Here is a 72,089-nt window from a genome sequence, read left to right on the forward strand (position 1 = left end):
ATGGGGCAGTCTGGGGCTCTATAGAGAGTAATGTTTATAAGCACAGAAGTAGATTGCTGCTGAGAAAGGATGCCTCTGGGATCAGCTGTGCTTCTGGACCTCCAAATGATACATTAGGTAGAAAAAGAGTGCAGCTGAATTCTGCAATGGATTCAGGATACAGCTGCTAAATCTAGCTACAGTTCTTTTGGCACTGCTAACAGGGTTGGATTCTGTCTAGTGGCCAAAGGCTGCCAAATCCTGATTTAAGACAATTGGCTCTCCAAAGAAAAATAGTTATAATGAAAATAGCTAATGTCTAATACAAACTCTGAGCAATATAACAGATACATTACCTTTAAATAGGATCCACAGTTTTTGTTACATATGGCCTATCACAGTGTCACAGTGACTAAAAGACATTTCTTTTTTTATTTAAATTTATTTTTTACATAGATTCAAGTGTCCCACTGAATACATCCCCCACCCGCATATTCCCCTCAAAATCCCCCTTGAAAGACTTATTTCTTGCTTATCTTGTTTCCATGAGCTCTGCAATTTTATTATTTATTTATTTATTTACTTACTTACTTACATATTTATTTTCACAGAGACAGAGTCAGAGAGAGGGACAGATAGGGACAGACAGACAGGAAGGGAGAGAGATGAGAAGAATCATTTCTTTGTTGTAGCACCTTAGTTGTTCACTAACTGCTTTCTCATAAGTGCCTAGACCAGGGAGCTCCAGTAGAGCAAGTGACCTCTTGCTAAAGCCAGTAACCTTGGCTCAAGCAAGTGACTTTGGGCTTCAAGCCAATGACATTTGGTCTCAATCCAGCGACCATGGGATCATGTCTATGATCCCATGCTCAAGCCAGTGACCCTACGCTCAACCTAGTGAGCCCCTGATCAGGCCGGTGACCTCGGGGTTTTAAACCTGGGTCCTCCATGTTCCAGTCCAATGCTCTGGCCACTGTGCCACTGCCTGGTCAGGCAAACTTTATAATTTTTTTTTTCTGAAGCTGGAAACGGGGAGAGACAGTCAGACAGACTCCCGCATGCGCCCGACCGGGATCCACCCAGCACGCCCACCAGGGGCGACGCTCTGCCCACCAGGGGGCGATGCTCTGCCCCTCCGGGGCATCGCTATGCCACGACCAGAGCCACTCTAGCGCCTGGGGCAGAGGCCAAGGAGCCATCCCCAGCGCCCGGGCCATCTTTGCTCCAATGGAGCCTTGGCTGCGGGAGGGGAAGAGAGAGACAGAGAGGAAGGAGTGGGTGGGGGTGGAGAAGCAAATGGGCGCTTCTCCTGTGTGCCATGGCCAGGAATCGAACCCGGGTCCCCCGCACGCCAGGCTGACGCTCTACCACTGAGCCAACTGTCCTGGGCCAAACTTTATAATTTTTATACCACCCATTCGACTCTACCCAATGATGAATTTATTTAATAACCTGTCCAAAACAATCTCTGACAACATGTTGTTTAACCTTGCCTTTATGACCTGAAATAAGAACTTTCCTAAGCCTTGTTTTCAACAACCATAAAACAGGAACACTAAAGTCCAAAATGTCCATAGCAGCAAGGTTTAAGCATAATAGATATATGTGGAATGGCTATCTGAGAAATGGTCCTTTTCTCATGAAGTTTTACCTCCTTGGAACTTGAATCAAAGCTGCTATATCCTGGAGGAGTGTGAAAAGTAGCTGCATAAAATCCCTGGATAAGAACATGAAGAGGGCAAAGAAAAGGAGATAAACGTCATCTGGCTGTGACAGAGTATCCTACTGACATCCAACACTGATTTGACTCATCAGGGTAGCACCCCTTAGGTCAGGGGTCGGGAACCTTTTTGGCTGAGAGAGCCATGAATGTCATGTATTTTAAAATGTAATTCCATGAGAGCCATACAATGACCCGTGTACCTTACGCATTATCCAATAAAAATGTGGTGTTGTCCCAGAGGACAGCTGTGATTGGCTCCAGCCACCTACAACCATGAACATGAGCAGTAGAAAATGAATGGATCAGATCATTTACAGCAAAATGGTGGGATCTTGATAACATTATAAGGAGTGAAATAAGTAAATCAGAAAAAAACAAGAACTACATGATTCCATACATTGGTGGAACATAAAAATGAGACTAAGAGACATGGACAAGAGTGTGGTGGTTACCAGGGGTGGGGGGAGGGAGGACAGGGGGAGAGTTAGGGGGAGGGGGAGGGGCACAGAGAACTAGATAGAGGGTGGCGAAGGACAATCTGACTTTGGGCGAGGGGTATGCAACATAATTTAATGACAAAATAACCTAGACATGTTTTCTTTGAATATATGTACCCTGATTTATTAATGTCATCCCATTACCATTAATAAAAATTTATTAAAAAAAAAAAGAAAATGAATGGATTATAATACATGAGAATGTTTTATATTTTTAATGTTAATATTTTTTTATTAAAGATTTGTCTGCAAGCCAGATGCAGCCATCAAAAGAGCCACATATTGCTTGCGAGCCATAGGTTCCCGACCCCTGTCTTATGTCTTACCCCATTCCATCCTCTCATCCTCTCTCTCTGTTATTATTCAGTTGGTTAAAAATGTTGACTTTACTCAGGGACCATCGAAAAAAAGGTGGGCATGTAACATTGTAACCTGATAAGAGGGAGACAATGGGCATACAACTCTGACTTCATCTTAAAACTAATCCTCCCTCTTAATTGAAGCAGAACCCAGTTGCCCCGTTTTCCTAAAGATAGAGAGGTGAACAACAAAAAGGTAATTAAAATGAAATGAATTGCCCCAGCTGTGTTAATTCCATCTTGTTTTAGTCAACTTTGTTCCCAAGGCCCTCAGGCTTCTGCTTAGTCTTGTATATAGACAATACTAATCATTAAAAGAATTCTGCTTGCTTCAGTTTCACAAAAATGGCCCCTTATCAGAGAAGTATGTACAAAAATAATGATTATTTATAAAAGATTTGCAGTAACCCTGTGCAAAATTTCTCGGACCCCTGCTGGTGACCAGATGTCAGTGGTTGTCAATCATCTCTTGCCCTTCCCATTTCCTCTTCCCTTGACATAAAGGAAGCATGAACAATGTATTAAGATAGATTTGAGGCATCACAAAGTTTCACATCTTGGTTGCTACCTTCTTGGTCAATAAATCTTTCTTTACTCCTCCCCCCCCCCAAAAAAAAGTTGACCTTGCTGGTAAAAGGAATATTATTTCTTCAGTGGAAAACAAGGGAGAGGGCCCTGAAATCACAAGTGCCTCCATTGTAGAAAAGGGTTTTTGGACTTCAAGGGCAGGATCTGGTACAGTATACATGGGGTGTTTGGCACCGAGTTAAGGGCCAATAATCAATAGTAATAAATAATAATGCATTTTCTATATATTATGATATAGATATATAAATAGGTGCATTTTTACAAAAAAAAAATAATCCAGTCCATATTCATTCATTCAGACAGAACTGTTCAAGTTAAATAAAATATTAAGGGTTTAAAAATCTTTGAGGTTAAAAAATATCTATTCAGTTAACAATTTAAAAATATTGACTTATGCAGATTATCAAACTTTTCATTGGATAAAACAAAATAATAACTTAATTAAGTTTAGTTTTCTTAATTTATTCAGCATTTCAAAATTTAAATTGTTTAATACCATCTGAACTTACCTATACTTGGACACTCCCTGCCAGATTTGTGAGACCACTTTCTCTATATACATTATTGTTTTTTATATATTATTTATAATTTCTATTTTTTTTTTGCTATTTAGTTGATTGAATGTACATTCTAAGATATATCTCAGTTTTTCCCACATATGCCAGAATGATGACTAAGGACATAAGTGAACATTTAACTTATTTAAATATGTACTGTAATACCCATTATCATTTTTGATAAAAAGTAATGACTTTCAGTTATGAAAAAGGGATTTACAAACTAGCAAATCAAGAAAAAGTAGCAACACACGAAAAAATTCAAGAAATCAACCTCAGTAATACAGATGTCTATTTTATTAAAAAAGTTACAAACAGGTGGACTGCAGGGTCGTCTTACAAAATGACAAGAATGAACTCTATTGGAAAAATTTTACTTTTACAAATCTTTATAGGTCATTGTTCAATGTTTGTATTTATTATTTGAGATTTTTAACTTTCATTGATAAAGTTACAGTACATCAGATCCATGATAATAGGCTACATGATTTTATTTGCAGAGCCCTACTGCAGTCATTTGAACAACTCCTAAACAAATATCATAGTAAAGACAAGACAGATATTGTATTTAATGTTAATTTATTTTCCTAATAAGCAACTTGACATGCAATCTATTGAGGAAGCTATAATAACTTTTGGTCCCTTTTCTTAAAATGTGCTGGAGAAACCAACTTTAAATCACTTTCCCCTGATTCCTGTTATCTTAAGTGAATTCAAGTTAAATTTGCTGCTGAAGTTAGTAAGAGATAAATATAAGAAGGGAGGGAGGAAAAGAGAGAAGGGGAAAGGGAAGGAGAGAGGGAGCAGAAGGGGAGGGGAAAGAGAGAAAGAGAAAGGGAATGAGAATGAGATCTATCCATAGGAAACCTCTGTTTTAAAAAATCCATATGCAGAAAATTTAAATCATCATGAATTATTTGATTCCTCTAGAATTTCACACAGCTAATAAAGATGAACCACAATCCCTTAACCTATTTTGAATGTTGTTTGAGTTTTTGGTTCTAAATTTGGTATTAAAGTGCAAACTTAAATTAGGTCTTCATTTCAAGCAGTTAATAAATAAAAAGCAATGTTTCAATTGCCTCCATCCACCCTTACAATCTCACCATAAAATTCAAAATTTAAGATCAAGAGTTTACTTTGAGGGAATTTGATCAGGAATCAAATGCAACAACTTAAAAAAAGGAAATCAAAAGTTTAATTAATTTCTATGCAATAATTAATGATGATGCTGACCAATAAAACACATGAGTGTAGATATCAGTTTATTCGAACATCACACACAATATAAATTTAAAATCATCACACCCTTCCATAAACTATCACTGCATATATTAGAGCTTTCCTTGGCAACGTTAGTGAGCTATTATTATAGATGAAAAGTATAGTTTCTTTGTTTTGTTTTGTTTAGAAGCATGTTCAAATGACTAAAGCTGGGCTCCTAAAATCGAGAACTTTGGTGCAGTAGGTGAGCTACAGGTACTGATTTCTGCAAATTAAATGCACAAGCTAAATCAAATAAAAACCCAACAACAAAATACTGTCAAACTTACAAAAATTATTAATCATTGCTAGAAAAAGCACTTGTCATGATGTTAAAACTGAATCAAAAGATTATATAAGTTTCCTTTCTATTTCTAAACCTGTGTTACTGATAAAATGTTCAAGTATTCTGACAAAATGTGCTGATTAGGTAAACAACATGGAAGACAATGGCTTTTAGAAGCACATTTGCAAGAAAAAATGCAAAAGAAGGAAGGAAGGAAGGAAGGAAGGAAGGAAGGAAGGAAGGAAGGAAGGAAGGAAGGAAGGAAATAAAAGATAAATAAAGAAATAAAACAAAAGAATAAAAATGAAAGAAAGGAGGGAGGGAGGGAAGAAGGGAGGGAGGGAGGGAGAGAGGGAGGGAGGGAGGGAGGGAGGGAGGAAGGAAGGAAGGAAGGAAGGAAGGAAGGAAGGAAGGAAGGAAGGAAGGAAGGAAGGAAGGAAGGAAGGAGAGGGGAAAAGAAGAAAGAAAAAAGAAAAAACAAAAGCCCAGAGACTTGGTGCTATCCTTCCTCCTGTTACACAGATTTTTGTCTCTACTAAGAACATGCTTCTTCAAAATAACTAAAAAGCAATTGTGATAGTGCAAGAAAATTTTAACAAATATTGCTTTAAACTATTATTTGGAAAGACAAATATTAAGAACTAGAAAGTGTATATGATTTTACTTGAATTCAATTTTACATGTGCAGAAGTCTATTAGATATCAATTACAAGCCTCACAGGCAAAGCTGAGCTATCTCTGTTTAGGTATACAATTAATTTACCATGGATACAATATCCCTTTTCAAAGGCATTGCTAAGTAGGTCATAACTAAATTTAGAACTTAACAGAAAGGAGAAAATGTTACTGCTGCAATTTGATACTGTAAATGAGATTAACACATGTGAAAACCTAATGGAATCAAACAGTTTAACTCTGCAGCTAAATGCTCTACAGTCAATTTCAAATATCAGTTTTAACTTTCAGAACATGTTAACTACAAAAACTTCACAAACTGCAGTTGAAGAAAAGGGATATTTTATCCATACAGGTAAAATGTGATTTTAAATTTCTTTTTACAACACTGCCACACGTAAACAAAGTCTCAAAAGTATTAACCAACCATTGAAAGGAGAAATTTTACAAATAGAATGAAGCACTGGCGCGAGGTAATATACAGAAGTAACCATTTGTTTAAGGCTCAATTTTTTTTTCTCCATTATAACTTTCTTTTAAAAGGCATTGAGTAGGTAATACTGAGTTTGAGTATTTAATAAATACAAGTTGAGAAACTGATTAAAGAAATCAATTAAAATATTAAAAATTAATTCTTGCATATTAGCCATCATTAAGAACTTAGAAAGCTACAAAAAGACTGATTACTAAAGAATAGATTTTAAACACATGGTAAACGTGCTAAGCATTCCAATTTAAGGTCAATGGATCTTGAAGGCCAAAGACCTTATGCACTTAATTAGATGTATGGCAACATGCTGTAAAAGAGACAGGTTTACCAAGGCTCAGTTCTGCAACCCAGGTTGTAAAGTTCTCCAAAGCAGCATCTGTGCAAATTTCCTCTGAGTTTTATCTGCAATTAAGAGAAAAATGTCATAAAAATATGGAAACATAGAATGCCATTTAAAATGAGAACCCTGACAACAGATGTACAGACACATGGAACTGGTATCAGAATAACATTTTTTTTTTTTGTATTTTTCTTAAGTGAGAAGCAAAGAGGCAGAAACAGATCCCACATGCACCAGTCCGGAATCCACCCGGCAAGCCCACTAGGCAGAAATAATCTGCCCATCTGGGGCCATTGCTCTGTTGCAACCAGAGCCATTTTAGGGCCTGAAGTGAGGCCATGGAGCCATCCTCAGTGCCCAGGCCAAATTGCTCCAATGGAGCCATCGCTGTGGGAAGGGAAAATAAAGGGAGGGAGGGAGGGAGGGAGAGAAAGAGAGAGAGAGAGGGAGAGAGGGAGAGAGAGAGAGAGAGAGAGAGAGAGAGAGAGAGGAGAGAAGGAAGGGTGGTAAAGTGTAGAAGCAGATGGCTGCTTCTCCTGTGTGCCCTGACCAGGAATTGAACCCAGGACAGCCACATGCTGGGCTGACTCTCTACCACTGAGCCAACTGAGCAGGGATCAGAATAACTATCTTAAGGTAGAATTTTCCTGTGTTCATCATCATTTTAAGTAAAAAAGAAATTTTCTGGCCTGACCTGTGGTGGTGCAGTGGATAAAGTGAAGACCTGGAATGCTGAGGTCACTGATTCGAAAACCTGGGCTTGCCTGGTCGAGGCACATACTGCAGTTGATGCTTCCTGCTCCTCCCCCCCTTCTCTTTCTCTGTCTCTCTCTAAAATGAATAAAGTCTTTATATATATATTTAAAAAGGTAATTTTCTGTGGTCCAAAAAGGTCATTAAAAAAATAGGAAAACTCCACCTGAACAGTGGTGGTGCAGTGGATAAAGCATCAACATCGAACATGGGGGTCACTTGTTTGTGACTTTAATTGTGGGCTTGTGGACTTTCAGCACGGGGCCACTGGAGTGAGGGAATCGTCCACACAATCATAAAGCTCACCAGCTTGAGTCCAAAGGTCACTGGAGTGAAAAGCTTAAGGTCTCTGGCTTGAACAAGGGAATACTGGCACAGCTCTGGTCAAGGCACATAGGAGAAGCAATCAATGCATAAATAAACTGAGAGCAATTATAAGTTGGTGCTCCTCACTCTCTCCTCCCTCTCCTAGAAGCAATCAGTGCACAATTACAGTGAAACCAACAATGTGTTGGTGCTTCTTACCCTCTCTCTCCCTTCCTCTCTCTCTTAAAATAAAATAATAAAATAAAATAAAAAAATAAAGTCCCATCCTGTCAGATAGTGGAATATCAGAACTAGAAGGGATCTTAAAAAAGAAAAAATACAAACACTCTAATGATACATTCGATATAATAAACTGCATGCATGCAACAACTCCGGTTTATTTTTTAAATAATAGTATGTTTTATGCTTATATCATAGTTCATACAATATTTTTTAAATGTTCTTATTGGTTTAAAAGACCCTACAGTATAAAAGTGGCCAATGTTACAGTAGTTCATACTTCTTACTCTGATCTGCTTCTGGACATGTTTTCAACATAGAAACCTCTATGATTGGGATGTCTCAGTCTTTCAGTTGATAGACTTCTGAAAGAGAAGTCTAATTAATATCAAGAGGTAAAAGACTATTATTCAGACACAATGTCCTTTTTGGTCACAAATAGCTTCTAGGAGAGTGTAATTACATTTGTGTTTAATGTAAAAATTGTTAATTAAAGCCAGAAACAAAGAGTAGGAGAGCAACTATGAAAGAATGCCAAGTGAAAGCAATATAAGATTTTAATTTCATTTGACAACTACACTTCTATTTGTATTCAAACAGCCTGAGAACCCTTCTTTAGAAGCTATATCATAAAAATAATTACTTTTTGAAAATGTCTCTCCACTCATTATTACTGTAATTTTGTCACCTAAATACATTAGAAAAATTACATAAAGTTTGCCTCTTTAGAAATTATAAAAACTTTTTTTCCAATTAAAATAAAAAAATTCTATTCAAGGAAATTATTAATTAAGCTGGTTATTTATTTTTGGACAAGTCCAGTTTCCTCATTATTAAAATAAGGATAAAAATGATATCCCCAGATGTCTGATAAATATCATAAGGTAATATGTGAAAGCACCTTATATGGCAAATATAAGATAGTTTTTCATTTCTCAACTATGTTATAAATTCCTAGAAGACCAAGATTATATCTTTGATATCCAGACTAAAGACCATTTTATTTTTTACACTCATTTACCTTTCATGCCTACTTAAATACAGCAGTATTTCATTATACGTGCAATTATCTGGGAATACTATTCAGTAATCCACACAACACTTTCCTCAATTAATCAGAATTAATAAATTTGCTATAAATTATAATCCACACTTCTCAAATTAAGTAATCATATATATTTAGAATTTTAAAATATGATTATGTCTCTGGAACAGTGAAAACTTGTTAATATGTGCCTAAACAGGCAGTGACTCAGTGGATAGAGCATCAGATTGGAACACAGATAACTCAGGTTTAAAACTCCGAGGTCACTGTTTTGAGTGCATGTGCATCCAGTGTGGCTGGCTTGAGGAAGGGGTCACTGGCTCCATTGTGGCCCCATCCCACCCCTGGTCAAGGCACATATGAGAGCAATCAATGAAAAACTAAGATGCCACAAAGATGAATTGATGTTTCTCATCTCTCTCCCTTCCTGTCTGTCCTATCTGCCCTTCTCTCTGACTCTCTGTCAAAAAAAACAACTTACAAAATTCATAAATTGTGATGATTTAATAGTTGACATTCTCTGAAATCAAATTGAGGAAGTAGTGATTATTTATTTCTAGCCAAAATAAACACTAAGAATACAAACCAGCTTATTAACATGATCTACATTAAATAAAAGGTGAAATATGCATTATTTCTCACCCTCTAAAAACTTAGTTAACATTTGGCCCATCAATATTCCATAGGATGACAACACTCCAGTGAAATTAAGAGACACAGATGAATTCCAGCTTAAACTCAACAATCTTAATAGCAGACATACCATTAAACAAAGTATTAATACTAGCTATTTTCAAGAGAGTAATAAATTTTAATTGTCTGATATAATAAATCCAAAAACAAAGCTTACATTAAATGAAAAGGATGGTCTCTCTCAGAATAGACTTTCACATAATGTGAAATGTGAATGCTTTTCCTTTTCACTGTGACAGTAAAATTTCCAATGTACTAACAACTCTCATTCATTGAAAAGACATTCTAGAGCAAGGTTAGTCAACCTTTTTATACCTACCGCCCACTTTTGTATCTCTGTTAGTAGTAAAATTTTCTAACCACCCACTGGTTCCACAGTAATGGTGATTTATAAAGTAGGGAAGTAACTTTACTTTATAAAATTTATAAAGCAGAGTTACAGCAAGTTAAAGCATATAATAATAATTACTTACCAAGTACTTTATGTTGGATTTTCACTGATTGGCAGAATAAATCTTTATAAAACAACTTACTATAGTTAAATCTATCTTTTTATTTATATATACTTTGGTTGCTCCGCTACCACCCACCATGAAAGCTAGTGGGCGGTAGGGACCAGGTTGACTACCACTGTTCTAGAGGCTTTAAAGGGAGTGGGGCAAACTCGTACTTTTTAATTCCCAGGATATCACAGACACATTGCCAGAGTATAACTTGCTTCTTCTGAGACAAGTGACCCTTGTCCTCACTATCAAGTTTCTAACAAGACATCCAACAAATCTTAACTCTGGAAGCCTTTGCTCAAACTCTTGTATAATTGTTTTCATTTTTTTCTAATTAGATTTTGTTTTGAAAGAGTACCTTAAAAAAAAGAAAATTCTAAACAATAGTACAAACTTTTTGTGTAGGAAATTATGAAATAGGATCTCCCAAGTGGGGTAAATTGGTACACAAGCATACCAAATACAAAACTGAAAGAACAGATCATTATTTATGTCAGCATGAGGAAAAAGGGATATTCTTGATTCATGATTAGCACATCATTTCACGTGGCAGAAGAATGCTTGGGCTGTTAACAAGGCTTCTTGAAAGGCTTAACAGTTTATGAATGTCCTTTTAACTTAGCTGCATTTACCATTTCTAAATATACAATTGTATTTGCTAACATACTTTTTAGCAAGTATAAATGTAAAATCATAATTGATTTTAGTTTTTTTCCAGATTTAGACATATGATATTCTGGGGATTTAACTAAAAAAAAGAAAGAAAGTTTAACCATCATGTTGTCATTTTCATATCCAAGATAAATATTAGTTATCTTGGCAAAACACCAGGCTAGAATTCCATTGATAGAAGTTATTTTTAATTAAATATTTTCTCTACCTAATTTGCATAATAATCATAAAGCTTATTGGGGCAGTAGAGTAGGAGGACTTGGTCATTAAAAGTGCTTTCACCCATTTAACATAAAGAGCAAACTCGGAAGCTATGCAATAGAATCCTTGAATGAAATTAAAACAATACTTTAATGAGAACATGCACCCCAAAGTTTATAGTGAACCCAGGGTAGGAAGGAAGGGATAAGCAATTTTTCTTGTCTGGACCTAAATTCTCTTTAAGTCTAAATTAACATGAGGAGCTCAATTCTGAGATCTCAAATAGTATGGCCACTGATAATGAGCATTAACAGCGTGAATCCAATGATCTTGTCCTAACCGCTAACTTTGAATTAGACCAGGTAGAGTAATGCTCCCCTCAACTTTAAATTGCATTTACTGTATCCAATATTCCTGATTCTGGCTAATCAAACAAATTTGGAAGTATGTATTTGGTAAGATATTTTTCTTACTAACATTGTCTTCTGGATTTTAGAACTCCAATGAAAAGTAATCTCATGAGGGGAATCCTTCCTGTAGTATGGCTAGAATACTTCCTCAGTGGCAATTCTCCAACTCCATGATGCAATTTTTGTTAATTCTACTGATGGTTCATTCTAAGCCACAGAGGTAATGGAGTAAACCCGAATGGCTCACATGCATTTCATTCTGCAATAAAAGCCTAATCTTGAGATTAAAAGAAGCAATTAAAGAGGGAACAGAGACACAAAAAGTCATTCTAAGCACCAGATAACCAGAGCAGGTCTAACTAGGCACCTATCTGCTCTGAACGGTCACAAACCGTGAACCTTGTGGGTGTTAGTAAATGTCTGTGGAATTAGTGGGACATAAAGAACAAAACAACTCTGTTCTCTCTTTTACCCCAGGGCCATTACAGATCTTTTTGGTACACACTACCCCTAAAGCAGGCTTTTTCCTCCACCTAGGGCAGCCATGCACACAGGATCCATTTGAATTATGTGACAAATGAGCATTTCAAATTAGCTACTTTCCAACACCACCTATTGACTAGACTGTCTTTACCCCACAGTACATTTCTGCCTCCTTTATCAAATATTCATTGACTGTATAGGCATAGGTTGTCTTCTGGACTACAAATTCTGTTCTATTGAGCTATATGTATGTTTTTATGCCAGTACCATGCTGTTTTAATTACTATAGCCTTGTAGTATAGTTTGATATCAGGTAGTGTGATAGCTTCTACTTTGTTCTTCTTTCTCAAGATTGCTGTGGCTATTTGTGGTCTTCTGAAGTTCCATATAAATTTTTGGAGTACTTGTTCTAGTTCTGGGAAACACATCATTGGTATCTTGATAGCAATCGTGTTGAATCATAGATTGCTTTGGGTAATATGGACCTTTTAATGATGTTAACTCTTCCTATCCATGAACATGGTATACACTCCCACTTATTTGTATCTTCTTTAATTTCTCTTCTTCATATCTTATATTTTTCCAAGTATAGGTCTCTTACATCCTTAGTTAAATGGGAAGTTTGGACAGATACGTGCAAAAAAAAAAAAATGAAACTAGACCACCTTCTTTACACTATACACAAGAATGAACTCAAAATGGATTAAAAGTTTAAATATTAGAGGAGGAGGGTATAGGGGTGATAAATAATGATGGACGAAGATGTGATGGGGGGTGAAGTCATGAACACACAATATGGACTATAGACAATTGGTTATCTGAAACCTGTATAGTTATGTTAATCATTGTCACCCCAATAAATTCAATTAAAAATAAATAAAAATGAGATAAAATTAGCTACTTTCCCTACCCAAAGTGATATGCAAAATAGGGCTGGGGGGAAGTATCTATCTAAACTGTAATTTCTACAACAACTTCCATCTCAGTGTTTTACTGATATGATTAATATAAAATTTGAATATGAAAATGCCAGCATCTTAAAGGACACAATGTGATTTAATTTTCATAATTTTTCTCCTCCCATTTGCTAACTCCCTAGCATACTGCATTTAATTAAAAGATAAAAAATATTAAAAACAGTTGATTCCACACATTTAAAAAAATTAAATACTGGTCAATTCCACTGTACTTAGAATAAAGTTGCTAGACTAAAATGACATTAATAAATGATTCAGTCTTTCAGAAGCCTTTGTTACCATCCCGGGTATGCTGCTGCCATGTGAAACGATGTGCTAGTCTTCAATCAAGAATCTCCCTTTTTCTTCAGGATGACATACATAATGAACTGAGGCTGACATAAATAATGATCTTTGTTCTTTCAGCTTGATTCCTGGTGTTTGGTGCACTTATGCACCATTTACCCTTGTTGGAAGAACACTTTCCATAATACATGCAGAAAAACACGATCAAATCTTGCAGATCTTCAAACCACACCCAAGAACACATTATCTATTACACACACACACACACACACACACACACACACACACACACACATCTTTTGTTGATATTGGACTGGGATAAAGGAATCCATGAAAAGTAATCTTAAAAAAATTCTATTTGCCAAAAAGCTATTTATCAAAATTTAAGGGGAAATGTTTAAGAGGTAACTTTACCTAACTTCCTACTTTCCTTTCAGAGAACCAACAGACTCTTTTAGGACATTAGTTTACTTCTTTTTGTCATTCCCTCTGTTTAGAATCAGTTCTTCAACTTTGTCATTCAACCATATCCTCCTATTCTTTTTTTCTTTTTTTTTCTGAAGCCGGAAACGAGGAGAGACAGTCAGACAGACTCCCGCATGTGCCCGACCGGGATCCACCCAGCATGCCCACAAGGGGGAGACGCTCTGCCCACCAGGGGGCGATGCTCTGCCCCTCTGGGGCGTCGCTCTGTTGCGACCAGAGCAACTCTAGCGCCTGGGGCAGAGGCCTAGAAGCCATCCCCAGCGCCCGGGCCATCTTTGCTCCAATGGAGCCTCGCTGCGGGAGGGGAAGAGAGAGACAGAGAGGAAGGAGAGGGGAAGGGGTGGAGAAGCAGATGGGCGCTTCTCCTGTGTGCCCTGGCCGGGAATCGAACCCGGGACTTCCGCACGCCAGGCCGACGCTCTACCACTGAGCCAACCAGCCAGGGCCTATCCTCCTATTCTTTAAGGCCTGACTTAAATGCTACTGCTCCTCAATTTTTTTGACTTAGTGGTTCTTAGCCAGGGGAAATTTTGACCCCTTGGAGACATTTGGCAATGCTTGAGGATATTTTTCCTTGTCATTACTTGAGGTGGGATGTATGGTACTGGCATCTAGTACAGGGATGCTGCTAAACATCCTATAACCCATCTCAAAAAAAAAAAAATCCCCAGAATATTGAGAAAGCGGCTCTAATTGGATGTAGTTCTCCTTTCCCTCACCCCCCACAGCACAGCGATTTACTTATTTTATTATATGATGAGATTAACAAAACATCCATAATTCTCAACAACAGTATATATACCAAAATAGCAATCTTTCAATTATTCATACCAACACAGAGGAATTATGATGTAGTTAGTAAAAGCAAAACAGGGCTGCAACAATGACCTGGGTATCTACTATACTGCTGCAGCACAGTAAAAGAAGTCCTTCAAAACACTGATAGCAGGCTCCTCAGTAAGAAAACCAGCCATGAAAGCTGTACATAAAGAATCTGGCCTTGAATCCAAACTTACACTAAGATTACTGCCACTGGGAGGTTGAAAGGTTAAGAAATAATCATGGGAGCCATGCAGAAAAAGAACTGTTGTTAGACAAAATACTGGTGATCCAAATTGAAAGATGGTAAGAAATAAACATGAGAAATTATCAGAAGCAATTCTTAGAGCATTAATAAATTTTCCTCTTCAATTAAGAAAAAAATAATTTATGACAATCACTGTCCCTCTGACTTACTTAAGTTTTATGATTTCTAACTTGGATAAGGTACTCTACACTAAATATTAAGGACAAGCATTTCTCAAATCACCTTTATGTGTCAAAGTTTGATCTTCAATCTAGACCTGGGACTGACAGACTTGTTTCATGACTCAAGCTACAGAATTCCTCACCTCCTTTTTTAGATATACAGTGAGCAAGCAAGCACAACCACAAACTTTCTGAACCTCAGATAACAGATGTCCACACACATCAGTTCAATCTTATTTGATGGCAGAAAAAAAAATGCATATAATGTATTTTGTACTAAAAGATCTTGGTCAGGAAATTCCCTTTAATATTTTCAGAAATTAAGCTGATTAGGTATTTTATTTCATGACTTTCATTTTCCATAGTGTATTCTCACCACAAAAATGAAAACCTAATAGAAAAACTACACAGGCAACTTGACCCATTATTATAAAAATTAGAAATTATTGGTAATAATATTTTCTTATTTTTAGTACATTAGTTAACAAAAATGTAAACAGAGTTGGCTTGAAATATAAAAAAAGTCATTCCTGTAGGTAACAAAATAAATTAAAAGTAATTTAGTCACAAAAGTTATAAAATAAACTAAAAAATAACCAAGAATAAGAAAGACTTAAAAATAGTTTTAGAAATTGCCAATTTGACTGAGACAATTGGCTCGCTATATGTATCAGACCAATTGTATTCTGTTTGCTTTCCATAGCTATCTACAATAATGATGGAAACAAAACTGGGAACATATGTGAGAGCTGGTTATTTTTTTCAATATATAAACGATAGAACAAAAACATGTACACTTCTATCATTTTCCCAGTTAAAATTGTCAAATAAAGAAACAGAGCATAATAGTGAAGACATAATCACTACATAGAACTTGCTCAAATTTGAAGCTGGTTTATAGTTTGATAGATTAGGGAAACAAGAACATGAGACTCCATCACCTACATAGGTCTATTCTTATCTCAAAAGATTATGCTATGAGACATTATCAACAAAACAATGCTGACTATAGTCTGAACAGTGACTTTATAAGGTAACAGATGTAGCTAGCTATAAGAAAATAAATTTCCATCATATTCTGGTATGCTGCAAAGCTGATGAGTGAAAAAATTTTGAATACAGTACTGTTGTCATCCTTCTTTTTCAAAGATTACACTACCTGACAGAATATCTTGTCTCAAGAGATAAATTAGGGACTGTTAGTCTTTTGTCCAAGGAGCACATATGAAGCCAGACCTTTGATTAGAAATCATCACTGCGATCTGAAATGTCTGTTGCCATTTGCAACGTTGCCTCCTAGACTTGAGGTCACTCTTGGCTTAAGACAATCAATTCCATTTCTGATACTGTCAGATTAGTCTGGCATTTGCTGTGGTTTCTCAGTCATCCAGGTTGTTTTGTCTCATTATCTAAATGTTACTGTCTAAGTGAGTTTATCTGACCAATTACAATCCAGACTTAAGAATCATAATATGAATAAAATAATCTCATTTTAAATGTTCGATAAGTTTTATCATTTAACTCAATAAAAAATTGAAGGTTTGTTATTTTTTAAATTAACTTTGTTATTTATTAAAATAAATAAAAATGTTTCCTGGGTTTGGGACTGTTCCTGCTAACACAACACAGGTGACTTTGTCAGATTCTCATTTGGACCATATATTCACAATGAAGTCAAGGTACATTATAGCAATGTAGCTTGTTCTTATCAGAGGTCACTTAAGTTCTTCAAGTGCCAGGTACAGATAAAGTTGATTAAATAATCATTCTGTTAAGTCAAGCATTTGAGTGATTAGTAAATTGATGATTTCAATTATAGTAGCCCAGAATAGAAAAGTGTAGAAAACAAAACCAATCATTTATTTAAAAAAATTACTATTGAATGCTCTCCTGTACATTCAGGGTGCTAAATCACCAAAACACTGTAAAGGTGTATTACCTTTAACTCAGCAGCCCCCAAAGGAATGTTATCAATCAAGCAGATAGAAAAACAGTAACTCACTTTAAAACATAAATCTTATGATTGGAATACAAGCAATTTCTTACCTTTGTTTCCCTTATTTGCATTTTTCAGATTTTCTGCATTGAATGTTGACTATTTTGTTCAAAGGGAAATGTTATTTTAAAAATAAAAAAAATTACAGTGGCGCAATGTGAATTAATATTAACCAGCTTTGCTATACTTGATCAAAACAAAACACTCTCTGGTTCATTAGATTCCATCAATAACTAACCTGCTCGGTATGGCCATGATTGAGGTTATCTTTTTTACTGGACAACACAAGTTGTACAACACTGATCTTGCTTCTCTGGCAGGGATGAATAGTTCATTTGCCTGACGATCTCAGCAAAAAGTTCATCCACCATTGATTTACTTTTTGCCGATGTCTCCATGAAAGGACAGCCCCATTCTTGAGCCAGAGCTCTCCCTTCTGAAGACATAACCTCTCTTTCTGGTTCCAGATCCACTTTATTTCCTACTAGGATTAGTGGGACTTTTTCATATCTCTTCACTCTGACAATCTGATCTCTCATTGGCTTGATATCCTATTCAAACAATCACAAAAAGAAAGAAAAAAAATTAGGCTGTTTGCATAACCATAACAGAACTATTACAATCTCACAAGAACTCATCCTTCAATAGGTATAGAAAGCTGAATCCAAAATAAAACCACACATCCAAATAGATAAAATGTCATTTTCCCCAGTGAAGTAGGAACTAGAAAATTTCCACACCATACCTGCTGGATGTCTGTCAAGAATATAAAATATAGGTTGTACACTAACCTTAGGATTCATTTAATCATTTCTTTCTCACAGTCTATATTGATTGAAAAAGTAAGTTCCCAAATATTATGAATCCATTCATACATAAAAGTGTTTGGCCATCTCCTTCAACATATCAGTTTGTCCTTAGTCTTCTTAACACCTGATATTCTAGTACAGGACTGCAGCATTTATGCATTCCTAAGCCATTTAGCAAGAGTGCTTGAGAGAAAGGTTTTTAAGTTGGAAACAAAAACACTGTGTCATGCCTAGATGACCCAAGTTAAAAATTGATTCATATACTTGCATACTTCATTTTAAATTTAATGGTATATTTTTACTGCAGTAAAATCAAACACCTTAAAATACACTTAAATATAATAGAAACTACTATAACAAGGAGCAGCTCCTGGAAGAGACAGGCAGGCAGGCGTCTGGGTGGGAAAAAGACACTTTTTTCTTTACCTACACTTGGGTGTACAACTTGAAATTTCTCCCAAGTGTATTACTTTCTCTAAGTAATCACAATTAATTACAAAATATGAACGCTTTAGCAATCCTCTAATACCATCAACTCTAAGGAATCTTTGATTAAAGACAGAATTATAGATTTATACTAACATATTTTTTTAATTTTTCATAATGTAAAAAGTTTAACTTAAATATAAACATGTATTTAAGTAGTTACAATAAACAGAATATTCACATGTAGGATGAAGGAAAATGAGGGGACTGAGAAAATTACAGAACCACAGTTATTTGATATTTGCAACAATTGTATTTAATCATGTATCAATCCAGTTAGTTCAAGGTTAAGTTTCTTTTCCTTGTCTTCATGGAAACCTAAGTTCAGCTGAGAATCTAAATTTATGGCATTTAGGTTTAAAAGAATTTAGGTCTCTATTGATTTTTTACTCCCTATTTAATGGCTATAACAAAAGCAGATATCACTGATATTGTATGGAAAACACTTCAAAAGACTTCCCGCCCCAAGAGAGTCAACTAATAGAATAGCAAATCTCCCAAGAATCCTTCAGAAAGAAAATGCCTGCCAAACAGTGCCTTTAGTATTGTTTTTGGGAAAATGCTTTTATGAGATTATTGCTTTAGAATTTAAGCCTACATAAGATAAAACTGAGTCTGCTCAATATAGCCAATTCATTTACGCATAACTTATTATGTTTACAATATAAAAATCCTGAAGTACTATACTATATCCAGTTACTGAAAAAGTTCACTACAGTATTTTAAAATACTAAGAAAAGTGGAATTAGCATATTAGCTTGACTAAAGTACTTAATGTCTCTTAAGTAAGCAACTTTAGAGAATACCTTTAAATACAGAAAAATATACATTTCCTAAAGCAATGGAGGTCAACATAACAGATCAATATATGAGGTTATTTTCAAGGTATAAATAGCAACATTTATTGAATCTTTTAAAGTAATGTTAAACTTTCAGTCTGTTTCCCAATGGAGGACGGGACAAGTTTTCCAAGGAAAGTGGACCATCTCCAGTTTGGTCACCCAGCCAGGTTTAAAAATCTGCACTAGTTCAGTGTTCCCAGATCCACATATTTTCTACAAATACACTGATTGCTATCAGAATCAATTTAGATAGCTGCAAAAAAGGAGGGTCATTTTACATTTTTGTTAGTTCTGAATTCCAAGTACCAGTCTTTTCAATAAGTAACTTTTCCTTCAAATGTTACAAGTAAGTAAAATGCCTCGAAGGCAGGTCTTGAGTTCATGTCGCAGCACTAAGATTTATGAATCTGGTTGAGAAACTTGGGTGAGAGAGGGAGGGTTTGGGGTGGAGAAAGCAGCCACAGAGGAGTTACATATGCAACAGATATTCAATTTTACATAATTTTCCTTCCAAAGTGCTCTATTTACCCAAGGTTATCTATTAATGTTGTTTTGTTGAGTATATCAATCAATACTTGTTGAATACGCAACTTCAGAAAGTTACATACCAAACTAAATATATACGGACTAACCCATTTCGTTTTCACTTTTCTTTGACTGAAAAATAACTTTAAAATATTTGTTGACGGTTGTTATTTTACTACTGTCTATAGAAATAGCCCAATACTTTTTCGTGAGAGAGGTAACATCAAGAATGCGCCATGTCTAAGTTTGAAAAGCAAAACATAGTCTTCAACGCACGGTTCAAGCAAACCAGAAGTAAAAGTAGGATTACCACACCCCCTTTTAACAAATTACAAGACTTGGTTTGGTTACCTGAAAAGACTGTTGATTAACGAGACTATAAACCAGGATGAAACCCTGGCCGTTTTTGATGTAGAGATCTCTCATGGAGGCAAACTGTTCAGTTCCCGCAGTGTCCAGAATTTCCAGCACGGACGGGGAAGAGTCCACTTCGATCTCTTTGCGGTAGAAATCTTCAATGGTGGGGTCATATTTCTCAATGAAAGTCCCAGTGACAAACTGCACAGTCAGGGCAGATTTGCCAACCCCTCCGCTTCCTAACACCACTACCTTGTATTCCCTCATGAGTCTCACCTTCACTAACTCCCACACCACAGAGGAAAAAGAACGCCCCGCTAGCTGAGGCGCGCCTTGGGGAGGCGGAAGGTGGGCGGAAATCTGCGAACTCGGGAGAAGAGTGCAGAGAAGCAGAGGGCCCAACTGGGGAAGAAGAGGAAGTTAAAGGCGGGGGAGGGGAGAAGGCAGAGCGTGGGGGTGGAGGGGTGGGGATGGGATGGTAATGCCCCTCCTATAGGAACTGAAGCCCAGAGAGCGTGGGGAGGAGGGCATTACTGGAGAAGCTCAACAAGGGTGGGGAGATGAAACGCGTCCCTCGGAGGCAAGGGCTGGAGGCCGCAGATCTGGCGGGGCGACCGAGGAGCCCGCAGTCAGGGGCTGCCCGCACCTCTCCCCCACCCTTCACACAAAGGGGCCCAGGGACCCCGCTTCCTGCTCTCACAGCTGAACGGGCCCAGGCCTGTGGGCTCCGCTCCAGTCACTGTCGCCGGACGGGTCTCTGGGCCGCGGCTCCCGCGGGCGTCGTCCGGCCTGTGACGGGAGAAAGGGGCACATGTTACTCGCTTGACCCCTGCCTGCCCCAAACCAGCAGCCCTGGCTGTCGCCTACACCCAGCTCCCTCCAGGACCCAGCTGCCTCCTCCAATGCTGCCGCCGCCGCTTACCCTGCTTTCAGCAGCCGCCGGCCGCCGGGAAGGCTCTGTCAAACCAAGGCCATGGCCTCTCGGTCTCACCGCAGCCCCAGCGCGGCTATTCGCAGGGGGGAGAGGGCGGGTGCCGTCCTGGCGGCGGCGGCCGCAGACACCGGGCAAACCCACCTTTTTTTTTTCTCACCCACCCCCCACCCCCCCACCCCCAGCACACACCCGGAAGGGTTTCCCTGACACACTGTCTGAGTTGCCCTAGTTCTCCAAGACTGTACTGGATCACTTCCGGTACGGAAAGTCCCACCTCTTAGGAACGGGGCGGGTGGCGCTGGGGCGGCGCCCTGGTGAGGGAGAGGGCTGAAGATTGTTTTTGGTCTTTGCTATACCCTTGGCAAAGGGCCTCTCTGAGAACCTCCAGCCTCCGTCATTTCCCCGCCGGCCCGCTGCTGGTGCTGCTGCTCCTGCGTCTGCGGCTGCTGACAGTCCCACCCCAAAGTCATTGAAGCCCCTCCGCGTGTCATCACTCTCAACCCGGTCTGAGGACTCGATCAGTTCGTTGGCCTGTACAGGATATCCAGTAATAATCTATCGACTGGGAGAACGCAAAAACATCCCTGGACTAGAAGTGACAGTGAAAATAAAACAACCAAGAAAGTTTATTCTCTTTGTTGATTATTTCTTCCAAACTCATATTTTTTCTAACAAATGCGTGCAAACTACCCTTAGATTTCACTATTGCTGATTTCAAATGTGATATGTTTTATCTAGCTGTGCCTGATAAGTGCTTTTATCATCTAGGAAGTGTGCCTTGACTCTACCACCGAATGTCAAAGTCACTCCTCTTCCTTGTCACAGGCTCAGACAACAAAAGGATCACAAATACACTTTACAGGTACTTTAACTCAGCTTTGCCTCTGTTTGATTCCAACAGCTACAGAGCAGGAAAGACAGCAGGAAAAGGTAACCAACACTCAGGGCAGAGTTGATTGTAAATTGTTTATTCCTGGGGACTAACTTCTTATAGCCTTTTATTATCTGTATGCACAGCAATTTGCAAGCTGGCCTTTCCTCATTAAAGTTTGTTTTAGTGGACATCCTTCATAGTCATTGAAATTCCAAAGGAAAGGACTCTGGTGTTAAACACTAAGTTTCTATTTTTAGATAAAATTGGTACTTCTTACATGTCTTTCCCTCTGCCAACTTTCTATTTCTAAACTTTGTGTCAGATCCACAGTCCAGAAAACTAGGTTATATTTAAGACATTTCACTCACTTTTTGATTCAAGCATGCACCTAGAAACCTGTGAGACTCCATGGCCAGCTGATTTAAACTGATTCCAAATTCCTTCACTGTGATCCCTAGTGATCAGAATGTATAAAAACTATTACCAACTCCAAATTGTTACATATTAGAAAACAGGCAAATCACAGGAGTGTAAAGAAATCCAACTGTGTGTCTCTCTGAGTATTCCCTAATGTCACAGTATTCAAGAAAAGTTTAGTTCAATTTCTCCTCAGCCCAGGGTTGGTGCAATCAGTGCAGTGAAGTCCCCAGCTCTGGATCCAGCGAGCTGCCTGGGTCTTGCCTGCTAACTGAGGCATTGCCCTCTACTGGAAGAAGTTTGATCTATGAGTTATGCGTTTCCCCATAGGTCACTGCTTCCTCCTTATGTGCTGTTGCCTGATTTGGAGCTCTGCTGCCAATCTCTTTGTCTAGCTGTCTCCAGACTTTCTCTGTATCGCGGAATCCGGTGCTGCACCAGCTCTGCTTGCAACTGAATCTACATATTACTCTTCTGATCTAGCAATCAGTGTTGAGCAGTTCTGGCAAGTTTCTGCACTGTTACTAAATTGCCAAGACAGAGTTCTTCTTTTTGAGGTCATCCGGCCTGGTGGCAACTCTAACAGTTCTGAATGTGTTAGACAAAGTGTTTTGGGTAGAGTTCTTTGTTTCCCCATGCAGTAAAAGATAGTTCTCCCCTCAGTACAGAGTTCTATTGGGTCACTGTCAGCAACTACAGCGTTGATAAGTGTCAAGCTCAGTCGGAAGACACTTCTAAACTATCTTAGGAAGGAGGGGTCATTACAACAGGATTTAGGAAAGCAAACAATTGGAAATAATTTAAATGTTCTCCAATAGGTGATCAAAAAATAATAAGTGTGTGTGTGTACATTCACAAAATGGGATACTATCCAGTTTTTTAAAAATCAAAAATTGATTCAGAAGTGTCAATATGGGCCCTGGCCGGTTGGCTCAGCGGTAGAGCGTCGGCCTAGCGTGCGGAGGACCCGGGTTCGATTCCCGGCCAGGGCACATAGGAGAAGCGCCCATTTGCTTCTCCACCCCTCCGCCACGCTTTCCTCTCTGTCTCTCTCTTCCCCTCCCGCAGCTGAGGCTCCATTGGAGCAAAGATGGCCCGGGCGCTGGGCATGGCTCTGTGGCCTCTGCCTCAGGCGCTAGAGTGGCTCTGGTTGCAATATGGCGACGCCCAGGATGGGCAGAGCATCGCCCCCTGGGGGGCAGAGCACCGCCCCTGGTGGGCGTGCCGGGTGGATCCCGGTCGGGCGCATGCGGGAGTCTGTCTGACTGTCTCTCCCTGTTTCCAGCTTTAGAAAAATGAAAAAAAAAAACAAAAACAAAAAACAAACAAACAAAAAAAAAACCAGAAGTGTCAATATGAAAAAATGGCTAAGATATGTATTGTAAGGCTTAAAATACAAGATACTGAACAAATACATAGTTTCTCCCACTTATGCATAATATGAGTGTATGCAATACATAGTTATATAGCTATTAAAATCTGAAATTCATTCATTTTTGGTGAGGGGTATTATGAAAGAACTTCTATTCATATATTTTAACTTTTAAACAACAATTAGGCATTACTGAGGAAAAAGGAGTAAATATCATTCTATAATATCTTAAAAGGAGAAACAAATAAAAGTTGTTAAAAAAAAAAACCAATATCCTGACTGTTTAGAGGTCAGTGCATAGGTCTGCCCAATTTGAACAAACTCCCTTCCTCCTTTCATGCTCTACCCAAGCATCTCTATACTTAGAAAAGTATTTTTACATACATTATCTCATAAGACTCTAGTTGTTCACCAGTTTAGTTTAGTTTTTTTTTTTTTTTTCAGAGACAGAGAGAGAGTCAGAGAGAGGGATAGACAGGGACAGACAGACAGGAACGGAGAGATGAGAAGCATCAATCATTAGTTTTACATTGAGGCACCTTAGGTGTTCATTGATTGCTTTCTCATATGTGCCTTGACCGCGGGCATTCAGCAGACTGAGTGACTCCTTGCTTGAGCCAGCGACCTTGGGCTCAAGCTCGTGAGCTTTTGCTCAAACCAGATGAGCCCGCGCTCAAGCTGGAGACTTCGGGGTCTCGAACCTGGGTCTTCCGCATCCCAGTCCGATGCTCTATCCACTGTGTCATCGCCTGGTCAGGCCGCCAGTTTAGTTTTATTAGGCAATGAGAATGTCAAGACCAATTAGAAGAGCACTGCCTGGCAGTTGAAAGCCAAAGGCTCTGAACTTAGGCAGACAGGCATTTGAACAGCAGCTCCCACACCTCATAGCTGTGTGACCTTAAGCAAGTGATTTCACCCATCGAAGCCTCTAACTCATGACCTATAATGTGGAACTAATCAGTCAATGTGAGAATATGTGGGAAGTAGTATATCTAAAATGCTTAGCACAGTCCTGTGCTCATTAGGAGCCTTTAATAAATTCTACCTATTTGGTTTTTAAAAGCATTTAATAAAGTGTTATTTTAGAAAATCAACATACATGGAGAGGAAAACAAAACTTTAAAAGCCCAATTATCTCCAAATGACACAAAAATAATAAAATAACTTCATTACTCTTTCTAAAAGTATGTATTTTTAAAAGCTCCTTGTATTTTCTTTCAGGGAAAAATGTTATTTATATGTAAGATATTTATCAACTCATCTTCTATATGTACTTTTTAAACTTACTAAAAAATTAATCTCACTATACACACCATTCTGCACTTTGCTTTTTTTCACTTACTATATCTTGGCCATTTTTCATTTCAGAACATATAGATCTACCTCATGGCTTTGTGTGTGTGTGGGGGGGGTTGTTTATATTTTTTGTTTTTTAATGACTAAACCATGACTAAGTTAACCAGCCCCCTATACAAGGTCACTGGTTGCTTCTAGTTCTTTATATTGAATATCTTCCACACACCTCTATTTTGCTAGCCAATACTTCAAGTGAATTTCCAGTACCTCAATAACCGAAACAACTAGTACTTGCATTTGAAATTATTCTGGCAAATGTTGCCAAATAGTCCTTTAGAAAGATTAAACCAATTTACATTTCTACCAACACAGTATACTGTAACTGTTTCTTTATAACCTCAACCTAAATATTATTAATTTTAGTATTTTATAACTATTGTTACTAGCTTTAGGATGTTTTTAAGGCTAAAAAATGCAGGATAGTGTTATAGAAGAAATTTGGCCAGCTAGATTTCCATCCCCTGATTTGTAAAGTTGGGCATAATACCTGTACTACCTTACAGAGCTCCTTTGAAGTATGAGTGAGACCATCCATTCAAAACACTTAACTTTCCAAACACGAACTGCTTAATAAATGTAAACTGCTCAAATAGTAACTTTCTATTGGTTGGGGAATAAGTTCGTAGCATTTTTATATTTTCTTTTATTTTACAACGATTTGTTTGCTGTTTGGCAAAGGGTAAGTATTCATTCGATAAAACTCTTTCTGCTCTACAAAACTATGTTAATTGTATTTTTGAGTTATTTAATTTTTTATTAGTTTTGAGGCTTCGAAATGGAATACCCAGGAGGCAAAAATCAACATTTTCGACACCTGCTCTTCTTTGCTTTTCATCGAGCTCAAAAAGCTGCCGAAGCAGCCTGGGACATTTGCGACGTGTATGGAGAAGGTGTCATAGGTGAGTCTACAGCACTGAAATGGTTTGCAAAGTTCAAAAATGGCGACTTTGACGTCGATGACACATCCCGCAGCGGAAGGCCTTCTGAATTCCATGAAGAACGTCTCAAATCACTTTTGAAGGAGAACGGTCGCCAAACCAGTCGTGAATTGGCGGAAAAATGAACTGCGATCATAAAACGATTCTCAATCACCTTCATTCAATGGGATTTACCGAAAAATTGGGAGCCTGGGTGCCTCACGAGCTCAACGAAAAAAACAAAGAAAGTCGCCTTCAAATTGCTTCTCAGCATCTCGCCCGCCATCGAGCAACATGCGGTCATAAACAGCGCTTTTTGTACCGAATCATCACGGGAGATGAGAAATGGTGCCTATACATCAATATGAAGCAAAGAAAGAAGTGGGTGGCTCCAGGTGGTACGCCAAAGCCGAGAGTCAAGCCGGACCTTCTTCTAAAGAAGATCATGATATGTGTTTGGTGGGACTGGGAGAGCATGGTGCACTGGGAAATGCTCGAAAAGAATGCCATGGTCAACAAGGAGCTCTACATTGCCCAGCTACACCACGTGAATGAGGCTATTCGACTGAAAAGACCTGATCGACATGGTCAAACCATACTCCTTCACGACAACGCCAGGCCCCATGTTGCACAAGTCGTCAAAGCCGCACTCCAAGAGCTCGAATGGGTGGTCCTTCAGCATCCGCGGTATTCTCCGGACCTTGCACCGACCGATTACCATCTTTTCCGCTCCCTGTCAAACCATATGAAGGGCGTTACCTTCGATAACAAAGAGGTCCTTAAAAACTGGCTCAACAACTTCTTTGACACCAGACCAGGAGATTTTTGGCGGAACAGCATCAACAAATTGGTCAAGAGGTGGGAAGAGGTTGTAAACAGCAACAGCAAATATATAATTGATTAACTTATTGATATAATTATTGTTTTTTGTTTAAATAAAAGTCTTCGGTAAAAACGCTACGAACTTATTCCCCAACCCAATACTTCCAAGGTTCAAAGACAGGGGGAGGGTAACTTCTTTACAGAGTATGCCCTTGAGAGTCAGAATGTTTTCTATTTCAGCCTCCACTCCAAAGTAACTATTGCTTGATCAATCATTTTCAAGAACCAGCCAGTTTTTACCTAGCGTGAAGAAATCTTAGGCTATAAACTACATGCGGAAGACAGAATTTACAGGTACATAATCTCATTTTATGCAATTAGCATGCACAAGTTTAAAGTTCTAAACATTTTGCTTCTGGCACTGTTGTGGGTTTTTTTTGTTTGTTTTTGGTTTTTGTTTTGTTTTATTCCTTCTTTCCAGTTTGTGTGTCCTTTAGTTGCCATCCCTGAAGCCATTAACTCTTTCAGATAATTTCCTCTCACTTCTGCCCTCCCAGTGAGCCCTCTCACCTTTCACATCTTGGAGGAGGTGACGGGTGAAGGGCAACAAGCCCTGTTCTTTCCAAGTCCCAGTGCTTTCCTTCTGTTTTGCTTGAAGGTGCCTTCAAGTTAGCAGAAAGCTGAGACAGTAGTGTCCTTTTGTGTGCCTATGGAAATCTTCAGCAGGGCATCTCCTTTTTTAACTGATTGAGGAGATCCCTGGATAGCAGATTGTCTTGTTTTTTTCCAGTTCCTTCCAGCTTCTAAGACTCCAATTTTCCCCTTCAAATCTCATCTCCAGCTATACCAGCTGTTAGTTCCGTTTGTCAGTCTCCCTAGGTACACAGAACCAATTTTTATACATTTATTATATTTTTCACATTATAAAAACTACTCTTTGCAAAAAAGAAAATTGCCATTATATTGTAGTGCCTTTCACAAAATTTTATTTTGGAAGAGAAAATGTTCTTTAAACTAAGAATGGGATCATATTGTTTTGCATGCTGCTTCTTTCACTTACTAAAACTTCATGCCTGCCCAAATTATTAAAAGTACTCATAGTCTGAGAATGCCTTCTTCCCCATAGCTTTAGCTTTTCTACAACCCCAATTAGCATTCAATCACATCCAACCTTGCCCACCTGAAATCTTCAACCAAACTATGGGACTGCATGGCAATGATTGCTTACCACAGAGGCCACTACTATCAAATTTGTCTAGGAAACATTCCTATACAGACACAAAACTTTTATTTTACAGATGTGACAGCTGAGAGAGTTATTTCTTCAGAACTCAGTGGACTACTAAAATCAGTGTATTTAAAACAGATCTGTGTTCCTTAATCATTTACCTTCTCCATTTCATCTTTAATTTTAAAGATTGTACATAGAAGAGCATTTTTACAATTGAACTTATTGGGGTGACGCTGGTTAACAAAATTATACAGGTTTCAAGTACACAGTTGAACAACACATTATGTGTACACTATATTATGTGTTCATCACCCCCAAGTCAAATCTCTGTCCATCACCATTTATCCCCTGTATACCTTCTCCCGGCCCCAACCCCTGCAATCACCACACTGTTGTCTGTGAAATCATTTTGTAATCTATTAAGTACCACTATATCTAAGGAATTAGTGTCAATAATAATCATATTTTGTTCATTTCTGCGTGTTAATTGGTAATTTTAATCTGTTATATCACCATACTCTTAATTTACATGTAGCTGAAACACAAGTTGTTGTTAAAATACAGATGGCCAGGTCCCACCCCCAGAGCTCCCGATTGGGGCAGGGTCAAAATTTACACTTCTTCAGTTCTCAGATGACACTGCTCCTGGTCCAGGGACCACACCTGAAGCATGACTATTATTAAAAGTGGTAGGGCTGCCTAAAACTTCATGCCTGCCCAAATTATTAAAAGTACTCATAGTCTGAGAATGCCTTCTTCCCCATAGCTTTAGCTTTTCTACAACCCCAATTAGCATTCAATCACATCCAACCTTGCCCACCTGAAATCTTCAACCAAACTATGGGACTGCATGGCAACGATATTTATCTAAATATACAGCCATTCAATGTCTGTGAAATCATTTGAAATATAACAGGCTGTATATTTAGATCTTCCCAGCTCAATACTCATTAATTTATCATCTCAGTCAATCACTTATTCAATACATATTGACTAAAGACTCTAGTCCAAGAACCTTGCTAGATAGTGGGAATGGAAAGATAGATAAGACACAGGGTCCAAAGGAGTTCATGGCCTTTTAAGAAATACAGATAATTAAATCAACATTTACATTACACTGTGGCAAGTGCCACAATGGAGATATGTCCAAGGTGCTCTGGGAGATTCAGGAAGGGCACCAGAGAAAGTTTTGGGGAGGAAATGATTGGGCTGCAGGTAAGGAGGCTGTAGGGATTAGTAGGGGCTAGAGCCAGATTTAAAAAAAATGAGTAGTATAGTAAACTGAAGGGTTTGACCTTTCCCTGAAGACTGTAGGAAGTCATAGAAGGTGGTTTTTATAAATGTCATGAACTACTGCACTGAGCAAAAGAAGATTTGGCATTCAGGCTCAGGTTCAAATACTGGCTGTACTTCTTGAATAATATGAGGCATGCTACTTTACCTTCTCTGAGCCCCCCACTCTTCATGAGTAAAGGGAAAAATAATATCTACCTTATTTAGATGTTTTAAATATTTCATAAGAGAAAATACCTAAATGCCTGGAATATGGTAAGAATAGAAGAAATGGTGACTATGATCAAGTTTGAACTTTAGAAAGTTAAAGATATGGAAGATATGCTTCTCAGGTTATTTCTGATCAAAACTATCAGGTTAGTTTAAATATTAAGGCCATATTCAATATGGTCACAAGTTGAATGATTTAATGGTATAATGACAATGATTTATTGTTATAGACTATATGCCAGAACTTGTGCTAAGTGTTTACATGAATAATTTCATTGTATTCTTGCAATAAGCTTAAGAATTAAGTGCTTTTATTTTTTTTCAGTTCTTTTGAATTTTTTAAAAATTTTGTTTGAAGCGTCTTATGTTTCAGCCCTGGCTTGCTGTAGAGTTAGGAACAAACCTAGAGAACCTCATTCACTCATCTTTCTTTTTTAATGTGTGTGTGTGATAGAGAGAGACAGGAAGGGAGAGAGAGAGAGAGAGAGAGAGAGAGACAAGAGATGAGAAGCATCAGCTCATGATTGCTTAATTCAGTTGTTCACTGATTGTTTCACATACACGGCTTGACAGGGGGCTTCAAGCTGAGCCAGTGACACCTTGCTCAAGCCAGCAACCTTGGGATCATGTTAATGATCCTGTGCTCAAGCTGGCGATCCCACACTCAAGCTGGTGAACCCATGTTCAAGCTGATGAGTCTGCACTCAAGCTGACTACCTTGGGGTTTCCAATCTGGGAAACCAGCATTCTTGATGGATGCTTTATCTACTGTGTCACCACCAGACCAGCAAGAGTTACGTGCTATTATTATCATCCCCAGTTTTATAATGATGGGAATAAGGCTCAGAGAAGTTAAATAAGTTATACAAATCATATAGCTTGTCTGTGGCAGAATTTGAATTCAAACTCAGGTCAATCTAACCCCAGAGTCTACATTATATTATCAGCTTGTTTCATAGCAAACAGTTCTGCTTCTTTGGAGTATAGAACAGTGAATGGGTGGTAAGACAATGTTAAATAATTTGGGCTTTATTCTCCTGTTTATCTAACCTTGAGCAAAGCTAGTTGTTCCTACTGATTTTATATTTCCTCTGAAAACATGCCTCCATGGCTTGCCAGGAGCCATCGACCTTGGGTCTGTGGCACCTGCGACTGAAACTGAGGTTGTCACAATTACACAATTACCTTCCAAAATGTCCTGGATAATTTACAACAAAAAACCTCTTTTTCTTGCTACTGGGACCATATTCACCTTCATGGGAGGAGACAGGGAGTAATCTTAATTATTTTTAATACTGTTTTACAAATAGCAGTTATCATTTATTAGGTATTTGTGCTGTAGCGAAACCAGCAAGAGTATACAGGCATTCCCCACAACTTTTAAGAAATGTTTTATTCAAAGCCAGCACCACAGAGAGACTTAAAGACTTAAGTCATTCAAATAATACTGCCCAGAACACAATTTAAAGTTACTTTTAAAGACAAAATAACACATTGATTGGGTAATGAGGAGGAGGAGAAGCTTACCAGTAAAACAAAGCAGTAAAACAAACTCTTTCACAATGTTTATCTATAAGATTAATTCAGAGAGAAACATTCTGGGAACATCTGCAACCTTGTGAAACTATCCCAAGGTCACAGCCTGGGAAACTAGCTTCAAGTACAGGGGTAGGAAGTATTTTTAGAAAAAAGTAAGTTCTGTTGAAAGTCTCTTTGTTTTAGAGAATGTAAATTCTGCTGCTTCATTTCACTTGCTATATGTTTGGAATTTTGTGATACATTTTAACCCTCATGGCAGTCCATATCAAATACTATTATCATCATCTTTAGTTTAGATATGAGAAGACTGATATCTAAAGTTTCAGTTTTCTGGGAGGTTAATATAGTTACCTAAGACCACACAGCTAGCAGAGCAATTTTAAAGTAGAGAACCGGTACATTCATTTTTACAAACCTTACATTTTTCATTTTCTTTGCTTTGCTTCTGTAACTATCATATTTTCAAACACAAAAGTAATTCTCTTGAATGCTTCTACTGTCTATGAGATTTGGTTACCACACAATAGTTCAAACCCTGTTATTAATGCTTTGTATATAAAACTGCCTCTTTCCTCAAATTATTGCATGCTATAAGGAGTCAATCTTTGGCTATTGTCAAAAAAATAAAAAGGAAACAAAAGAAAAAAGCGTTGGGGAGGATGTGGAGAAAAGGAAACATTTTTGCATTGTTGGTAGGAACGTGAATTGGTACAGCTGCTCTAGAAAACAGTATGGAAGTCTTTCAAGAAATTAAAAATAGAACTACCATCTGATCTAGTGAACACACTTTTGGATATATATCCAAAGGAAATGGAACAGTGGTGAGATTCAGCTGGTTCACTCCAGTTCGGCAGCACCGATACATAATTTTTTTAGTTTGGCGAACCGGTTGTTAAAATGGCACTTGTAATCAGGGTTCTCTCTAAGATGGGCGCCTGGGCAGCTGTCCAATGTGGAAATCACAAATTTACATTCCTTACTCTTTTTTAATGTTCATCTTCACAACAGCATTTTCTAAGAGCCCCTAATAATGTTCATTCCATTCACAGACAGAAGAACTTGATGGAACTATGCTTGTTTTTTTTGTTTTGTTTGTTTTTATTAATGTTAACGGGATGACATTAATAAATCAGGGTACATATATTCAAATAAAACATGTCTAGGTTATCTTGTCATTAAATTATGTTGCATATCCCTCGCCCAGAGTCAGATTGTCCTCCGTCACCCTCTATCTAGTTTTATCTGTGCCCCACCCCCTCTCCCTAACTCTCTCCATCCCTCCCTCCTGCATCCTCCCTCCCCCCACCCCTGGTAACCATCACACTCTTGTCAGATGGAACTATGCTTGTAATATCTATTTATTCATTTCATAAAACTCATTACACCTTTGATGAAATACTACATTTTAATTCTCTCACATTTGTTACTTCAGTAAACAAACATATAATGTAAAAAAAAAAGTGCCAAACAATCAGAGGGTGACAACTTGTTTTGTGTCAGGTATTATTTAATATTTTCATTAATATTTTAAAACTCTTTCTTATAACATAATCTAGTTTTGTGTACCTCTTTTATTGTTCTTATTTAAGTATTAAATGCATGAAATAATAAACTACTTTTCAGTATATATTTTTTTATACTTAACACAATCATGAGGGCAGAGAACCTGTAGTTAAATTATTTGAATCTCACCACGGAAATGGAATCACTATTTTGAAGAGGTAATTTTACTTCCAACTTTATTGCAGCATTATTCACAACAGCCAAGGTATGGAAATAACCTAAGTGTTGACAAATGGATGGATAAAGATATATGTGTTGTGTGTGTGATATGTATATTATATATCATATATATTATATATATATAAATATTATTGATCCATGAGAAAGAAAGTAAAAATCTGACCTACTGAGGCCTCCATATGCTCTCAGGAATTTCCCCAGCAGGTAACAAGAATTAAGACTAAAAAGAAATTGCATTAAAATTGAATTTTTAGTCATTTAAAAAGACTTTTATCTAAATGCTTTAAAAAGACTGAAATATAAATATAAAAAATTATGTGAAAATTTAGTGTAAAGCTTGATATTGTTGTTTGCTAAAATAAATCATTATCTGTTTTCAAATCCATGGCAATGTATAAATCTTTTTTTTTTCCTTTTAATTTGGAGCAGCTAGCTGAGTATGCAGAGTTCTGGCACTAGGTGTCAGCAAAAGACTAAATTAGAATCACTTGTCCTTTTTCTTTTTAATTTGAAAGTTTTTATAACAATAAAATTTTTGTCCTGGATTTAAAAAAAAAGAAGACCCAATACACTTCCTTGTTGCTGTGGCAATGTCAGTTGGGGAGAGAGAGGCTGGGTTGTTACTACCCAAAATTAACACCTTAAAGAGATCACCATCCTCATTGTTTTAGTTTGACCTTCAGGTTTGAATAGTCTGGAACTCAATTTTGTGTCACCTAGCAATTTGAGGGATTAGTAATTTGGAGGTTATGGTATACGGGTGAGTCTACTCCAGTGAACTAGTTCTTAAAAGTTAAATCATAAATTATTTTACAAAGAGAAATCTAATTTTGAAGCTGACTACAATAGTGCTTGTGTTAATCAACTCAGAGAATGCTCTTACTAAGTAGACAAGGAAAACAAAAATAACTTAAAGGATCAGTTTGAGAACCAAAGGAGTTGTCTGATCCTAATGACATTCAAACTTAATATTGTTTATAGTTATTGTATCATTGTTTTTGTTTTGATCTCCAGAACTTGACCCTGTTCTTATGATTTCTATCATAATAAACTGTACCACCATCCATCCATTACGGGAAATAGAACTTTGGGTATCATCCTCAACTCTTCCTTCATGCTAGCTTCCCATTACCAAACAATTACCAAATCCTGCCAGTTTTACCTCCTTAGTGTTTCTTATGTGTTTCAACCTATGTCTGCTCCAGTGTGTAGAGATATGAGAAACATTTCTGTGACATCTATTTTCTAAATTTTGTAATAGCCTACTACATAGTTTGTAACTCTCTAAAGCTTCTTTACACTTCCCCCAAAGTCATGAAGCAAGTCTGTCTGAAGCAATTCTCATGACTGCTGATGTCAATGACTCCTTATCAAAATAAAGTGTAAACTTGTATGCAAAGAATATAAGGCATTCTACAATCTTCTCTCTGCTTATCTTCTAAGTACATCTCCCACTGCCATACCATTTATATTCAATTATAATTATACTCAGCATGGTTTTAGTAAATTTGCACCCAGTCTCATAATTTTAAATGCCATATTATACACTGTAGACTCCTAAATTTATATGTCCAGTCCAGACCACTCCCCTCAGCTGTAGATTCATACTTACTTCATAGAATTTCTTGTAAGTATTCAGGTATCTCAGACTTAATATGTCCAACAATGTACCTTGTTGTCCACTGGTCCTCTAAAAAATAAAATAAGTAAACAAAGAAACTTGTGCTTCTTCTGAAGTCTTAAAAATCTCAGTAAATGGCAGTTTTTCTAGTTTTCCATCTGTGCAGGCCAAATGTATGCAGTTATCCTTGAGCCTTTAGTTTCTCTCATGTTGTATCTGATCCATCTGGAGAAACAGAAAGTCCTACTTTCATATTTCAGTTGGCCCTGTGATTTAAATTGTGTGGATCCATTTTTATGCGTTTCTTTTTTCTTTTTCTTTTTTTAATATAAACCAGTGCTGTTCTCAATCTTTGGTAGGTAGTCAATGGATGCCAAAGGCCAACTGAATGCATTGATCTATGCCATTTTACATAGGAGACCTGAACATGTGTGGATTTGGAGTATGTGATGGGTGGTTCTGAAACCAATTTCCTATGGACAGCAAGTAACAACTTAAATTTGAGAAAGGCAAAACTTTTCGGTTTTAAATGGTGTGGGAGTTGGTGCCCCTTAACCTCTGCATTGTTCAAAGGTCAACTGTAAATCTCAAAAGTGATCACTTCTTACTAGTTCTACTGCAATAAACCTGGTTCAAAAAATTATTTGCACTTTCCTGGATTATGGCTATAATATCGTAATTGCTCTTGCTTACTGCTGCACTAACTCTCTACTTAGTGTCTTTTCCTTTTTCTTTTGTGGCAGAGACAGAGAGAGTCAGAGAGAGGGACAGATAGGGACAGACAGACAGTAAGGGAGAGAGATGAGAAACATCAATTCTTTTTTATCTTATTTTTATTAATTTTAATGCAGTGACATTGATAAATCAGGGTACATATGTTCCGAGAGAACATCTCCAGATTATTTTGACATTTGATTATGCTGCATACCCCTCACTCAAAGTCAAATTGTCTTCCGTCACCTTCTAAGTGGTTTTCTTTGTGCCCCTCCCCTCCCCCCACTCTGTCTCCCTCCTTCCTCACCCCCTCCCCACCCCCACCCCCGTTACCGTCACATTCTTGTCCATGTCTCTGAGTCTCATTTTTATGTCCCATCTATGTATGGGTTCATATAGTTCTTAGTTTTTTCTGGTTTACTTATTTCACTCCATATAATGTTATCAAGGTCCATCCATGTTATTGTAAATGATCTGATGTCATCATTTCTTATGGCTGAGTAGTATTCCATAGTATATATGTACCAAAGCTTTTTAATCCACTTGTCCACTGATGGACACTTGGGCTGTTTCCAGATCTTCACTATTGTGAACAATGTTGCCATAAACATGGAGGTGCATTTCTCCTTCTGAAACAGTTCTATGGTGTTCTTGGGGTATATCCCTAAAAGTGGGATAGCTGGGTCAAAAGGCAGTTCGATTTTTAATTTTTTGAGGAATCTCCACACTGTTTTCCACAGTGGCTGCACCAGTCTGCATTCCCACCAGCAGTGCAGGAGGGTTCCCTTTTCTCCACATCCTCGCCAGAACATATTCTGTGTTGTGAGAAACATCAATTCTTTGTTGCGACTCCTTAGTTGTTCATTAATTGATTTCTCATATGTGTCTTGACCAGGGAGCTACAGCAGACCGAGTGACCCCTTGCTCGAGCTAGTGATCTTGGGTTCAAGCTGGTGAGCCTTGCTCAAACCAGATGAGCACGTGCTCAAGCCGGTGATGTCGGGGTCTCAAACTGGATCCACCACATCCCAATCCGACGCTCTACCCACTGTGCCACTGCCTGGTCAGCAGGCTCTACTCAGTGTCTTTTTTTTACTCAGTGTCTTTTCAACACAATAGCCAGAGTAATATTTTTATAGCCAAAAATGCCTCCAGTGGTTTGCTCAAAGTTAAGCCAAAATCCTCATAATTGTTTAGAAGGACAATGGCTAAATACTAGAGACACTCTTTAAAAGTATGAACATCAAATAGAGAATTCCTGTATATAAAATGCTATTTTTAAAAATCTGCACATCCATTTAAACAATAACCAATAGTTTATTAGAGCTAACTCTAAATATATGAGATATAGTATTCTCTTCTCTTGTAGTTTTAACTCTGGATTTTTCTTTGAACATAGACATAAAATTATTTGATATCACTGTAGGAAAATAGCTAGAGGTTAGAAATGTTGCCCAGAAACAAATCTTTGGTGCAGACTTTGGAACACCAAGTCCTGCAGGTGTAGAACGCTACCCTGGCAAGCATTGATGATTGTTTAAAGGAAGCAGCTGATTCCTATAGCCACTTTCTGCATACCTGAAAGCTATTAGTTAATCATCCTTCTCTGCACCTGAATCCATGCTCTGCTAATTTAACCTAGGATCTGCTAATTTGCTTGATGAGTAAAGAAATGAATAAATATGATGAAGCTGCAGAGCTCTGGGTTCTCAGTCATAAAGGCTGGGAGTTCCTTGTACCCATGTTTTCTATACTTTGTGTCTTGTATGTTTTTTCTTAAGTCCTGCAGTGCCTTTCTTTCATGCACACCCACTGCCGAACTGGTCTCAGCACCTAGCATGCAAACAGGGACCTGATTGGAATAGGGGCCCATTTGGAACAGTGACACGACTGGAAGAAGGATCGCCAGAGCGATAAAGTAAGGAAATAACTTCTGGAACCCGAGGGGAAATAGAGGCCTCAGTTCTGTTTGTCACAGGAAAGTGGTAAGGACATCCTTGGGAAAATACCGGGTAATAATGGGGAATGGGGACAGTGTTATGAAACACTGTCTCTATATCTGTCTCTTAAAGCAATTATTGAAGGCTGGCATGGCTAAAGCCAGCAAAGCTAAACTTTCAGAATTATTACAAGTAATTAAGAAGCACTGTACTTCAACCTAAAATAAGGGACCATAGACAAGGAATAGAGTGTCCATGGCATTTTTTCTAGTGGCTGCTGTTCACAAAAGCCTCCTCTCTAAACCACAAGCAGTGCCTTAAAAATGGACAACAGATAAGCCTGTTTGGTTTGAACAGTGGCCATTAACTAAAGAAAAATTGAGGGCTTTTCAACAATTAGTATTAGAGCAATTAGAAAAAGGACATATAGAGGAATTATTTAGCCCATGGAATTCTCCAGTGTTTGTGATTAAGGAAAAAATAGGGAAAGTGGAGATTTTTGACAGATTCACATGCAGTAAATGCAACAATTCAACCTATGGGAGGTTTAAAACCTGGTTTACCAAATCCTTCTTTAATACCTAAGGAGTCACCATTAATAGTGATTGATTTAAAAGATTGTTTTGTCACTATACCTTTGGCACAGGAAGATCCAGAAAAAAATGTTTTTTCTGTACCTTCCCTTAGTGCTAAAGAGCCAATGAAAAGATTTCAGTGGAAGGTATTGCCACAAGGCATGCTTAACAGCCCTACTATTAGTCAAAACTTTGAATCTAAAGCTCTGGAACCTGTTTGGTCACAATTCCCTCATTGCTACATTATCCATTATATGGATGATATTCTTGTAGCAGCAAGAAACCAAGAAGAATGAACTAAGGTCTAGTTTGCTTTAGAGAAACAGGTGCAAATTGTTGGCTTAAAAATAGCACCTGAAATGATTCAACAGACACTCCTGATCTCATATTTCGGCACTATCACAGACAGCACTACAATACAACCTTAAATGATTGATTTACAGAAAAGTTTAGGAGATATTAATTGGCTTCACCCAAAATGGGAATTATGACACATTAGCTCTCTTTTTTATTTTCTCTTTTGTGTGTAGACCCTAGTCTGAATAGTCCTAGAATATTAACCAAAGAAGCAGAAAAAGAACTTTAATTAGTTGAAGAAAAAATTCATCAGGCTCAATTAGATCATATTCAGGATAAAGAACCACTTCAATTATTTTATTTTAATTTACCCATTTCTCCTATAGATGTTATTGTTCAGCATGATAAATTAGTTGAATGTCTATTCTTACCTAATTCTATCATAAAGTCCCTCTCTCCCTATCTTGATCTCATATCTTCACTTATTCTCAAAGAAAAGGAACAGATTCAACAACTTGTGGGATATGATCCGTCTACTATCATCCTTCCCATAAAAAGACCTGAACTTCTTGTTTTCAGAATCATTTACACTGGATGTTAGCTTTTGCTACTTTTCTAGAGATTATTGGTAATCATTATATATATAAAAAACTCTTTTCCAGTTCCTGAGGCATACTCAATGGATTTTTACCTCGTATTACCCAGCTGGAGCCTTTATCTAACGTCACCACCATCTTTACTGATGGCTCTGATAATGGACATACTGTCTATATCGGGCAATACAGAAACAAATTTCCACCCCGGGTTTTTCTGCTCAACAAGTTGAATTATATGATGTTATTTCTGCTTTGAAGGACTTCCCATATCCAGTTAACATTGTTAGTGATTCTGCTTATGTAGTACAAGTCACAAAGATGATTGAAACAGCTTTGTTAAAACCTTTTTTTAAAAAATTCTTATTTATTCATTTTAGAGAGGAGAGAGAGTTAGAATGAGAGAGAGAAAGAAAGAGAGAGAGAGAGAGAGAGAGAGAGAGAGGAGGAGCAGGAAGCATCAACTCCCAAATGTGCCTTGACCAGGCAAGCCCAGGGTTTTGAACCGGTGACCTCAGTGATCCAAGTCAACACTTTATCCACTGTGCCACCACAGGTCAGGTTTAAAACCTTCTTTGCCACAACCTCTTACTAATCTTTTTCCTCAATTACAGCAAACTGTCCGGCAACGCTGCTTCCTTTTCTATATCACTCATATTCATTCCCATACTAATTTTCCAGGACCCTTAGATGCAGGCAATGCTACAGCTGCCCGACCCTACACTTTGAACTCCATCCATTAAAAAAAATGCACTGGGAAATTTGTGGTGGGCCTAATCGTGTCTTGCTACTTAATGGTTCCTATGGAAATGTGATCGACTAGGCCCTTAAGGAGTATACAATTCAAAATTGTAGCAAGAATAATTAGACCTGCAATTCCAGTGAAGCTTTACAATGGAGTGTGTCTAATTAACACTGTGTGTGGCATTGCTGATGGTCTGCAATACCGTAATTCTATTTCTTGGATAAAGCAATGGGGAACTGAATTATTGGGAGGTCTCATTGGGATATGTGTTATTTTAATGTTTTTCTTTAGTCTTAAGATGCTCACAACAAACCCTCTGACAATCAATGCAGAAAGAGGATGACAAACTTCTTATGCAGCTATAGAAAAACGAAAAGGGGGACATGTAGGAAAATGGCTAGAGATTAGAATGCTTCTCTGAAACAAGTCTTTGGTGCAGACTTTGGAATGCCATGTCCTGCGGGGGTAGAACGCTACCCTGGCAAGCACTGATAAGATTGTTCAAAGGAAGCAGCTGATCCTTACAGCCATTTTCTGCATACCTGAAAGCTATTAGTTAATCATCCTTCTCTGCACCTGAATCCATGCTCTCATAATTTAACCTAGGCTCTGCTAATTTGCTTGATGAGTAAAGAAATGAATAAATATAATGAAGCTCCAGAGATCTGGGCTCTCAGGTGTAAAGGCTGGGAGTTCCCTGTACCCATATTTTCTCTATTTTGTGTCTTGTATGTTCTGTTCTCAAATCCTGTAGCACCTTCCTCTCGTGCACATGCATTGCTGAGCTGGTCACAGCATGTAAAAAATCGTTAACCAGAAGCAATCTCCTGTTACTGACAATGGAGGTCCTTCTGTCCCAAAGCTGAGCAGAACCCCATTTTGTCTGGGTCTGTAGTCATTCTATCCACTTATACAAGAAAACATTTTGATGGAAGGTCAACTTTTACATGCATTTTATTGTATTTTTAAATTTTTATTAATTTTTAGAGAGAGGAAGGGAGAAAGAGAAGAACATCAATCAGTGCCTGTATATTCCCTGACTGGGGATGGAACTGACAACCTCTGCACTCTGGGACAATGCTATAACCAACAGAGCTATCAGGCCAGGGCTACAAGCATTTAAAAAGATATATTAAAGGCTAAAACACTTCCACTTTAACTGTAAAAAATGTCTACAAGTTCCTATATGATCTGACTGTAAGGTATTTTTCCCTGCTGAGAAAGAAGGAAGGGGGCTGGAGCCACGAAGTGTGGAATAATTAAAGGCTTTATTGAGTACAGAGCGCATCCTACAGGATGAGGTTCCCTGGCCCCGAGGAAATATGGAGGCCAAGGAAGTCGCAAGGATTGAACCTCGTGAGGGATATTTAAAGGGTCCCTAGGGTGGGTGAACTAATATGATGTGGTGAAATCTCAGTGGCTGGAAGACAGTCGCTTTTTTCCAAAGGACTCCTGGGAAGTTTTTTTTTTATTATTATTATTTTTTTGGTGCACTTGGTTGTGGGCAGTCCTAGCCAAAGTTCCCAGCTAGGGAACCCACGTGACCTTCCTCCATTGCCCACCGACCTTACATTCTGACCTTCTGTGCTAAATAGAATAGGGGTGCCATTTATTCATCTGGCTACTTCTTGCTGATTAGGGGCATTGTGGGGAGGGGGAAATCAGAAGGTGGTGGTTTTGATGGGTGTCAGGAGGAACATCTGTGTGGTCATGAGTTGAGAAACTTCACGGATATGGTCCTGTAAGGATTTTTTTAAAAGAGGAGTAATAGGGGGATTTGCAAGGTCCAGACTTTTGGTGAGCTGGAGATGGATGGAGTCCAGTGGTTCTGACTGCCAGTGGTCCTGTAAGGAGGCAAGCTTGAGGCAAAACTGCATGTCAGGAGTGGCGTAAAAGGGGAAAGGAAGGGGTCCCATCCATTCCCATAACCGAGACCTATGAGGGAACTAGAGGTCCAGAGTGTGATGGTAAAAAGAGAAGGCAGCTCCTGTGTCCACAAGAAATGAGATGGACTTAACCCACTAGTTGCAGCATACCCTGGATTCTCCCAGTCCAGGCTGTGTCCTAGGAGTTTGAGTGATGCACCCACTTGGCTGGATTGGCCTCCCATTTGGGTGGCTTGTCCTCCATGTAGAGGCTCTGAGGAAAAGCCTGTTGCTGAAAGGGGCAATTGCTCCACCAGTGACCGGGCTGCTTGCAGTTAGGGCAGGGCTCAGTGGGCAGCCATAGGCAAGGGCCCTGCCAGGACCAGTGACCCTGCTTGCCACACTTCAAGATCCTGGTGGGATTTCTCTTTGTGGCTTAGACTTGGGTCGGGCACTTCCTGTGCCTTGCCTCTGTTGCTCTACCGGCCTCAGGACTGCCACAAGAGCTGGGGTTTGGAGCATTACCTTCTGCTGCATGTGGACCTGGTGAACAGCCTTGGCCTGTTTCTACTAGTTGGGACCATTAAAAACCTTAAATGCCGTGTTCACAGGTCCTAGATAGAGGTTTGGGGGTTGAGAATAAGAGGAGGGGGGCTCGTGGGAAGCCCGGCACCCAGATCTGGCAGGAAACGCTGGAGCCAGAGGCAGGACAGAGCCAGAACTTCCTGCAAGAAAATTGGAGTTGGGTGTTGGGGTCTTGCAAACCGGTGTAAGAGCCAATAGTAGTTGGAGAATTGCTTGATGGAGGAGGGGTTTAAGAACACAGTGGAGAAGGGAGGGGCCCCTGACCAACAGGGGAGGAGAAAGAGAGACTGGTAGTGCTGAATAAGAAACAGGATTTTGCAAAGGGAGGGGGCTTTTGGAGGGAAGAGATCCGAGCGAAAAAGGTCCGCAGAGAAACCAGAGAGAGAAGTCCTGAGAGAGGGGCGCCCCTAGGGGTCAGGCAGGAGGAGGAGAGAATTGGGAGTCGGCAGAGAAGGAAAGATCAGGAGTGGAAGTTTTAGGTGAGGTTTCTCTGGCCAAAAAAAGGGTCTGCATCGTGGAACCGGCGGCACAGAGATTAAGGATGGGTGCATGAATAATTAGAAGCCGTGAATATAAGAAATCTCCAATCAGTTCCCAGCTTTTTTGGCGATAGTTAAATTGGTGAGAGTGTTAAAACCGAAAGTCCCTTCAGGAGGCTAATTCAGTGGGTTCTGTGGCCTGGCCACAGTGGAGAAGAACAGTTTCTTCTTCTTTATGGAGGGTTATTCCTGTGCCCTCTTTAGGGAGGGAGATTCCACGGAGTGGTCAGAGTTGACAACTGGCATCCCAAAACTCAAGCTCTGGCCATGAACAGATAAGGTAAAGTGGATGTGCTCAGGATGTCTCCACGGGCACACACTCACTTGGAATGGAAAAGACTTTTCTGATGTAGCTATAGTTTCCGGACAGGGAGTCTCGCTGGAAAAAACTCAAGGGTGGCTGGAGGCAGGGGACTTACTGCACTGTATGCCAAAGTGGATGTAAGGTTGGAGATCCTGGTTCTTTCTCAGAGGGGAAGGAAAGAGGAGTGGTCCTTGCGAACTTCAAACTCCTCTCGGGTTTTTGACACCAAAATGTAAGGTATTTTTCCCTGCCGAGAATGAAGGAAGGGGGCCAGAGCCACAAAGTGTGGAATAATAAAAGGCTTTATTGAGTACAGAGCGCATCCTGTGGGAAGATGTTCCCTGGCCCCGAGGGAAGATGGAGGCTAAGGAAATCACAAGGATTAAACCTAGTGAGGGATATTTAAAGGGTCCCTAGGGTGGGCGAGCTAATATGATGTGGTGAAATCTCAGCGGCTGGCAGACGGTCGCTTTTTTCCAAAGGACTCCTGGGAAGTTTCTTTTGGTGTGTTTGGTTGTGGGTGGTCCTAGCCAAAGTTCCCAGCTAGGGAACCCATGTGACCTTCCTCCATTATCCACTGACCTTACACTGACTCTTCCAGAATAGTAGGTACACTCTTGCACCAGTCTTTACATGTACTGTACCATCTGTCTGTAAAGTTCTTTGCCCACATGTGTGGACAAGGCCCACTGGGGGTGAAGACGACGGAGATGCAGAGACCCAACTCCGGGGACCAGGTTCAGTGATGTAGATCCACTTTATTCAGGAAGTAAACTAGTTTATATACACAGGTCAGCCTATAGGGCAGCGGTTCTCAACCTGTGGGTTGCGACCCCAGCGGGGGTCGAACGACCAAAGCACAGGGGTCGCCTAAAACCATCGGAAATACAACAACCAAAACACAGGGGTTGCCTAAAGCCATCAGAAAATACATATTTATTATACATTTTTAAATAAAATATGTATTTCCAATGGCTTTAGGCGACCCCTGTGTTTTGGTCGTTCGACCCCCAGAGGGGTCGCAACCCACAGGTTGAGAACCGCTGCTATAGAGTGTTACAGCATGTTCTTCACAGCCAATGGCTGAAAAGGTCAGGGAGCTGCCTGGTTGGTGCTGAGTTACTTCCTTATAGTGGGCGAGCTCCCTCCTGGGTATGCCCAGGAGGCTTCTGGGAGCTGGAGTATTCTCACAGCATTGCATCAGCCACAGCTGTTAGGAATGTGCTCTATGCTCCACCAACACATATGCACACTGCTTTCTTCCTTTCTTAAGGTCTTGTCCAAAAGACTGCTTCTGCAATGAGGCTACTTCATATGAATTAAAAAATAAATTTTTTTATTCATTTTGGAGTGAAGAGAGAAAGAGAGAAGTGGAGGAGAAGCGGGAAGCATCAACTCTCATATGTGCCTAGACTTGGCAAGCCCAGGGTTTTAAACCAACATCCTCAGTGTTTGAGGTCGATGCTTTGTCCACTGCACCATCATAGGTCAGGCAACTTTATATAAATTTGCAGCCCATTAATACAATACATTCCATCCCTCTTGTTTGTTTCATTTTTGTTTGTTTTTTGTTCTCTATAGCGCCTATCCTTTTCTAATACACTATATGCTTTAACTGGGCATTTTAACATATTTCCCCATGAAGACAGATTATTGTCAGTTTTGTTCAATGCATATCTCAGTGCCTGGAACAGTGTCCACAACATCCTGTTAAATAGTGATGAATTGATTAAATTGCTTATGCTATCCTGAACATATGATATCTCTTTCCCATGTGTCTCTTTTTATGTTACTACTTCCACCCAGAAGGCTTTTCCCTCACTTTTTCCTATAAATTTCATGTCAGTATTCTTTTTAAAAAACCAAATTTATTAGGATATAATTCTCATGCCATATAGCTTACCCATTTGAAGCTTCTCATATGGAAGAAGTAGATTAGGAGTTTCTACCTGCAGACCTCTGTCCTCCATCCATGTAGTGTCTTCATGGCTCCCCTAGCAACTCTGAGTGGTCCTAGCCCACTTGGTTTCCTATGTTCATGTCTAGTGGTTTTTCTCTCTTCCATTCTTGTTTAAGGCAGGGTATAGGGGCCTCAAACCTTCCCTTCTTACTTTTGACATTGGGTTTGGATGTTGCATATTGTGGGGTTTTTGTTTTTGTTGTTTATTTTGTACTGATATTAAAATATGCCAAATAAACATTCAATTTCATACAAAAAATATAAAATCAAGTGCACAATTCAATGGTATTTACTATATTCACATAGTTGTACAGCCTTCACCACAGTCAGTTTTAGAACATTTTCATTACCTTAAAAAGAAACTCTTCAGCCTGACCAGGCAATGGCGCAGTGGATAGAGTGTCGGACTGGGATGCCGAGGACCCAGGTTCGAGACCCTGATGTCACCAGCTTGAGTGCAGGCTCATCTGGCTTGAGCAAAGCTCACCAGCTTGGACCCAAGGTTGCTGGCTTGAGCAAGGGGTTACTTGGTCTGCTGAAGGCCCACGGTCAAGGCACATATGAGAAAGCAATCAATGAACAACTAAGGTGTCGCAACGAAAAACTGATGATTGATGCTTCTCATCTCTCTCCATTCCTGTCTGTCTGTCCCTGTCTATCCCTCTCTCTGACTCTCTCTGTCTCTATTAAAAAAAAAAAAGAAACTCTTCAGCTATTGCCCCACTATCTTCCCATTTTCCCCAGCCCTAAGCAACCATTAATCTACATTATATCTCTATAGATTTGCCTATCCGGATATTTTATATAAATATAATAACATAATAAGCCGTCTTTTGTGACAGGCTTATTTCACTTAGCATAATCTTTTCAAGGCTTATCCATGTGATAGCAATTTTATCAGTGCAGTTATATCAGTATAATATTTTCTTTTCATGACCAAATAATATTCTTGTACTAATACACATTTTGTTTATTCATTAATAACTTCAGGATCATTTGGGTTGTTTCCATCTTTTCAGTATTGTGAATAATACTTCTATAAACATTTGTGTTCACGTTTTTGTGTTATATGGTCACTTGGATTTTTTTTTAAAGAAAACAAGTATTTTATTTTTTTACAGAGATAGAGAGACAGTCAGAGAGAGGGATAGACAGGAACAGATAGATGAGAAGCATCAATCATTAGTTTTTCGTTGCGCATTGCAACACCTTAGTTGTTCATTGATTGCTTTCTCATATGTGCCTTGACCGCTGGCCTTCAGCAGACCAAGTAACCCCTTGCTCAAGCCAGCGACCTTGGGTCCAAGCTGGTGAGCTTTTGCTTAAACCAGATGAGCCCGCACTCAAGCTGGTGACCTTGGGGTCTCAAACCTGGGTCTTCTGCATCCCAGCCCAATGCTCTATCCACTGCGCCACTGCCTGGTCAGGCGGTCACTCTAGATTTAACTCTTTAAGAAACTACTAAACTCTTTTCCAAGTGTCTGTGGCATTTTCCATTCCTACCAGCAGTGTATAAGGGTTCTAGTTTCTCCTCATCCTTCCCAACAGTTGTCAATGTCTGACTTTTTTTTTCTTAGCCATCATAATAGGTGTGACATTGTGTATTTCATTTTGATTCGCATTTTCCTGGTGACCAATAATGTTGAACACCTTTGCTTGTGCAATATTATTAGTCATTTGTATGTCTTCTTTGGAGAAATGCCTATTAAGATTCATTTTTTATTTTCAAATTGGATGATAGGGTTTTTATTCTTGTTTTTAAAAGTTCTTTATATATTCTACATGCAAGCTGTTTCACAGATATAACATTTGCAATTATACTCTCTCATTCTGGAGGTTGTCTTTTTACTTTTTTTAATTTTTTAATTTTATTTAGAAAATTAATGTTAACAGGGTGAAATTGATCAATAAGAGTACATAGGTTTCAGGTGAACATTTCTATAGCATTTGAGTTGTATATTATGTTGTATACCCATCACCCAAAGTCAAATTGTTTCCCATCACCTTTTATTTGTACCTCTCCCCATTCTCCCACATCCACTTCCCCTTCACCCATGTTTCCTTTTTCCTGGTAAACAATATACTTTTATCTATGTCAATAAGTCTCAGTTTTATATCCCACCTATGTGTGAAATTGTACAGTTCTTAACTTTTTCTAATTTACTAATTTCACTCAGTATATTGTTCTCAAGGTTCATCCTTGTCATAAATGTCACTATGTCATCATTCCTTATGACTGAGTAGTATTTCATTGTATATATGTATCATATCATCTTTATACAATCCACTATCAAGGGACACTTTGGTTGTTTCCATGTCTTGGCCACTGTGAACAATGGTGTGATAAACATGAAGGTTCATGTGTCTTTACATACCAATGTTTTCAAGTTTCGGGGGTAGATACCCAGTACAGGGACTTCTAGGTCATATGGTATTTATATTCTTAATTTTTTGAGGAACCACTATACTTTCTTCCATAATGGTTGTCCTAATTTGTATTCCCACCAGCATTGAATGAGGGTTGCTTTTACTACACAGCCTCTCCAACACTTGTTATTATCTGTCTTATTGATAATAACTAACCTAACAAGTGTGAGGTAGTATCTCATTGTAGTTTTCATTTGCATTTCTCAAATAGCTAATGAATATGAGCATCTTTTTATATATCTGTTAGCTATTTATATGTTCTCTTGGGAGAAGTGCCTGTTTAGGTCCTCTCTCCACTTTTTAATTGGATTGCATGGTTGTTTGTGGCTGAGCTTTGGGGGTTCTTTGAATATTAACCTTTATGAAAACTGTTGTTGCAAATATTATCTCTCATTTAGTTGGCTACCTATTTGTTTCATTGTCAATTTCTTTGGCTCTGCAGAATCTTTTTATTTTGATATAGTCCCATTCATCTATTTTTGCCTTTACTTCTCTTGCCTTTGGGGTCAAATTCATAAATTGTTCTCCGTGGCCAAGGTTCATGAGCTTCATACCTATGTTTACTTCTATGTAATTTATAACTTCAGGTCTTATATTAGGTCTTTGATCCATTTTTAATTAATTTTTGTGCAGGGGAACAAACTGTAGTCATGTTTTATTCTTTGGCTTGTGGCTTTCCAATTTTCCCAGCACCATTTATTGAAGAGGTTTCCTTTCTCCATTTTGTTTTGGATCCCCTGTGAAACATGATGTACCAATATATATGTGGTTTTACTTCTGTGCTCTCAGTTCTGTTCCCTTGGTCTATATGTCTGTTCTTCTGCCAATAACATGCCATTTTGATTATTATGGCTCTGTAGTATAATTTGAAGTCGGGTAGTGTGATCCTTTCAGCTTCATCCTTTTTTCCTCAGAATTGCTTTGGCTATTCAGGGTTCTTTATGGTTCCATACAAACCTGTAATTTTTTGTTCTTTTTCTTAAAAAAAAACAACAACATTGGATTTTGATGGGGATTGCATTAAGTTTGTATATTGCTTTGGGTAATATGGCCATTTTACCTATGTTGATTCTTCCAATCCATGAACATGGAATACTTTACCATTTTATTGTATCTTTTTTAATTTCTTGCAATAATGTTTTATAGTTTTCAGGATATAGAACCTGCACATCTCTTGTTAAGTTTATTACTAGGTACAGTATTTTATTATTGTTGCAATTGTAAAAAGAATTATTTTAGGTTTTTTTTTTTTGTTGTTGTTGTTGTTGTTTTAGTCTATTTTCTGAAGTTTCATTCTTGGCATATAGAAAAGCAGTAGACTTTTGTTTGTTGATTTTGTATCCTGCAACTTTACAGTATTGGTTTATTATTTCTAATTATTTTTTGGTAGAGTCATTGGGGTCTTTCTACTTTGTTAATAGGGCTTTTTGAGTATAACCTTTTTTATTTTGATTTAGTTAAATTTATCTATTTTTTTTTGTATTTTTCTGAAGCTGGAAACGGGGAGAGACAGTCAGACAGACTCCTGCATGTGCCCGACCGGGATCCACCCGGCACGCCCACCAGTGGCGCCGCTCTGCCCACCAGGGGGCGATGCTCTGCTCCTCCGGGGTGTCACTGTGCCGCAACCAGAGCCACTCTAGCGCCTGGGGCAGAGGCCAAGGAGCCATCCCCAGCGCCCGGGCCATCTTTGCTCCAATGGAGCCTTGGCTGTGGGAGGGGAAGAGAGAGACAGAGAGGAAGGAGGGGGGGTGGGGGGTGGAGAAGCAAATGGGTGCTTCTCCTATGTGCCCTGGCTGGGAATCGAACCCGGGTCCCCCGCACGCCAGGCCGATGCTCTACCGCTGAGCCAACCGGCCAGGGCGGAAATTTATCTATTTTATTCTGTAGTTGTTTGTGCTTTTGATGTCATACTTAAGAATACTTTGCAGAATCCAAGATCATGAAGATTTAACCTATGTTTTCCTGTAAGAGTTTTGTAGTTTTAGATCTTCCAAATAGGCCTTTGATGAATTTTGAGTGAAGTTTACTATATTGTGAATCAAAGGTCCAATTTTATTGTTTTACATGTGGTTGTTGTTTTTTTCCAGCATAATTTGTTGGAAAGCATAAAACATTATTTTAATGGACTTTTGACTGCAAGAGATATGATAATATAGTCCAATGGTTCTCAAGGTGTGATCACCATAGCAGTAGCATTACTTATTAGAAATGCAAAGCCTCAGATCCCGTCACATACCTACGGAATCAGAAACTCAGTGGTTGAGCCCAGCAATCTGTGTTTTAATAAATTCAACAGGGGATTCTGATGCAAGATCAAGTTTGAGAACCACAGCAAGTCAGATCAACTGATGAAGCCCATGTACTTAATCAACATCTGTTTTATAGATTATCTCTATTTCTGCCTTATACTTGGTAAGGCCATAAAGTCCTAATGGTACTTCCTCTTGAATATTTCCTGTATCTATTTGCTTCTACCTCTTCTATTCTCAGCCTTACTATCTTAGTTAAGGTTCTCATCACCTACAAGAGCCTACTTATTCTCCTCTCTACCTATAACATTGTTTCTTCCAGGTCAAACCAAGAATCCTAGAATATTTTTCTGAAAAACTACTTTGCACACATCACTCAATGCCTTACTCAAAAATAAATGATAATGGCTTCATGTCTCCAAGATGAAACATTCTTCAACTGGGCATTCAAAGATCTCCTTAATTTGGTTCCAAACTGACTTTAAAATTTTTTTTATGAATCCTCTATAAGAACACCTCCTATATTTAAATTGTTCTTTACATATACCATGAAAAAATTTGCTTCTATACTTTTCACTTTTCCAACTCCTCCTATTCCATGCTCACCACCACTCCCATTTCACCCCTCCTTACCCACTATTGTTTAGCTTAGATAGCTTTCTTTCAGGATGCCTTCCTTGATGCTATAGAAAAGATAAGGTGCCCCATCTTGTGGTCCCATACAACACCATCCTTATGCCCTGTATTGTAACTGTATGTTTGTATGTTTTCTCTACTACTGTGTAAAGTCCCTAATAGCAGGAAACTTGTTCATTAATTCAACAAATAACATGTTAAACATTGTTCTGTGCCAGATCTGTATCCCCAGCACTTATGAGGCATTCAATAAAATTTTAATATATTAAAATGAGGTCCATCCTTTTTTCATGCTTGCTTTTTCAGCCTTTCTGGGACACTTCAGATGACACTCAACGGCAAGAAGTGGTGCAAAAAATACAAGAGACATGGATCTAATTAAAAAAAGAAAGAAAACTTGTACTCATCAATTATAGTCTGCCAGGTATGTTATTGGAAATAAGTCCTTTATTTTCTCTCTCTATTATGTGAATTTGCAAACTAAAATTAAACATTTGCAAATAAAAAGAATTAAACTTGTAAAAGCAAATTGTCTTTAACACTTATTTGTGTGTCAGAAAAGATAAGCATTTCATATTAAGATTGTAAAAGTATCTTTTATGTGTAAACTTGGTTTCACTATTCATAATTTATAGGTTGATTATAAATCTTTCCCCCAACCTAACACCTTACTCTTCTCTGAGCTAATTAATTCATTAATGACATCAACTGGGATTGCATCTGATTTAGGTAATGTTATCAGAGAGTAAAAATGAGGATTCCAAAAGTTTTCAGATAGCCTAGAAAATACAGCCTCCATCAGAGTGATCAAGAAAGACTGGATTTTGAACAGGATTCCAGATTCTTCAAATGTTAAGTTAAAAATTTCCAAACTAGGGACTGTGTATCTCTTAGGGCTTGCAAATCCCTATAAAAAAAGAAACGTTTCCCTGGCCATTTAGGTCAGTGGTAGAGCATCTTCCCAGTGTGTGGATGTCCCTGGTTCAATTCCTGGTCAGGACAGACAGGAGAAGCAACCGTCTGCTTCTCCACCCTTTCCCCTCCCCTTCTCTCTCTCTCTCTCTCTCTCTCTCTCTCTCTCTCTCTTCCTCTCCCACAGCCATGACTCGATTGATTCAAGCACATCAGTCCTGGGCTCTGAAGTTGACTTCTTGGAGCCTCTGTCTCAGGTGCTAAAAATAGCTCAGTTGTCATCACACCCCCAGAGAGGTGTTTCCATGTGGATCCCTGTCAGGATGCATGCAGGAGTCTATCTCTCTATACTCTCTCCTCTCAGTTGGAAAAGAAGAAAATAAAAATAAAATGTTCTCTGTACACAATAAGTAAATCTGGTAAATACATATGTTTTAAATTTATGTAGATATTATTTTGATGAATAAAATATAAATTCATGTATTTAAAAAATAAATTTTAGTTTTTTTTCTTATTACTAAAACAATACATGTTAATTATAGAAAACTAGACACTTAAAAAGAAAGAACATAAAGTTCACCTAAAATTCTACTATCCAGAAGTAACCACAGTTATATCTATATTTTAAATAAACTTTTATTTTAGAATAGATTTAAATTACAGAAAAACTGTGAAGATAGTACAGAGAGTTCCTTTACAACACACATGAGTATTTCCCTTATTACTAATAACTTACACTTGTATGGTACATTTGTTATAATTAATGAATCATTGTTGATTCATTATTATTAACGACAGTGCAAACTTTATTCACATTTCCTTATTTTTTTCCTAATGTCCCTTTTCTGTTCCAAGATCCCATTCACTATGTTTAGTTACCACATTGCATTTAGTCATCATATTTCCTTAGAGCCCTTTTTGCTGTGAAGGTCCTTCAGACTTCTTTGTTTTTGATGACATTGAGAGTTTTACGGAGAACTGGTCAGATATTCGTAGAATGTACCTCTGTGTGATTTGCTGGATGATTTTATTTTTTGTGATCAGACTGGACTTACGGTATTTAGGAAGGAAAAGCACAGAGTTAAAGTGACATTCTTATCACACTATATAAAAGGTAATATATTTAACATATATCTAGATCTAGACATATAATTACATTGTACATATTGTTTTATACTTTGTTTCTTTTTATTTTCAATATCTATTATGAAACCCTCCCATGTCCCTTCCAATATATGAATATCTACAAATTCATTTTTGAATTTTAATGACTTCTAAGGAATGATTTGTCCCCATGTTTTTCTTCAAATGGTGAATTTCCTGGATATAATTTCTACTGTATGGAAATTTGTTGACATTATACAGGTTTTATTTTTATTTTTTTTGTATTTTTCTGAAGTGAGAAGCAGGAAAGTAGAGAGACAGACTCCAGCATGTGCCCAACCAGGACCTACCCAGCATGCCCACCAAGGGGCAATGATCTGCCCATCTGAGGCATTGCTCTGTTGTAACTGGAGACATTCTAGTGCCTGAGGTAGACGCCAGGAAGCCATCTTTAGCACCCAGGCCAACTTTTTGCTCCAGTGGAGCCTTGGCTGCAGGAAGGGAAGAGAGACAGAAAGAAAGTACAGGGGGAAGAGTGGAGAAGCATATGGGTGCTTCTCCTGTGTGGCCTGGCCGGGAATCGGACCCGGGACTTCCACATGCCCGGCCGATGCTCTACCACTGAGCTAGCCAGCCAGGGCTATACAGGAATTTTGATAGATAAAATGGCTACTCAGCCACCATCTTTCTTAAGAACAATGCAGTCCTGAAGGAGGAAAAAGAACTTGCCTTCTCAGTAGTCCAGCTCAGACCATCCCTTGTGTCTGGATGCTGATAAAGGACAATTGGATTAGGGTGCAAACAAATTTGAGGAACTGTAGTACCACTCCCAGCCACAAACAGAAGAAGTTATAGAGAAATTGCCTTTGCCCAAAGCCCTTTGACAAATGCATATAACCCCTGCCCCATCCCTCTCTTGGTGCTGACACCCTTTGCTGGTCTCAACCTGCCTACACCCAGGCATTTTTAAAATAAATGTTCCTTTTGGAAGACACTACCTCGTGTTTTTGGTTTGCCCCACGGTTTCTTCCTTTCAGATTTTAACTAAATAATTTGCTTCCTGTACCCTAGTATTTCACATTGAGAGCTCTTGGTTGGCTGAAACTTTGTGAACCATGTACTCTTTGAAGTTTTCTTAGAGTCAAGGAGGTATGAGCAGGTAAAAGAAAATTATAGAGGATGAACTAGGTAGATGTTAGGCAGATAAAATATATTATGCTCACTTTGTTAAAGATGGTGCTGCCCACGTAGAAGCTCATCGCCCAGGTGATAGTATTAATTGCCCTTCTTGCTTTGGATGGGCGTGATTATGTTAATATGTGTTGGAGGCGGGCTTTCACGCCAAAAGCTTTTAAAAGAAAGAGAGATCCCATTGTTCCGGGGGAAGAGTGATTATGTTCTAGGAGGAGCCCATGCTGTAGGAGAGTAGAGAAAGGCCACGTGGAGGAGGCCAGGAGAAGCAGCCAAGATGGTGGAGTGCAAAGGAGAAGCCAGATTGTGCAGAAAGAAGGAGATGGAGAACAGAGGTGAATAAGGCTGGTGAGCTAGAAACCTTAGATTCTAGAAAACTCAGATAAATCAGTAGCTTTGTGAGCATTGAATGAGTGGCTTTTGGAGCTCAGTGTGTTTTTTTTCTTGCCCACCAGGTGCAAGCTAGGATTAAGGCTAATGGCCCACTTGGCTCCATTGTTTTATTACCGTCTGTCCAAATCTAATGCAAACCTGCATGGGACAGGTGGCTGTGATGGTAGCCGAGGCTACTGGCTTTACATTTGGTGTAGTCTGTGGCAGGATTCAATACAGATGAGTATGGAGCCGCCACCACCACCCTTGAGAGGTGGAGAAGAGGATTGGCTGCTTTTATGGTTCCCCATGGCTATCCTTTTGGGGACCATAAGCTGGCTGACTTTTACAGCCATGCATGAGGAAACCAAGAGCTCTGTGGAAGAGGCTGCTCAGGACCTGAAAATAGAGCAGTAGAAGGAGCTGGAGCAAACGTGGGAGAAAGAGATGCTGGCCCTGGAGCTAGAGCAAGCACTGGAGAAGGAGGCCGACCTGGTTCAGAAAATTTGCTTGGCAATACAGCAGCTGATAGAGGAGGAATAACAGGTTCATGAGTTGCAGATTGCCCTGGATGTTGTGGAGAGCCAGGAGCGGTGGGAGGTTGGGGCTGAGGCTGGGGCCCGGGGCTCAAGCCTGGCAGCACGAGCTGATGTTTTCATTTCCTCTTGGGAGGATAAGGAGAATTGGCCTGGAGTTGCAATATGCAGTCTCTAGAAGGTGAGAGCCCAGCAGCAAGGAGTACTTACTATGCCCCTGGTAGGTCTGCAATTTTGGGACATAGGGGTGGATGACATCATGCTTTCTGGAGCAGAGATGGAAATGCTGACTGCCATTGCCACTTGCTCCTCTTTGAGACAGTATAAGACCTGCCAGGATAGCAGGGATGAGGGAGGTGGCTGAGGCCCCAAGTGCTTGGATTGATTCCTGGACTACGACCAGAGTGGGCATTGGCTCCTTTGTTGGATGAACTTATAGATTTTGGACAATGTGAAATACCCTGATGGAGGTGGGGGGCGGCTTTGCTGGAAGCACTCCCCTGCCCCGGGAAGCTTTACCCATGGCTATAAAAAAGTCTGAGAACATTTTGCACTTTTGGCAAAATGCTCAGAGACTGGTGAAATGTACCTTTGTAATTTATGATTTGTCATATCGTAATTTGTGTTATGTGCCTAATTTCCTTGCACAGGGATGCCAGTGGTGTAGATTGTGGGTAGTAAAGTGAGCATATAGGTGGATTGTTGGGCAGATAAAATATGTTATGCTCACTTTGTTAAAGATGGCACTGCCCACGTGGAAGCCCGTTGCCCAGGTGATAATATTAATTGCCCTTCTTGCTTGGGATGGGCGTGATTATGTTAATATGTGTTGGAGGAGGGCTTTTGCGCCAAAAGGTTTTAAAAGGAAGAGAGATCATGTTGTTCCCTGAGAAGAGTGACTACATTCTAGGTGAAGCCCATGCTATACAAGAGCAGAAAAAGGAGAGCAGAGAAAGGCCATGTGGAGGAGGCCATGAGAAGCAGCCAAGATGGAGTGCTGAGGGAGAAGCCAGTTTGTGCAGAGTTTGTGCAGAGAGAAGAAGGTGGGAAACAGAGGTGAATAAATTTCATGAGGTTAGAAACCTTTGATTGTGGGAAACTCGAATAAGTCAGTGGCTTTGGGAGCCCTGAATGGAAAGGGAAGTGTTTTCCCACTGTGTGTATTTCTTGCCCGCGGGATGCAAGCTAGGATTAAAGCTAATGGCCCATCAGTTCTTGGCTTCATTGTTTCATTACCGTCTGTTTGAATCTAATGCAAACCTGCATTGGCCAGGCAGCTTGATGGTGGCCACAGCTACTGGCTTTACAGTAGAGAATTAAGAAAAACGGGAGACCAAAATTCAAAATCATTATCTGCGGTGGTATCAGAATCAAATTTAAATCTGTTATTAAAATTATGTTTTTCTTTTTTCTAAAATAAGTAACCTTTTAATGAATTGGACAGTGACCCAATTAATTTGGGCTTTGTTATAACATTTCATTAAACATTAAAAATTTTTTATTTTATTTGGATATTTTTCTGATAATTATAGTATAATCACATCACTGAAATAAACACACAACCTCACATTTTGGGTGCTACTGCCAATTGGATGATATTTAATTTCTATTCCATATGGGCTGAAAGTAAATAACCTGTAACTGCATTATTTAATTTTAGATCTTCTTATACTCATGTTGTAAAGTACTGTACCCCAGATTCTGAAAAGTACTATACCTCACTTAAGCATGTAAAGCCAGTAGCTAGGGCCACCAACACAGCTGCCTTGCCCATGCAGATTTGCATTGGATTTTGACAGACAGTAATGAAACAACAGAACCACGAACTGGTGGGCCATTAGCTTTAATCCTAGTTTATACCCGATGGGCAAGTAAAAACACACACTGGGCTCCAAAACTCATTCATTCAGTGCTCACAAAGCTACTGACTTATCCGAGTTGTCCTAGAATCAAAGGTTTCTAACTCACCAGACTTATTCACCTCTGTTCCCCATCTTCTTCCTTCTCCCTGCACAAACTCTGCACAAACTGGCTTCTTCTTCAGCACCCCGCCATCTTGGCTGCCTCTCCTGGCCTACTCCATGTGGTCTTTCTCTGTTCTCCTCTCTAATGCTAATCTCAAGAACAGAGAGAGCAAGCTCCTGGTCTGCCCCATTTTATAGTGTAGAAATCAAAACCTTTAATCCAATATACAAAATAGGGAAGTCTCTAATACAAAATCACTTATCTGAGGCATGATGGGATTGTACCACCTCACATCAAAAAGGGTGGGAAAGGCTTATTCTTAAAACCAAGCCCCATGCTACAAGGATCCTACTTGCCCACAGCCCGACCCCAACACACATTAATATCACCTGGACAATGGACTTCCACATGGGCAGTGCCATCTTTAACAAAGTGAGCATAATATATTTTATTTGCCCAACAAGCGTGTTCTTGTAGAGACACCAAGTCCAAAAATGAATTTTGAGGAATTTTTGATTAAGCCGGCAGCATACATGGGGGATTCTTCAGACTCAAATCATGCAGCCCTGAGAATATTTCAAAGGCTGGATAAATACCCTTTGATTACATACAGGTTGGGGGGCATGGCAGCATGACATAATCATTAACAAGATTAAAATTTGTCTCTAGGGGATTTACAGTAAATGTTGAAAATTTCAAGGTAATACAATCAAAGACATTCACAAATCTTTTTGGTATCTATCTCTCCTTTTATGCCTAGAGGTACACCTTAATCTCAGGATTCCAGGAAGGGAGTGAGAGCTAAAATCAGTGTAGGGGGGTATGTAAATTTTGTCTCTTATTGAAAGCGAAAAGGAGTTCCTCAGATAACCTTAATATTTTTAGAAAACTTAAAAACAAATGACCCAGTTGTCCTTGTAAGTCAGGTGATTTCTATATTCTTCTCCCTCCATTTTCCAAAGAAAGGACAGGACAGAAAGCCTGATTTTTCCTCTTTAAAATGGCATTGCCAATACTAAGTTTTACAGTTCTCTGGCATCTCACCACATTCACACAGATGTCATTAGTATCTGCTAACATTATTTAAATAAACTAAAATTAAGTGTGTATTTTTCTGAATAATTTAGCTTATATTATTAAGTATTTGAGACTGATTGCCGAGGGGTTATAATAGGGATTCAACTATATACGTAGTGCCATGCTAGGAAATGAGCAGCAGGGGCCTGAACTAAAACCATTACACCAAAGTGTGATGCAGCAGTAAATGAGAGGTCAGAGGAGTGGCAGAAACACAACTATCAATTTATATAGGCTGTCCAAAGTTCAGATCTTGGTTTATTCATTTAAATTCAACTGCAACTGACTAAAAAGTATGAAGATCTAGGTTTGAAAACCTTCTCCTAAACCAGTACACCAACTCCTTATGTAACCAAGACCCCTCACTTCCTCTCTGAGCTTCAACCTCCTAAAACTCTTTCTAGCTTTAATACTCTCTGAATCTGTGGATGGAAAAAAAAAGGATCTGTAATAAAACTGAAAAGTACAATGAGAGAAGGTATTCTCCCAATGTAATCTGATTCATAACTGGGCAGGCCATTGTGGGCAGTCACATCTCAGGCATATAACTTTTTTTGTAAAAGGTTCTTTTTGCCTTAAGCAAACCCTGTCCATTGTTCTTGTACATCTAGGTTAACACACCACTAAAATTCCAGAGTAATCCTCTTTTTCTCTTGTGCATCTAGGTTAACACATCTTTGAAATGCCAGAGTAATCCTTTTTTTCAGACCTGTTGGAGGTCCTAACCATCGTCAAGGGAGCTCATAATCTTGTTAACTATCCTGTAATTCAATTTTTACTTTGCATTCTCCCACCTTCAATTAGTCTTCTTTACCATTCCCTCCTTAATTCCAAATGCATAATAAAAATTACAAAATTCTCATTCTACAAAGCATTAGAGATCTCAGTTCCTAGCAACTGTTTTCAGTTTAACTCAAATTCTTATAAAAATTCTGTACAAGTTTGGATGTTTCTTACATTGACATATCTATGGTTCTACTCAGTGTAAGGCACTATGCTAGGTATTTTGTGGGAGCAAAGATGCATAAGATACTGCTCATGTTCTTGAAAATCGGAGTAAGAAGATGAATGGTTCCATGAACATTTAGCAAATATTTGCCACCAGGATTCAAGTAGGCCACAAGTACTGACGTATAGATAGAACACATAAGAAAGGTGACACAATTCCAACAACAAAGCTCCTTCTAATATCTACCAATATGCTGTTAAAATAAAATTGTAACATTGATTAAAAAGAAAAAAACACCAGAATTTAGGTATGTGTGTAGTCTCTAAAGTAATCTCCTTGTAAGATTGCTCAGATATTTGGTAACTGCCTTCATAGCCTGTGGCAAATGTTCAAATTTACTCAGTTGGAATAGATCTTAGTCACTGGGGAGAAAACAGGCTGTTTTGGAACAGTTAAGAGCCAAATCAAAAAATAAGACAAGTGATAGAGCTGGGCCATAATCTTTAGTTACAAATGAAGTGTAACTATTAAGAAATGAGATTGTTTTTCACAGGGACCTTATACTTGGCTCTGAAAGCTATTCTTATTCCTAGAGATGTGTAAAGTCACTAGCCACGGCCACCATCACAGCCGCCTGGCCTGTGCAGGTTTCCATTTGATTTGGACAGATGGTAATGAAACAATGAAGCCAAGAACTAGTGGGCCATTACTTTTAATCCTAGCTTGCACCCGGTGGGTGAGAAATACACACAGTGGTAAAAGACTTCCATTTCCATTCAGGGCTCCCAAAGCCACTGACTTATCTGAGTGTTGGGTAGATAAAATGTATTATGCTCACTTTGTTAAAGATGGTGCTGCTAAAGGCAATAAGAACAGAATAAAAAGAGAAACTACACAATGGGAGAATATATTTGACAATACATCTGATAAGGGGTTAATAACCAAAATTTATAAAGAACTTTAAAACTCAATATCAGGAAGACAAACAATCCAATCAAAAAATGGGAGAAAGAAATGAATAGACACTTCTCCAAAGAGGACATACAGATGGCCAATAAGTATATGAAAAAATGCTCAACATTACTAATCATTAGAGAAATGCAAATTAAAACCACAATGAGATCACCTCACACCAGTCAGAATGGCGCTCATCAACAAAACAACACAGAATAAGTGCTGGCGAGGATGTGGAGAAAAGGGAACCCTCCTGCACTGCTGGTGGGAATGCAGACTGGTGCAGCCACTGTGGAAAACAGTATGGAGATTTCTCAAGAAATTAAAAATCGAAGTGCCTTTTGACCCAGCTATACCACTTTTAGGAATATACCCCAAGAACACCATAGCACTGTTTGAAAAGAAGAAATGCACCCTCATGTTTATGGCAGCATTGTTCACAATAGCGAAGATCTGGAAACAGCCCAAGTGTCCGTCAGTGGACGAGTAGATTAAAAAGCTTTGGTACATATATACTATGGAATACTACTCAGACATAAGAAATGATGACATTGGATCATTTACAACATGGATGGACCTTGATAACATTATACTGAGTGAAATAAGTAAATCAGAAAAAACTAAGAACTGTATGATTCCATACAGAGGTGGGACATAAAAATGAGACTCAGAGACATGGACAAGAGTGTGGGGGTTACAGGGTGAGGGGGAGGAGATGGAAGGAGTTGGGGGAGGGGAGGGGCACAAAAAACCAGTTAGAAGGTGACGGAAGACAATTGGACTTTGGGTGATGGGAATGCAGCATAATAAAATGTCAAAATAACGTAGAGATGTTTTCTCTGAACGTATGTACCCTGATTTATCAATGTCACCCCATTGAAATTAATTAAAAAAATAAAAATAAAACATAAAAAAAAGATGCTGCCCATGTGGAAGCCGTCGCCCAGGTGATATTAATGTGTGTTGGGGGTGAGCTGTGGGCAGGCAGGATCCTTTTACCGTGGGGCTTGGTTTTAGGACTAAACCTTGCCCACTTTTTTTTATGTGGGGTGGTGCAATCTCATTATGCCTCAGATAAGTGACTTTGTATTTGAGACTTCCCTATTTTGTGTATTGGATTAAAGCTTTTGATTTCTGCACTATACAGTGGGGCAGAACGGGAGCTTGCTCTCTTGGTTCCTGAGATTAGCATTAGAGGAGAGAGCAGAGAGGAGAGCAGAGAGAGGCCACATGGAGAAGGCCAGGAAAAGCAGCCTAGATGGTGGAGTGCTGAGTGAGAAGCCAGTTTGTGCAGAGAGAAGGAGGTGAGAAACAGAGATGAATAAGTCTGGTGAGCTACAAACCTTTGATTCTAGGAAACTAGGATAATTCAGGAGGTTTGTGAGCACTGAACGTGAGTGCGTTTTGGAGCCCACTGTGTGTTTTTACTTGCCTGCCAGGTGAAAGCTAGGATTAAAGATGATGGCCCACCAGTTTTTGGCTCTGTTGTTTCTTTACCGACTGTTGGAATCCAATGCAAACCTGCATGTGAATGGCCACAATGGTGGCTCCTGGCTTAACACCAAGTATTTCTAGAATCAAAGGTTTTTACTTCACCAGCCTTATTCACTTCTGTTCCCCATCTCCTTCTCTTTGCACAAACTGGCTTCACCCTCAGCACTCTTCCATCTTGGCTGCTTCTCCTCTGCAATGCTAATTTCAGGAACCCAGAGAGAGAGACCCTGGTCTCCCTTATTTTATAGAGTAGAAAGTAAAGCCTTTAAGCCAGTATACATAGAAGGAATTTTCTGATACAAAGCCACTTATCTGAGGCATAAATGGGATTCCTCATAAGAGTGCACCACCCCACATTATGCAACAGCCAAGAGTGTGGGGAAATGCTTAGTGTTGAAAAGATCTTAGTATCAAAAGGGTGGAAAAGGCTTAGTCTTAAAACTAAGCCTTAGGCCAGGGGTCCCCAAACTACGGCCTGCGGGCTGCATGCAGCCCCCTGTGGCCATTTATCCGGCCCCCGCTGCACTTCCAGAAGAAGCACCTCTTTCATTGGTGGTCAGTGAGAAGAGCATAGTTCCCATTGAAATACTGGGTGAGTTTGTTGATTTAAATTTACTTGTTCTTTATTTTAAATATTGTATTTGTTCCCGTTTTGATTTTTTACTTTAAAATAAGATACGTGCAATGTACATAGGGATTTGTTCATAGTTTTTTTTTTATAGTCAGGCCCTCCAATGGTCTGAGGGACAGTGAACTGGCCCCCTGTGTAAAATGTTTGGGGACCCCTGCCTTAGGCTATAAGGACCCTGCCTGCTTACAGCCTGTCCCCCACACCCAATGCAAACTATAAGTGAGAAAACATATATATCATATTTGCAAACATATTTGACCCTCAAGATGTTTTGAACATCATAATAATAAGTACATGTTCTCACAAGAGAAATATTTGAAAAGCAACAGTACTTATTTATCTTCCTTCTATATTTAGGATTTAAAAGTTTGCTTTGTGCCTGACTTGTGGTGATGTGATGCAGTGGATAAGGTATGACTTGGAATGATAAGGTTGCCTCTTTGTAAACCCTGGGCTTGCTTGGTCAAGGCACATATATGAGAAGCAACTGCTACAAGTTTATGCTTCCTGCTCCTCTGCTCCCCTTTTTCCCCCTCCCTCTCTCTCCTTTCCACCCCCCCAAAAAAATTTGTTAAGTTAGAAATATCATTTATATTATTAATAGTTAAAAGTTAATTGTTACAATTAACTGATCCTTGCTGTCACTTTTTTGGGAGAAATAACATCTTTCACTTCTAAAACAAAAAAAATTTTAAATATTTTCTGTTAAATCTCCACTGCTCACTCATCCATTTAGTGTTAGATGCTGAGCTACATAAATCATACAGTAATCCTGTATGAAGTAAATATTATTTTCCCTATTTTATAGATGCAAAAACTGAAGTTCAGTGAAGAGGCATATCAATAGAAATCAGGATCTTCCTTCAAGTTCGCCAAGAATCATAAAAAGAAATATCCTCCATAGTGTATTTGAGAAGCTCTTGCATAGTAGTTAGCCATATATGTAGCATTAGTACAATTTATGTTCTCTTTTCTGATGTTGCAATATAATTTTATTTTTATTTTTTTAAATTTTATTATATTTTAATTTGTTGGGTGTATGTAGATTCTAGTGTCCCCCCAAATACCGCCCCTCCCCTGTGTTCCCCACCACATCGACCTTGCACTCCTCCCTGCAATGCCCTCTCCCTGGTTTTGTTTATCTGCTCTTATCCCATCCTATCTTCCCCTATCTTTCTGTCCACTTTCCCTCTGGACCCCTTGATCTCGGTTCTGTCTCTATTCATTTCCACAGTTCATATTCTTCTTTGGATTCCTCAAATGAGTGAGGTCATATGGTATTTTTCTTTCTCTGCCTGGCTTATTTCACTTAACATAATAGTTTCCAGGTCCATCCATGTTGTCGCAAAAAGTAAGATTTCCGTCTTTTTCATGGTCCCATAGTATGCATTGTGTATATGCACCACTGCTTTTTAATCCACTTGATGACTGACAGACACTGGGCTGTTTCCAGATCTTGACTATTGTAAACAATACTGCCACAAAAATGGGAGTGCATTTCTCCTTTTAAATCATGAATGTGGTATTTTTGGGATATATTACTAAAAGTGGGATGGCTGGGTCAACAGGCAGTTCCATTTTTAATTTTTTGAGGAATCTCCATACTTTTTTCTATAGAGGCTGCACCAGTCTGCATTCTGACCAGCAGTGCAGGAGGGTTCCCTTTTCTCCACATGCTCGCCAGCACTTATTCTGTGTTGTTTTGTTAATGAGCGCCATTCTGACAGGTATGAGCTAATATCTCATTGTGGATTTAATTTGCATTTCTCTAATGATTAGTGATGTAGAACATATTTTTATATGCCTATTGGCCATCTGTATGTCCTCTTTGGAGAAGTGTCTATTCATTTCTTTTGCCCATTTTTGGATTGGATTGTTTGTCTTGCTGGTGTTGAGTTTTACAAGTTCTTTATAAATTTTGGTTATTAACCCTTTATCAGACGTATTGTTGAATATGTTCTCCCATTGTGCAGTTTGCCCTTTTATTTTGTTCATATTGTCTTTAGCTGTGCAAAGTTTTTCAGTTAGATATAGTCTCATTTGTTTATGCTGTCCTTTATTTCTCTTGCCCCTGGAGATAAACCAGCAAATATATTACTGCAAGTGATGTCGGAGAGCTTATTGCCTATGTTTTCCTCTAGGATGCTTAAGGTTTCACGACTCATATTTAAGTCTTTTATCCACTTTGAGTTTATTTTTGTGAATGGTGTAAGTTGGTGGTCGAGTTTCATTTTTTTGCAGGTAACTTTCCAATTTTCCCAACACCATTTGTTAAAGAGACTGTCTTTACTCCATTGTATGCTATTACCAGCTTTGTCAAATATCAACTGTCCATAAAGGTGTGGGTTTATTTCTGGGTTCTCTGTTCTGTTCCATTGATCTATATGCCTATTCTTATGCCAGTACCAAGCTGTTTTGAGTACAATAGCCTCGTAGTATAACTTGATATTAGGAAGTGTGATACTACCCACTTTACTCTTCTTTTTCAAGATTGCTGAGGCTATTCTTGTTCTTTTTTGGTTCCATATAAATTTTTGGAATATGTGTTCTATATCTTTGAAGTATTTCATTGGTATTTTAATAAAAATTGCATTGAATTTATATGTTGCTTTGGGTAATATGGACACTTTAATGATATTTATTCTTCCTAACCATGAACACGGTATATGCTTCCACTTGTTTGTATCTTCCTTGATTTCTTAATTTTTTAAAATAATTTTCCAAGTACAACTCTTTAACCTCCTTAGTTAAATTTACTCCTAGGTACTTTATGTTTTTTGTTGCAATAGTGAAATAGATTATTTTCTTAATTTCCTTTCAGACAGATCATTGTTGGTGTATAAAAATGCCTCTAATTTCTGAGTATTAATTTTATATCCTGCCACCTTACTGAATTCATTTATTAGGTCCAGTAGTTTTTGACTGTGACTTTATGGTTTTCTATGTACAGTATCATATCATCCATAAATAATGATAGTTCTACATCTTTTTTTATCAATTTGGATGCCTTTTATTTTTTCTTCTTGCCTGATTGCTGTGGCTAGGACTTTCAGAACTATGTTGAATAAGAGTGGTAAAAGGGGCACCCCTGCCTTGTTCCTGATCTTAAGGGAATTGCTTTGAATTTTTGCCCATTGAATATGATGTTGACTGTAGGTCTGTCATAGATGGCCTTTATCATGTTGAGGTATGTTCCCTGTATTCCCACTTTGCTGAGAAGTTTGACCATAAATGGGTGCTGGATTTTATAAAATGCTTTTTCTGCATCTGTTGATATTATCATGTAGTTTTTCTTCTTTCTTTTGTTTATGTGATGAATTACACTGATTGACTTACGAATGCTGTACCAGCCTTGCCTTCCCAGAATAAATCCTGCTTCAGCGGTTCTCATCCTGTGGGTCGCGACCCTGGCGGGGGTCGAATGACCAAAACACAGGGGTCGCCTAAAGCCGTCGGAAATACATATTTTATTTAGATCTGGCATCCCCAAACTATAGCCCGTGGGGCGCATGTGGCCCCCTGAGGCCATTTATCTGCCCCCCCCCACCGCACTTCCAGAAGGGGCACCTCTTTCATTGGTGGTCAGTGAGAGGAGCACTGTATGTGGCGGCCCTCCAACCATCTGAGGGACAGTGAACTGGCCCCTTGTGTAAAAAGTTTGGGGATCCCTGATAGATGCTCTTATGTTAGGTGCATAGATATTTATAATAGTTATCTTGTCCTGTTGGATTGTTCCCTTTATCATTATGTGGTGGCCTTCTTTATCCCTTACTACAGTCTTTGTTTTAAAATCTATTTTGTCAGATATAAGTATTGCTAACCTGGCTTTATTTCCATTTCCATTTGCATGAAATAGTTTTTCATTCTTTTACTTTCATTCTATATGTATATCTTGTTTTGTGGTGGGTTTCTTCTAGACAGCATATATACAGGTCCTGTTTCCCTATCCATTCCACTACCCTATGTCTTTTGATTGGAGCATTTAATCCATATACATTTAAGGTTATTATTGATATGTTATTGTTTATTGCCAGTATTTTTTTAAAATCTACATTTCTCTTTTACTAGATCCCCCCCTCCATTGTTCTGTCTACAGCAGGTCCCTTAAAATTTCTTGCAGCATTGGCTTAGTTGTGATGAATTCCTTGAGGTTTTTTTTTTTGTTGTTTGTTTTTTGTCTGAGAAACTTTTTATTTCTACTTCAATCTTCAATGATAGCCTTGTTGGATAAAGAGGTCTTGGTTGTAGCTTCTTATTCTGCATTACTTTGAATATTTCTTGCCCTTCCCTTCTGGCCTCAAGTGTTTCTGTTGAAAACTTGGATGTCATCCTTATGGGGGTTTCTTTGTAGGTGATTAACTGTTTTTCTCTTGCAGCATTTAATATTCCTTCTTTTTCTCTTAGCTTTGTTATTTTGAATATGATGTGTCTTGGTGTGGTTCTCTTTAGGTTCTTTTCTAATGGGGTTCTCTCTGCTTCTTGAACCTGTTTGACTCTTTTCTGCATCAATATAGGGAAATTTTTGGCTATAATTTCTTCAATCAGGTTCTCTATCCCTTGTTCTTTCTCTTCTCCTTTAGGAACCCCTATTATGCAGTTATTGTTTCTCTTCATGTTGTCACAGAGCACTCTTGGAGTTTCCTCAGACTTTTTGAGCCTCTTTTCTTTTTGCTGCTCTGCTTCTGTGTTTAAGTTTCTCTTGTCCTCTAAGTCACTGATTTGATCCTCTGCTTCATCCAGCCTTCTTTTTATTCCTTCTAGTATACTCTTCATTTCTTATATTGTGTTTGTCATTTCTGTCTTGTTCTTTTTTTATGATTTCAATGTCCTTTTTGATGCTTGTTATCTCTTTATTTAGATTTTCATTATGTCCTTCCATTGTTACTCTGAGATCTTTGAGCATCATAACAATCATTATTTTAAACTCTGCATCTGGTAATTTGGTTATTTCCATCTCACTCAATTCTTTTTCTGGGGATTTCTCTTGTTGATTCATTTGGATTGCATTTATTTGTCTTCTCATTTTGTCTGTGTATACAGTCTTCCTTTGGGTGTGTTGTTTGTGTAGCTAACTGAGTATAGAGTTGGTATTGTCTGCCTCCAGTTTTCAATTGTGTTGTTTCTAGTTCTTCTTGGGTTGGCATCAGCTGTTGTTTGTAATCTACTGTGGACTACTTATCTGCTATTACTGTTCTTTTTGCTATTTGTGTCAGCATTTTCTTTGTCTTAGCTGGGTCAGGTGTGAGGAACCCTTCCTTAAGCTACCACTCTAACAAGGGTTGTTAGGTCCTGAGCTGATGCTCTCCGTATCTGGCCACTGGATGGGCCTTCCCTGGATCTCCCTGGTTGGAGCCTGGCACAGATCCATGGGGGTAACTGCCTATAACAGGCTCTTATCAAACTTTTTGGAGCTACAGGTGATTCAGATCTTGTGGCTGCCTCTGCTGGGCCTAGGTGCCATTGTAAATATCAGCAGCTCTACTAGGTTAGCTTTTATCTACTCTTGGCCTGGGGGAAGTTCCTTTGAAAGTTCAAGTTCTCCTGAGATCCGCTTTCTGCTGCCTTTTATCACTGGCTACTTATTGGGGCTCAGTACTGTAATTCAGTGATTAGGTACAGTATTGAATATGCTTGCTCCTTAGCCTCAGATGTCTTTTTATCCAGACTTTTTATTTATTTTATTTTATTTTGTATTTTTTTCTTCTTTTTCAGTACTCAGAAGGGTGTTGTCTCAGGGGTCCAGTGGGTGTCGATTCTGTGCTTCTGATGTGTGGTCTTTTCACCAGCTCCACGCTGCTGCTGTTGCCACTTGGGGCATTTGGGCTCAGGTGCTGCTGGTGCCCAACTGCCTCTGTGGCCGCTGCAGCTTTCACTGCCCCTGGTGTGCCCATGCACACCCACTTGGACCCCCTGAGGTCACCCAGGCCCTAGCCACCAACAAGGGCGGGCTCACAGTGTGGGCTGGATTGCTTGCAGTCTCCAGACTCCACAGTGGCCCACTATGGCTTCTGCCTCTGAGGGTGGCCTGCATGCCCATTCAGACCACTTCTGCTGTAATCCAGGCCTCAGCTGCCACCAGGGGCAGGCCCAGACCGTAGGCATGATTACATAGGAGCTCGGACCTTTGCAGCAGCAGATGCCTCCACCCAAGCCTTTTCATCTGCAGGCGGACCTGTGCAGAGCTGCTCAGACCTCCTCCACTGTCATCCAAACCACCTCTGCCTCCAACAGCGGGAAGGATTGCATGTGAGCTCTGACCTTTTCATTGCACACTGTGGCTCCGGCTGGCTCTCACCTCTGTGAGCAGGCTGTGCACACCTGCTCGGACCACCTCCACATTCACCCAGGCTCACACCCCGGGTGGGCGTGCACACTCACTCTGACCTCCACAGTGGCCACCGTGGCTTCTGCCTTTGCAAGCAGTCCCATGCATGCTCACCCAGACTTCCCTGTCTCCTGCAGCCATGCCCTGCCACCACTGGCCTGCCCTCCCTGGATGAGCACTCAGCAGCATGGAGGGCAGTGTAGCTCAGACCCCAGCCCTCACTACCTGTGTCCCTAATGTGCTGCCTGCCTCTAAGTGCCTCTTTGTTCTAACTGGGGCAGGAGAGCCTCTGGTGGGTGGGGTAATTTCTTCCCTTTGTGGTGTTGCTGCTCCGAGAAAAAATGTTCATGTTAGATTTGGGGCGTGATTCAACCCAGGGGTTAGGGTGTCCATCCCCCAAACTGTCTCCTCCTGTGCCTCTGAGACCATACCATCCCTGGCAACTCCAGTCCTCCCAGTGCTTCCTGCTCCTGGAACCCTGGGCAGGTGGCTGTGAGTGAGGTTCTCTGTGCAGTCCCTTTAATATGGAGCCTGGGTCCAAGAGTTCTCTCTTCTTCTCTCAAACAGTATCTAGGCTCTTTTCTCAGCCAAATATGGTCTGTTTGCCCCTTCCAGGCTCCAGGGCTCTAGGCTGTGATTCCAGTTATGGGGTTTAGGACCCACAATTCACAACTCTCTGGGCAGTCCTCCCCAGTGTGAGAGTCCCTTCAGGCTACCCCTCGCTTCTGGGGTTGGGGAAACCCTTTCTGATTCTCTGCCTTTCCTACCAGTCTCTGTGTGTTCTTTGGTGGCCCTTGGCTGTAGAATTCTCTTAGTTTAGTCCAAAGTTGGTCTTCCAAGGTGACTGTTCTCAAAATTAACTTGTAATCCACTTTGGTTCTGGGATGTGGGATTTGGAACATCTGCCTATTCCATGGCCATCTTGTCTCTCTTTGCAATATAATTTTAACTAAGCTAAGTACACCATTGTTTCCATACTTCCTGAGGGAGACTAATGTAATAAAATAAAATATTATTTATGTGATATTTGTTTCTCAACAATAATCCTTTCAAATTTGCCATTTAGCTACAAAACGATTTGCCATGTTTTGTCATTTGGTTTGTTTTATTGAGCTTCAAGTCTTTTTACCCACAGTGCATAGTAACATTGCTTATGAAAGTTCTTAAATAGACTCTAGGCTTCTAATTTTTTTTACAGCCAAGAAAATAGTATTCTTCAAACATACATAATTCAGCTAATTATCCTAAACCTATTTTCTTATCTTTCACCGGGGGATAAAAATGCTTGCCTTACCTCTTCTTTCAAGATTGATAAACAATCTAAATGCAGTCATGTATTTGAATGGACATTGAAGAAGTATAATGTATGGTATAAAATAATAGTATTGTTTGTTTTTTTTCTCATCAATTATGTGATTGAATAACCATTATGAAAATGTGGATTTTGATGTACTTTGATCAAGGTCATGGGATTGCTCCAGAGAAAGACTGCTTTCTTTGTCTTAGATCCAGAAGAGAAAGGAGTCATATATTACTAAAGGACAGGCCCTGAAATATCTCATTTTGACAATTAAACACGACAGCTGCTAATACTCACTGTCAAAAACATTCAATTATTCTTTGCAATATATACAAATATCAAATCATTATGTTATAGAACTGGAACTAATATAATGTTATATGTCAATTATCCCTCAATTTAAAAAAAAGTTTTAAAAATGTAAAATACAGTTGTAAATTGAGAAACTTTTAAAAAAATCTAAATTGTAGCTGTTCACCAAAAGGATACAAAGTGCTGCATAAGACTTGCTTTATGCTGGAATGTTAGTGTTCCCCAAAAGCCATATGTTGAAGTCCTAATCCCCAAGTGTGGCTATATTTAGACTACAGGCCTTTAAGGAAACAATTAAGGTTAAAACAGACCAAAAGGGCAGGGCCTTGTTCTGATAACATTAGTGTCCTTATTAGAAGAGAAAAGAGTGCTTTTTCATTTTCTCTCTCTTCAGAACTCAGAATAAAGGCCATAGGATCACAAAATGGGCCACCTATGAGGAGAGCTCTCACTAGTCACCAACCTTGCAGCTGACACCTTGATCTTTGGACTTCCAGTCTCTATAACTATGAGAAAATAAATACGTTGTTAAAAAAAAGACTTGCTTTATGCTATATTGCAAACTAATAAAAGTTGAAATTATATACACACACACACACACACACACACACAATTAGGTGGTTTACATTAATAAACCAAATGAGGACACATCTCCAAAATGGCACACCCTGAAGAGAGAATCTGATTATTGGTCTAAACAGAAAGAACAAGGAGAAGGAGCCAAAGATATATGTGAGAAGCAGGGGATGTCCCAAGACTTTCAGCCTGATTCTTTTTTTTTTTAAACAGAGACAGAGAGAGAGTCAGAGAGAGGGATAGAGAGGGACAGACAGACAAGAACAGAGAGATGAGAAGCATCAATCATTAATTTTTTGTTGTGCATTGCAACACCTTAGTTGTTCATTGATTGATTTCTCATATGTGCCTTGACTACGGGCCTTCAGCGGGCCAAGTAGCCCCTTGCTTGAGCCAGCGACCTTGGGCTCAAGCTGGTGAGCTTTTGCTCAAACCAGATGAGCCCTCGCTCAAGCTGGCAACCTCGGGTTCTCGAACCTGGGTCTTCCGCATCCCAGTGCGATGCTCTATCCACTGCACAACCGCCCAGTCAGGCTCAGCCTGATTCTTGCTCACTGAAGGTGGGCAAGGCTCTGGTATATTCTGATCATCAGTTTCTTTAATTAAAGCAAGAGGAGGTGAAGGGACAGAGAGAGCGATGCTTTACAGATTTCATTGGGTTACTGTAAGGGTTTTGTCAACTGTAAAGAGCTGTGGACACAGAAGGAATTAATTAACTCAGCAAATGTTTATTGAGTACCTATTGTGCACAACACACAAAAGGAAACATTTATCAATACTTAATAAACTGGTGGTGCATTAGAGAAAAAATAAAATGTATAAAAATAAGAAATGTAAAGTAGACAATCTTAAGTGCCAAAGTAAAGATAAACATTCTTACATTTCTGCAAATAAATCAACTAGGTGGTGATTGGGATTGATCAATAAGATGATTAAAATAATGAAATAATCTTTTTTTAAGCACACTGCTTTAGCATTACATTCACTTTATTCCTTATACTTAATTATTTTTCATTTGGAAAACATTCATTAAACAACTATTAAAAGGTACAGATATACTACTGGGAGTTAAAAATGTATGTTCCTGCTTTTAGTGAACTTACACTTTAGAGAGAAGAAACAAACATATAACAACATGAGAAATATTTCAAATGTAATGATAAAAACTTCGGTCATGTTCCCTGTAGGGGGAAGCACAAAGGGAGTATAGATTACATCTTTTAGAGGTGGAGGAATCTGGGAAATTTCATGGAATAGGTACCCCTTGACTCAAGAGAAGGAATCCTCAAACAGATAAAAGGCAAGGAGACGAAGACATCTCTGGCAGAAAGAAATGCCTAAGCACAAAAGCAGAGGTGTAAAAAGTATGGGATGGAAGAGCAATTGTAAGTGGTTCTGAGTGGTACTTCTGTAATGGGCTGAGGGGAGGGAAGAGGCACAGGAAAAAAGAGACGACTTTCATCTACAGAACTTTGCTCAGATTTAGGCCTGTAACCACTCTTCTATCTTTATTCTTTTTGTTTTATAAATAGATTCAAATCTTACCCACACAAAGTTGGAGGTATCTGTATTTGAAAGACAGTTTTGTTTACAATTTTTTTTACAAATATTTTCCTTGTAAACATGGTACTGCATAGCACAACTGGATTTAGGGTGCTGCATTACTATCTACTGCATAGTCATCTGAGTTAATTAAAACCTTTCTGTGTGAACTCCTTTTTTTGCTGGAAAAACAACAATCACAAAAGTTAAATTAGTCATTCAGGTTTCTAGAACCCTGAAGTAATTGTTAACTCTGTAGTTGTTAGTGTTATACTGGAATATCCCCACCCATTGAAGTATTATACTGGAATACCCCCCCATTGATTTTGAGAGAAAGGAAGGGAGGAGGAAGGGGGGAGAGAAACAGAGAAGCATCCCCTTGTTTTACTTAATTATGCATCCATTGAGTGCTTGAACAGGCAACTGTCAAGTTGAAACTCTTGGTCCTCTGGGTTGACACTGTATCCACTGCACCACCAACCAGCAGTGGGATATTTTTCAACTAAAGTCTGTACCTAACATGTTTTCATCCCCCCCCACTCAGTGGCTGCACTTGCAACACTGTTTACCAGTCTAATGAGGATGGGTTCTTCCCCCTGTACTGTGAAATCCATCAGCCATTGTGTTCATAGGAAGGAAAGCTTGGTGTTCCTAAAAAAAGGACATGTGAGTGTTCTTTTGTGATATATTTCCCTGTCAAAATTTGAGAGTCTTTAACTGCTGTTAAGTACAGGCTATTTTACATAAGCATCATTCCTGCCATTTTTATAGGAAATAGTCTAGTGCAATAGCCATTTGCCATAGAGGAATTACATTGCCTTTCCTTACCACTACGATGGGTTCTGTCTGGTGTTTACACTAAAGATGGGAAAATTTTAATTAAATTTGTTCAAGAGCTAGACTTACACTATCAATTTACTACTATACCCACCATTCTCATTTTGGACAAATAGAATAGGACCATATATCTTAAACTTATTTACTATTGGCACTTACAGTAAGTTTTCTGGTTAG

At 39.0% G+C, this 72,089-nt stretch overlaps 1 protein-coding gene across 1 annotated transcript; it reads right to left on the reverse strand.

Annotated features, from left to right (window-relative positions):
- Positions 1 to 17,293: 17,293 nt before the first annotated feature.
- Positions 17,294 to 21,161, reverse strand: RAP2C (RAP2C, member of RAS oncogene family). The gene is made up of 3 exons (XM_066356679.1): positions 20,997 to 21,161; positions 20,069 to 20,863; positions 17,294 to 17,606 (listed from the first exon to the last, which is right to left on the reverse strand). The coding sequence occupies exons 2-3, from the start codon at positions 20,339 to 20,341 to the stop codon at positions 17,328 to 17,330; spliced, it is 552 nt and encodes a 183-aa protein (XP_066212776.1). The 5' UTR covers positions 20,342 to 20,863; positions 20,997 to 21,161; the 3' UTR covers positions 17,294 to 17,327.
- Between the last annotated feature and the right edge of the window lie 50,928 nt (positions 21,162 to 72,089).

The sequence above is a fragment of the Saccopteryx leptura genome, chromosome X (assembly GCF_036850995.1).
Source record: "Saccopteryx leptura isolate mSacLep1 chromosome X, mSacLep1_pri_phased_curated, whole genome shotgun sequence".
NCBI lineage: Eukaryota > Metazoa > Chordata > Mammalia > Chiroptera > Emballonuridae > Saccopteryx > Saccopteryx leptura.

Bases quoted from the DNA above. Each gene is read 5' to 3' on its own strand.
- RAP2C (XM_066356679.1), bottom strand. From the start codon at position 20,341: ATGAGGGAATACAAGGTAGTGGTGTTAGGAAGCGGAGGGGTTGGCAAA. The intron at 17,607-20,068 runs GTAACCAAACCA...TTGTTTGAATAG, and splicing joins TTAATCAACAGTCTTTTCAG to GATATCAAGCCAATGAGAGA.